Source organism: Neolamprologus brichardi, chromosome 9 (genome assembly GCF_056152115.1).
Source record: "Neolamprologus brichardi isolate AB-2024 chromosome 9, ASM5615211v1, whole genome shotgun sequence".
In the NCBI taxonomy this organism is placed as follows: domain Eukaryota; kingdom Metazoa; phylum Chordata; class Actinopteri; order Cichliformes; family Cichlidae; genus Neolamprologus; species Neolamprologus brichardi.
The window spans coordinates 3,106,674-3,178,762 of NC_142112.1; the positions used below are offsets into that span (position 1 = coordinate 3,106,674).

General features: G+C 39.6%; 6 protein-coding genes across 6 annotated transcripts; 5 read left to right on the plus strand and 1 right to left on the minus strand.

The window, feature by feature from the left end:
* Positions 1 to 10,303: 10,303 nt before the first annotated feature.
* On the plus strand, positions 10,304 to 18,766 carry LOC148101114 (uncharacterized). Its single transcript, XM_087845552.1, has 4 exons — positions 10,304 to 10,389; positions 11,760 to 11,863; positions 16,453 to 17,049; positions 17,876 to 18,766. The coding sequence occupies exons 2-4, from the start codon at positions 11,846 to 11,848 to the stop codon at positions 18,554 to 18,556; spliced, it is 1,296 nt and encodes a 431-aa protein (XP_087701678.1). The 5' UTR covers positions 10,304 to 10,389; positions 11,760 to 11,845; the 3' UTR covers positions 18,557 to 18,766.
* A 6,959-nt stretch (positions 18,767 to 25,725) lies between these two features.
* LOC148101115 (uncharacterized) lies at positions 25,726 to 27,077 on the plus strand. The gene has a single exon (XM_087845553.1). The coding sequence runs from the start codon at positions 25,862 to 25,864 to the stop codon at positions 26,921 to 26,923; it is 1,062 nt and encodes a 353-aa protein (XP_087701679.1). The 5' UTR covers positions 25,726 to 25,861; the 3' UTR covers positions 26,924 to 27,077.
* Positions 27,078 to 37,348: 10,271 nt separating this feature from the next.
* LOC148101116 (uncharacterized) lies at positions 37,349 to 39,595 on the plus strand. Its single transcript, XM_087845554.1, has 2 exons — positions 37,349 to 37,993; positions 38,837 to 39,595. The coding sequence occupies exons 1-2, from the start codon at positions 37,349 to 37,351 to the stop codon at positions 39,515 to 39,517; spliced, it is 1,326 nt and encodes a 441-aa protein (XP_087701680.1). The 3' UTR covers positions 39,518 to 39,595.
* A 2,894-nt stretch (positions 39,596 to 42,489) lies between these two features.
* LOC148101117 (uncharacterized) lies at positions 42,490 to 43,657 on the plus strand. Its single transcript, XM_087845731.1, has 5 exons — positions 42,490 to 42,505; positions 42,609 to 42,690; positions 42,794 to 42,856; positions 42,958 to 43,020; positions 43,132 to 43,657. Exons 1-5 carry the CDS (start codon positions 42,490 to 42,492, stop codon positions 43,655 to 43,657), a joined length of 750 nt encoding a protein of 249 aa, XP_087701857.1.
* Positions 43,658 to 54,131: 10,474 nt separating this feature from the next.
* Positions 54,132 to 55,743, minus strand: LOC148101118 (uncharacterized). Its single transcript, XM_087845555.1, has 2 exons — positions 55,521 to 55,743; positions 54,132 to 54,749 (listed from the first exon to the last, which is right to left on the minus strand). Exons 1-2 carry the CDS (start codon positions 55,561 to 55,563, stop codon positions 54,196 to 54,198), a joined length of 597 nt encoding a protein of 198 aa, XP_087701681.1. The 5' UTR covers positions 55,564 to 55,743; the 3' UTR covers positions 54,132 to 54,195.
* A 4,757-nt stretch (positions 55,744 to 60,500) lies between these two features.
* Positions 60,501 to 61,895, plus strand: LOC148101119 (uncharacterized). Its single transcript, XM_087845556.1, has one exon. It carries the CDS (start codon positions 60,665 to 60,667, stop codon positions 61,724 to 61,726), a length of 1,062 nt encoding a protein of 353 aa, XP_087701682.1. The 5' UTR covers positions 60,501 to 60,664; the 3' UTR covers positions 61,727 to 61,895.
* The last annotated feature ends 10,194 nt before the right edge of the window (positions 61,896 to 72,089 follow it).

Consider the following 72,089-nt stretch of genomic DNA (forward strand, 5'->3'; position numbering starts at 1 on the left):
AAAACATGATTGTTGGGCTTCATATCTGTACTGAACAGTCATTTAAGATTAGCTAGTAAATAACAAATAGTTAATGTTTTTCATGAGACTAAAGTCAGTGTAAATATGAGATGGCCAATATTATAGTTATTATATTAATCATTATAAGTTATTACAGCAGTGAGTTTGAACTCTCAAATCAAATCACTTCTATTGTCACATCACATGTGCAGCTACACTGGTACAGCACATGTGAGTGAACTCAGTGTCAAACACTGAGCTTCAGTAAAGATTCAAGTTGCAGTTATTTATATTTCCTATCACCTTAAATCTTCACTCAAAGACACTCAAGTATCTTTGACAGTTTATATGTAGATGTATCATATATCAGAGACAAATGTTGTTCCTTCAGTATGTTGGCATTACTAAATTTGGCTCAATGCTTACATATATGTGTAAAAAGCAAATGTACGAGCTGTGATAACTGTGTCTGATAGAATGAAGAGTAGACTGATATATTAAATATTCCTTTATTGGGTGAGAAAATCAGACCATGTCATAACTGCTTTAAGTCACACAGAATAGATATCAGAGCCTTAAACAGGCTGACTTCTGCTAGATGGTTCAAACTGGGCAGAAAGTCTACAAACACATAACATCCTTATAGAATATGATGTAACACTATAGATCAACTTACCTCAGAATATATAAAGCATATAAACAATTACAGCAATATGATGCAACAAACACAGCAGCTACTGATCCAAAATACTCAAAGCTTCATAGAACTGAAACAAACATTTATTTTTAGCTCCATTCTGCTGCTGATACATACTTTAGGTTTCTGAACATTAAACTTGTTGCTGCCTTTCATAGTGTGTAACTTGAAGGCCCTGAGTACTTTCTCCCACACTGAAAACACTGGATGATCACATTATTTGAACATTACCTAATAAGACTGATTCAGGACAGTTAGTGATGTTAAACTTTCCTAGCAGTCCTTCACAAACAGGGAACAGTCTGTCTATTCTCTCCATCTGTCAGCTGCTGCTGGCTCTTCCTCCTCCTCTTCCTCACACACTGCTGAGTTTGTCCTGGTGGATCATCAGGAGTGCAAAGCCTCACAGGTGATGTGCAGCAGTGGGTCCCTCAGTCTGTCCTCACTCTGGACACTTGCAGTCGTCACACATGGAAATCAAATGTGTGATAAGCTGCAGGATTCAAACACAAGTGTAACTTATAAACACATGTTCATACTTTTATTCCACAATCAGAGAGAAAGAAACAGAGAGAGAGTGCAGGACAGACACACAGGTGACAGTCTCAGGTGTATACACTGCTACAAACAGGAGGATTTAGTGTTTGTGTTATTACGAGTGCTGAACAAGAAGAGTTCCAGATGGTACAGTGGACACATGTGTGACTGCTGTGATTAAAGCATCTTTCTTTCAGCTTAACGAGTGAACCGTCAGCTCGTTCAAACACACGTTAAAGTCCGTTTGGCTCGACACCACCGAACAGAGGCAGCAATATAACAGAGCTAACATTAACAGTGCAGTGAATCCTGCTTGTGTCGTGATATTCAGGACTGCAAACCGAGCAGCATCACTGACTTTCAGCTTGTTGTGTTTGTGGATATATGACTGACTTTAATTATCCATAAAATCATCAGATTCTCTGTAAGATTAAGGTCGACTATTGTATTATTATATTTTAAAGGCTTTAAAAGCAAGTAAAAGCTGAACGTACAAACATCACTAATGTCACATAACTTTGCCGACATGTGGCCAACAGTAATGTTTTAATGTTCCTCATTATTAAACATTTGCACATAAATAAGTGACATAATATTCAGAACTTACTTTTCACAGTTACTCTTCGGCCGCTCCACTTCTGCTGTCTGCGGCAAAATTATCCACACCGACTGCCGTGCTATGAATTGTGGGATATGTTGGGCCAAGAAGTCTATACTGCCACATCCTTAAAATTCAGGGAAATGAAGGACGCATTTGAGGGCCGCATTTCAAGCAGCCTTTGAATTGGGACAGCCTTCGGCGCGCCGCTGTGATGTAATCGGCCTTAAAATGCAACCTTTAAGGATACAGCCTTGGGGCAGCCATGTATCCCAGAATGCATTTCAAATCACAGGCAGCAATGGTGGTGGTGTAGTTTTAATACCCCATTTTTCTGTCACTAACTACACATTTAATAGTGTTTTAGCCGCGAATATCGCGGTGTAATCTTCACATGTCTGGTCAGGTTGTCAACATAGAACATGTTTGTGCTCAGATGTTTTCAGAGATGTCACTCGCTCTGCTAACAGTCAGCTGACAGAGTGCACCGAGCTCACAGCCCCGGTGTTACAGCTTAACTGTTTATTTTGTGTGTATTCGTTTGTTTTGGAGGGGGGGGTGGGGGTTACGTTAACCGGTTTGTTTACATATTCCACTCTCCGTGTTCCACATGTTGCATTTGCAGATTCATTTTCACCGAACGATCGTCTCTTTCTGCCTGGTCTTGTGTCTCTGTGCTTCTGTAACATAAAGAACGAGCTGACGTGTTTCTCACGACACCAGCGATCAGCTCAACAGGCCCTCAGTTTACCTGCATGCATCCAATGTCCAATCACCAGCACACAGCTTTGAAACCTCACCTTAGTTTTAGCTCTCAGTGGTTAAACGCTGGACTTAATTCACTCGGGTTTTGTCCGTCGGGTCACGTTTACTTCGCTGTTTTATTTACAACTGAGCAAATCGGTTTGGCTGAGGTTAAAGTTACGTTTCATAACTGCACAGTTTTACTGAAGTTTAATGGTTCACTGGCACACGTGTTAGACTGAACCAGGGGCAATTCTAGGATCAGAGCTTTGGGGGTGCTGAGCACCCAGAGAGCTGCCCAGCCAGGCAAGATAAACTTTACACGTCACGATGAGACTTCTTCCCCATCTCTGTCAGTCCCTGCATCCTTAAATGTCTCCAGTTGTCCCAAGTTGTCTCTGAATGTCTCCTTGGTGCATTTAAACCCCTGTTCCTCCCTGTCCTCGTCGTCTGTTATCTTTGTCTCCGCTATCAGTCATCATAATTTTACTATCTCTGTGCAAGTCTGCAAATTTCTTTATTAAATCATAAAATTCTTAAATTCATCAAGTCTCTGTGCCTGGGTCCTCGTCACAAAACATGACATCACTGTTTTGTACATTTTAACACAATTTAATCCCACATTTGTGAAAGAAAAGCAAAACACTATGTGAAATATGGAGACACTCCTGGTTTATATGAGCAAAGTGAAACTCATTTTTTAGGGTTTGTGGAGATGAGTGTGAAGATCCAAACAATCCCTGTCAGTGATGGAGAAGCTTTGATGAAAAACATTTGGCAAAAAGTTCACCAGCATGAAGGAAATGAAGTTCTCAAACTTTCCTTAGGAGGACCCCAGCACGCCTGCTTAAAGAAAAGTAAGTGTGCTGATGTGGATGCTTGCAGCGACTGCTGTATAGAGGCCATCCTGCTACACATGAAACATATCAGTGTCATAATTGTTAGCTTAGTCACGTGTTTGTTTATTATCCTTATTGTTTTATCTGGGACTGTTTGCAAACATCTCAGAGAGAGGAGACACCAGCATCTGAACAGAGACTCAAACCAGCAACCTGCAGCTCCCTGCTTGTCTGCTCCAGTTTTCTCCTCACTCATGTTGCCCACCAGTGATTTCTAGCTGCCCACCCACACAGCAGGCTAGAATATGCACTGAGCCTCAGCACCATGGTTGCAATACTTGGACATGTTTTCTTTATTAAATAATCAACCAGACCTCAAAAAGTAAACAGCTGTTATTGCTAGGCAACGGGAGCAGCATTTGGTGATGCAGCACCTGACATTCCTGACCATGTGGGCGGAGCTTGCATGGAATGGAATGTTTCGTAGAACTGTGCAACACAAGCACTTAGTTACAGCATTTTTCATTGTATCCAGACACAGCTAGAGACACATCTACAGCAGCATCTCTGTGCAGGACAGACGACAGTTGAAGAAAAAAACACATCGAAAACTTCACTTCTCTACAACACGTTGGTTCCTTTGTTTAAAAGGCCAAAATGAATCAAGGGAGATCGAGAAGAGGATTGGTGAGTGCGTCACCATACAGTACAGTACAGTCTGAGCTGATTAACCTACGAGAAGAATTTCAAATAATACAGGCTGAAAATGTCAAATTAAAAGAAGAGGCAGAAAGATCAAGAGGAGAAGCTAAAAATTCAAAGTTTGAAACTGAAGTAGTATTGAAGGAATTACTGCATGTGGGTCTAAAACTTAAAGGAGAGAAGATGGGAAAACAACAGGCAGAAAATGAGAACGAAAACATCAAGAAAGAACTGTTGGAAGCTCAAAAAGCATTGCAGGAAGAGAAAACCACAGCACAAGAAGCTAAAAATAAATATCAAACTGCAAAGAAGGAGGCAGAAAATGTGATGCAGGAATTACAGGAGGTGCAGGAAGCTTTTGAAGAGGAAAAAAGGAAAATGCAGTTGGCAACACAAGAAGCTGAAAATGTAACGGCTGAAGCTGAAATACTAAGGAAGGAATTACTGAATGTAAAGCAACAACTTGAAGAGGAGAAAAAATGTAAACACGAGGCAGAAAATGAGATTGAAAATATGAAGAAAGAATTGTTGGAAGCTCATAAAGTGTTGGAGGGAGAGAAAATTAAAATACAGGAAGCAAAGAAAGAAATGGAAAATACAAAGAGTTACACTCAAAACATGAAGAAGAAGTTGCTGGAAACAAAGGAAGCAATAGAAAAAGAGACACGTGGAAAATGGGAGGCAAAACAGGAAAGTGAAACTCTGAAGAAGGAACTGATGAAAGTGCAAGAAGAACTTGCAGAAGAGAAAATTGAGGTGAAGGTATTCAAGAAAGAAACGACAGCCTCTGAGGTGACCAAGAAAGACTGCAAAGATGCACTTAAAGAAATACAAAAGCACAAAAAGGAAGCGAAAGAGCTCCTCAAACAGAAAGTCAAACTGGCCAAACAGCAGCTGAAAGAAAAATTTAAAGACGCCGAGGAGCAGCTGAACAAAACCTTAAAGGAGCTGAAGGCAAAAGAAAAAGAAAAGAAAGCCGAGGACAGGAGGGGATTCTGGAGCAGACTGCTGAGAAAAAACTGACCCAGCAGCATCAAGTTTAAGGAGATCAATAGTTTCTTCCTCCTTCCCCCTCTCTCAACCTTTCTTTCACAAAAATCCCCCCAAACTTTACTTGGGACGTTTGTTTGTTTTTAAAAACTCTATTCTGAATACATGTACTGAAATACACAAATAAAATTGCCATAACTTGACCTCATGTTGCTTCTTTTCTTGTGTGTCTGTGGATGTAAAACAGTAACGCACTTTCTGCTCTGTGTGTTTTTAATTGTAAATAAATGCAATATATCTTCATTTTAAAAACTTCTGCTCTAAATCTTTTTTTAGCAAAATGCTTTTTTTGCCCCTTCCTGATTTCTTATGTTTTAACATGTTTGTTACATTTACATGTTTCCGATTTCAAGCGTTAACACAGATGGTCAGAGACAGAGGTTTGGACAGCTCTTTCCCTTTATTTGTATTTATTCAGGTTATTTTTATACTCAAAAATCCATCCACAAGCTTCAACGCGTCCAGAACTCTGCTGCCCGTATCATCTCCAGGACCCCTTCTATCCACCACATCACTCCTGTTCTGCAGCAGCTTCATTGGTCAAATATCGTATCAATTTCAAAATACTCTTGTACACATTTAAGGCTATTCATCATCTCTCCCCTCCATATCTTTCTGATCTGGTTAAGATTCTTTTCCTGGAGTTTTGGTTGAAATCTCTTGATTTCCCCATGTCACAGAAACAGGCTCTGTGTTTTGCCTTATATGCATCCACAGGTGTGCCACCAGTTTACTCACATGGACTCTACTAACCAATCAGAAGCTTTTTCAGCTCAGAATGGAATCGTCTGCAGTTTTCTTATTAATTAACAATAAACTTAGTGTACATGTACTCCTAAATTTGATGAAAGTAATAAAAAATAGACAGCTCTGTCTCTCTTTATTCTGACATTTAACTAATTCAAAATATATTTCAATATTTATTTATCCAAAACAAAACAAGTTTACTCTAAATTGATGTTGTACAGTAAAAAAATGTTCTTGTGTTTTCCATAAAGTGTATGTAAACATCTGGTTTCAACTGTGAATATACTGCTGTGAATTGAAATTCCTCGTTTTGCATAGAAATATACTGAACAACATACAAAGCATAATATATAAAATAACATGTACCCGAGTTTTTTTTAATATGAAGGCAATATGAGCAGAGAGCACAAACTTGTTGAGGGATTGGCTGTTAGTTCAGTGAGACAGTAATTTGTAAAGAAAACTATTTTAACTAGCAGTCAAAACTAATGTGCACACTTATGTCTGCATTTTTATTTTGTTAAATATGAACAAAAGAACTGAAAGTATCGACCCACGTGATGTGGATCGGCGCGAGCACATCACGATAATGACTGGGTAACAGACGTCTCCGAAAACGTCAGAGCACTTTTGCAAATATGCGATGTCTTGATAAACCAAATAGATATTTGACGTTTATACGGCTACTTTCTCGCCTGAAAGTATGTTGAAAGTTTATTTTGTGACGCAGAAAGATAAATTAGAGTAATATTGAAACTCAGTCGCGGCCTCCATTGTTGGAAACTGTTGCACTGAAATGTGAGATTTTAAAAAGGAGAATGTGGCTGTTTCCTGTGACTTGTTGGTTTTTGGGGATGATCCTCAGTTTGAGTTTCTTATGTTCAAATCCCAGATGAGCCCATTTGTTGTTTAAGACTTTGCCACCTCCCTGTTGATTACTGTAATTTGTTACTATCAGGATGTCCTAAAAACTCCACGGAAAGCGTTTAGCTTCAGAGAAAAACTGGCAGGAAACAGAAAGACAGCATTTTCTCTTATATTGACTTTTCTCCACGGGATTCCTGTTAAATCTAGAATTGAATATAAAATACTATTTTTTATATTACTATTTTTACTTTTAGCTTCTACTTTTTTACATCACACTGTGCACAGTCTCTGTGGAATTAATCCTAGAGTAAAAACTAGAATCAAACACAGAAACCGATGACTTTCTGAGCTTTCAAAACAATCTCTCATACATTCTTCATTTTTTTTACTCTGATGTGTGACTTTGGAAAAATGACACAAAGAATTGTTTGGCTTGTTGGTCTAGTTTCAATGGGAGAAATGTCCCTGTCTCCCTTGCAGGGAGTCGTCCCTTGGAAGAACTCCCTACACGGGTGGAGAGTGCTCTTTAAAAAGGAGCTGAGCAACAAAACCGGTGATACTTCTGAGGCTGTTTCCAGCTCTGTGTCAGAGCAGAAACAGGTTTTTGCTGTCCCAAGAAGCCAATATGGCAACATCACTGCCACTCTGCACGATCACAGCACTGCTCCAGAGAGACCTAAAGGAAAGGCCCAGGTGGTGTTCACAGAGAGACAGTTGGATATTCTTGTCCATCAGTTTCATTTGAAACATTACCATGAGCCAAGAGAGATTAAATAGTTGGAAGAGATGACAGGACTGACCAGGTGAGTGTTTTTCAGCTTACTAAAATATAAGAAATTGAATTCGTGTTCAATCTTGTCTCCATTGTACTGATTAGATGTTTTCTATTTTCTTTCATCTTTGGGTAAAAACTTGGTTTCAAAACAGAAGGAGAAAGTTTAGGAGGAGGTCACATCCTCAGCATCTCAATCAGGGTGTCTCATTTCATGTAAGTATCTCCTATTATTAAACTTTGATTCAGACATCTGGGTAATTCATTCATTAATTTCATTTGAAATGTATTGAGTATAATTTGAAACAAGAACTTTGTATTGGACAGCCCCCACTCAAGCAGCAGTACACCCAGCACCTGGAGATCAATTTAATCAGAAGTGGTGAAAATTATCAGGCTGTGGGCAATTTTGCAGTTAGACCTCAATGGATCTTTCCCACCTCACCCCAGTTGTTTGGCTGGTTGATGCCACCAGGCAACGGCAATTATGAATTCAACCCTGTTGCCGGTATGAACAACAACAACTTGTGTTTTGAAAACACAAGTTTTGAAGGAGCAAGTGGAGAGCCTTGCCAGCAGCTAATGATCCTTTGATTACAAATATTGTGATTCATATCAGATTTTTTGTATTAAGTTTGAATCTTCTTGTCTTCATGTAGCTCAACATAACAGAGTCTCAGATTTGATCTCTTCCAGTAAATGGGGGGTGAATTTGGATTTAAGAAATATTTGGATTCAGTCGACTCTGGCTATTGTAAATACATTTTAGTCAATCCAAAACACATACTGGGAAATCAGAGAGAACACATTCAGAAGTTTTGTATGAAACATTAAGAGATGAATTCATGAAAATGTGTTTTGTTTCAGTTTGTTGTATCTTCCAGTATTTGTAAAAAATAATGTACATGAAGAATATTATCTGCCTTGTGTATGAGAAACTGTAAATAAAATATTTGTTTCACAAATTCAAAACTAACTTTGTCTCCAAACCTTCTGTCAGAGCCTGAACATCCAAAAGTTTTAGAGACTTTATACCTCTTATCTTTCCATGTTAACTTGAGCTACAATCCTCTATACTCACAGTCAAAATATGAGACCCCGTGTCAAGCTTGTGTTGTCACAGTCTACGTCTCACTGTGTCTCTTGATTTATTTTTTACAAATATGTTTTACAAATAGAAAAACTCAATGTATCGACAACCGCTGCACATGTGAGATAAATCCACAGATACATAAATCATCAATCATCTTGTGGCCTTTCTGTTAGAGAGAGAGAGTATGAGTGTGTGTCTTTGTCACAATTGTATTTGATAATGAGGGCGGGAAGCTGCAATAATGGCCCCCAGGAGCCCAGATGGGGCTCCCCCAGACGAAGGCTGAGAATCACAGAGAACCACAGGCCAGGGGCAGCTGACTCCACTAGTGGCCGACCACCCCTTTGTACGAGCCTGCCCCAGGCGCCCAAGAACACCTGCCTCCATGACCATGTCCCACAGGACCCAGGCCATGCACGATCACACACAGGCTAGTCATTCAAAGCAGCTTTTCTTTGTCGTCTCTTTTTCTTTATAAACTGGTGGTGTTGCCACAGTAGAGTGTCTCGTGGTTTGTCGGCTCATCTAAAGGTAAGCACCGAGCCAACTTTAATGTGAGTTCAGTTAATCTTGAGTTTAGCTCCTGAATGAGGTCTTCTGGCACTCTCCTCAGTATTTGTTCACAGTTTATTGTGAACACATTGAGAGAAGAGTGAGCGAGTGTTTGGAGAAAAGCACCAACTAATCATTAGCTCAACACGCTGGGAGAAGTTGAGCGTTTGCTCGCAGAAACTTGGAGCAGAAAAGTCTTTTCTGCTGCAGTATCAGAGTCACAATAAACTTTATTGTCCAGCTGCTGTGGATGAACACAAGTGTGGAATTCAATTAATGAATTGATTATATCCATTTCTCTGATTCCCAACGAGGATAAGGACATGACAGGATGTGGGGAATATAGACCAATGTGAAATTGAAAACTGAAAACTATTGTGCTGATGAAAAGAAGCATTACAGTTGGTTAGTTTGGGGTGTGAAACTGGAGCTTTGTGGATTCAGTTAGTATCAAAACAAATGAAAGAAAAATCATTTTCTTCTAAACATTTGTTGGAAAATTCATTTTGTAAAAAGTGAAAGTTATACAATCTATAAAGTAGAATTAATTGGATGAGATTTTTGGAAAATTCTTATCAAAACTCTTCGTTGCCTCCGCATTGCAGCTGCAAGCTTATTGTTAAGTAGTTGAATGTGGTTATAACCAAGAAATATGTAAGATCTAATGTCTTCACAGAGACAGAATGCCATAGAATTACAGGCAGTTTGAATGCCTGTAATTATCAGGCTGTACTCAAGCCCATTAATTAAATCTGAAAACTGTGCTGTGACTCCAAACCCAAGTACCCTCCTGGGAAATTATGGCTACACTTGGATCTGCTGATAGAGGAGTTAGTCAGTGTAACCTTTATTAAATCAGGCAAAACAACACATACTTATTTACTGTGGCGGACTGCAGAGAGCAAAACCTCTTAAATAAATGGGGGTGAGGGTAAGCTGAAGCCATCTGATGTTTATGTTCATGAATATAACACACTGACACATTTTGACTTTGTTTTTGTTGTTTATTAAAATACTTTTAAATGTCTAGTTTTAGTTTAAGAACCATCTAGTCCAGCAGGTGGCGGTAATGCACCTTAAAGCTCTAACCGCCAAAGAAAACCCCCAAAGAAGAAGAAGCCGCAGAGTTCCCGCTTCATTGCGTTTGTGTTTTAGCTTATTTTTCTTCCTCATCTAAAGTGAAGCACTAAGGTAACTTTGATCTGAGTTTAGTGAATCTTGAATTTAGCTCCTGAGTGAAGTTTTCTGTTGCTCTCTGTTGTCAGTTATTTGTGAACCAGTTGAAAGAAAAAGCCTCTACATCAAGTCAAGCTGCTATAAACTAATTTAAAAGAAAATATTAACAAATGATAATGAAACACTGAGAAGAAAACAGAAGAAAGCTTTTATATTAGCTAAGTGTAATCAGAGTTTCTATTATTTTATTAGTCTGTTACTAAGCGCTAGTTAGCATCTCTGTGTCACTGTGTGGCACCTGCATAGTTTTTGAATGCAGCGTGCTATCCAAGCTAGCTAGCTAGCTAGCCCCACCCTTCATCCATATAAGGTCACTTACAGCGCTAAAAAATCCAAATATGTTGGCGGTAAAAGTGCTATAATAAAATCCATTTAAAAGAAAGGTAAAAATAAATGTATTCCAGGCTAAAACACAGCTGCCTCTATCAGCGCAAAGTTGTGTCGGCCCACAGGGCATTTGATTGTAAAAACTGGCCTCACTCTGAGAGGCCTGTTGTTAGAATCATTTCAAAGATGATTTGATAAATTCTGATCAGTATTCAGTAAATGAGCCCGATTATCTGTTAGCAAAATAATAATGATAGGCCAGAGATACCAGAGATGCATTTTTAAAACAAATACAGCCTCGAACCCTAAGAGGGGATCTGTGTTCTTATTACATTTAAAAGTACTGCAGATCTTTTAAAGCTCCAAACAAAACTGAAATGGAAGAACAAAGATATATAGAATAGTCTTTTATTATCTTTGTACATATTCAACTAAATTGTGGGTGCTCCGCACCAACTGTGCATGGAAAACAATATAAATAGTAAGACAGTAAGAATAAATAACATATAAGAGAGTATATACAAAGAGGAGGAAGGCACACATTAGAGGACCGAATGCTTGAAAGTAGTGCAGTGGACTTGATACAAGTAGAGAATCGGAGTGTGACTGAGTGATGAGGGTTACTCAGATCATGGCTCAGATTTCTAAACCCACTCAGATAGGATAATCTTCCACGGCACACCTGATCAGTTCTCACGGCACACGTATATATGCCGCGGCACAGTGATTGGGAAACACTGTACTCTCCATTGTAATCCATTGATTGTTCTGTTTTCATTCTTGGCCAGGGCTTTTTTTAAAGAGGAATTGCTCTCCTGGTACTGGTGTGCCATACTGCTGAATTTGGTATCGGTGCTCAAACCTTTTGTGTTTGTTTCAAACAAGTTATCCACCCAGGGAAGCTAAAATTTGTTCTTTCTGTTGTCAGATGAACATATGAGACACTTTGACTCTTCAGTGCAGTGTGGAGCCTAACAAAGTTCTGTTTTGTGTCCCAGCTGATCAGCAGGAGGAGAAGAGTCTGACGGAGCAGCAGAGGAAATTTCAGCTACTTGGACTCAGCTCAGCCACTGCAGAGAAAACAATGAGCTCAACAAAGAAGGTGACAGATACTAGTGTTAAGAAATACTCCATTAACCCTTTAAGGCCTATTGGAGCAGGAATGCTCCGTTTTGCGTAACAATTTTAAAATCCTGGTAGAACTGCACTTAAGCTAACACAATTATTTTATTTAGGAGGAGTTGTACTTACATCTTATGCCATCAGCTTGCCCTTGGTCACGGTTTCCTTCCACATATGTATTTGCAGAAATTGCATAAAAAGCACTTGCAGCAAAAAAACATAACATACCAGAAACACGCTTTGCCGTTTATAACACTTCCTACGTTAGAATAGATGTCAGCGCGAACTATCGCATGTCCGACTTTACCTGCCAAAACCTGCCTTCAGCGATACCTATACTGGTGTTTTTAAAAGTCATGTTTGACTTTATTCTTTTCTGTATTGTTTCTGGGATGCTTAGAACTCAAATTGCACTGTTGGCAATAGTTTATTTTGATGCACATGCTGTTTGTTTTGCAAATTTGCATTGTAATATTTATTTTTATTTTTCTTGCAGTATATAAAAATCTCAAAAATACTCAAAACAAATTTCCTGTGGTTGGAAACAATGTGCAACTTTTTTGCATTTACAATTTTGAGGGATAAACCTCTGAAATTTCTTTAACTAGAAATATGTGTACAGGGCTGCAAAATCGCTAGCCCGACGTCCCGGGGCTAGCGAATTTTCCAGTCGGGCTACCAAACTCTATCTCTGCCCTGCCCGTCGGCCTATCGTAGGAAGGAAAATATATGTCAATGCTTTTGCATTCTTTCAGAAATGTAGCTGGGTAATTATGTCATTGGCATCGGTGAGCCACTGTCAATATGGGACATATTGAAATCGTTTGAATTTGCGCTTGTTTTTTGCTTTCACTTTGCAATCGCGCGAACTGTGTATAGAGAGCGACAGCACTGATTGGTGAGTGATGATAATTTGCGCACCAATTCCTCTGACATCGTCTTATCAATGTTAGCTTACTATGCAAACATGACAAGTGAAATCTCCAGCAGCTTAAACATGTGAGAGGTTGATCGCAGAGAATCGCTGAGCGTTATGTGAGTGCCTGTGTAAAAGCAGCAGGATATATATTTTAGTTCTGCTGAGCCAAATAAGACAGGTCAGGGTGAAGAAGTGACAGCCAAAGAAAAGCTTACCACAAAATGGAAAAGTTATGACAAATCAGACTATAAGGCAAAAAGAAAGTGCAGCTTTATGGTTTCATGGACAAAAGAATTTCTGTGGCTGCAATATGACAAGCTAAATAACCAGGGCTGCACATAAGTGGTCCACAGGTGCGCATTCGCTGTCAAAATAAAAAACGCGCACAAGATAAGAAGTTGCAACACGTGTTTGCGTACATAAGATTTTCTGGAGGAGGACAGACATTTGTTTAGAACTCTTAAAGATGTCGAAGAAGCTCCTTTAAGCAATTACTGTGATGTTCCTCCACCTCTAAAGAAATGTCAGAAGGAGTCCGAACCACAAAAGAAGCACGTATTCTCGGAAAAGTGGTTGCAGGAGGTGAGCTGGCTTCAAACAAATGATGAACGCACAGAGATGTGGTGCAGAATGTGCCGTGAAAATCCCACTCTAGCGGACAAAAACAGCCTTTTATATGGACGCAAACGCGCGTTGCAACTTCTTATCTAGTGCGCGTCTTTTATTTTGACAGCAAATGCGCACATGCGGACCACTTATGTGCACCCGTGTAAATAACATAATGTTCTGCCGGGTGTGTTGTTGGTTTTCCCTTGATTTCTGAGTCGACAAGCGCCTTTGTTACTGGGACCAGTCATTTTAAGAAAGGCCCCCATTAGAACCCATGAGAAATGCAAGAAATGCATTATTGCTCAGTCTGCAATATCTTTCCCAGAACAAACACCAATTGCAAATAACATAATAAAAATAAACCTGAAAATCCGTTTAAAACAGCGTGCTATGTTGCAAAGAGTGAACTACCACTGGCACAATTTAGCAGTCTTTGCAAACTTCAAAAAGCAAACGGCCTCGATCTTGGTTCCACTTGCCTCTTACCCGTGACTTCAGTGGAAATGTCAAATTCAGGATCTGACACAGACTGATTCATGTTCTACACAGTTCTTACAAGTTCATAGAAATTTCTGTTCAATTAGAACCAAGTATTTGAGCTGATGATTGTAATTTTTATACAATGTTGTAATTTGTGTTTCAACAATTTTTTGATTAATGTTTTGTTTCCTTTACAATATTATACTTTAATGTGTAATATTGTAAAGGAAACAAAACATCAATCAAAAAATTGCTCTCTTTTTTATTCGGGCTACTTAAATTTATTTTGGGCTACCAAAAACTGAACAGTCCCTGCCCGAAGGGCTACCAGGGATTTTGAAATTTTGCGAGCCCTGGTGTAGAAACAGAACCAAAAAAACTGATTTAAACAATTTTTTGTATTTAAGTACAGTTTTTTTGCACTTTATGTAGTTACTATGGACTCAATGCATAGATAATATTAAGATTTGGGATCTAATGGTCATATTGATGTATAGCAACTTGAAATGATCCCAAAAATGGCATTAAGGGCATGTAAAAATATAAAGATTAGCTCTGGCAAACTTGGTTCTATGGTAGTTCTTAAAGGGTTAAAAGAAGAAGTACTGATATATATTTTATGCAAAACTAACTGAACCTTGTGCTATATTAATGTAATGTAATAATCATGTAATAATACAATGCCTACATTGTAGAGGGTGACTTTGCCTCTAAAGAGGAAAATGGGCAGGGAAGAGGTTAAAGTGGGATTCAGCAGGATTCAACCCTAAAATCAGCTGTAGTGGCTCAGTGTGGGGAAAAGAGTCTCAGCTCACAATCATTTTTATTGAGTCGATTTTCTTAATGTACAGGCTGTGATCAGCTGACCTGCTGCTCTCTGTAGATGTACACAACTGAATTCAGCCAGATGTCTGCAGATGTTTCATGAGTTGTCCTGGCTGATTTCCATCCTCTACACCAGGGGTGTCAAACTCAATTGCACAGTGGACAAAACTCAAGGCACACTTTAGGTCGCAGGCCAAACAAGATAAACATTTATTGAACACACTAAAACTATGTTTTTTAAACATAAATATGAATAAAAACAGACAGGAATATTATTCCAGAATAAATAAACTTAAAAAAAAAACAACTTTAACTTTAAATGTTTTGATCTTCATAAAAATATATCCTGTCAAAATTATGCAAGTTAGAAATATGAACATGCTGCCAAAAACCCCAGAAAAAATAAATGAAAACATACACAAGGTTGGAGCTGCATGTAGACGGAGCTGGGGCATTGCTGCAGGAATGGAACTAATAAACTGTGCGGGCCATTCAGTGTCGTACTTTGCCTTGAGTGTACCATTACACTGCAGCTCCATCTGAATCTGCACAGGTGCAGTTTCCACGTAAAGAAGCAGCTCGAAATTCTCTTTTTGTGCTTCACAGTCACCAAAGCGCCGTGCGAACTCAGTGCGCTCAGTTTATCAGCAAAGTGCGCCGACTTGGTTCAACATTATTTGGCAACAGGGAAAGTGAGACAGGTTGCACTGGTGCATTTGTGACAGCTTCACTTGAAATGCCTTCACCGCATCATACATGCCATGTCCATTGTTAAACCTCCCAATTCTTTTGATCTTTGGGCTGAAGGAAGGACAATACTCGGTGTATAAATGCTCAATCAACAATCTTTTATTCCATACAATTCAACACTTTTGAGCATAAACCATCCGGAGGGGAGATGAGCGCGGGACGGTGTCCGCCTGATCTCGAAGTGTCTGAGCGTTTCTCACATTCTTATAGCTTCAGCCCCCCTCCACCTAGTCATAAAAACCTAAACATTCACATTCTTTCTCTCTTACGGCGCCTAAGTGACGGCCTTGGCTCCCTGTTTTATCTCCTCCTGATGAGATGGGGCAGAAAACCTCTCCGGTATGCTCTGTTCTCTTCTAATCAGACAAATAAGGCCATGACTCTCTGAAAACAATATTTCTTATACCTCAGCAGTATAATGCATCATAAAACAATATCATTCATTCACAATAAATCAGCAGTCTAATGTAATACAAATCAGTTTAATAACAAGCCTGTTTTGAAAATGTAAGGAGTAAAAAATACAGATTTTTTTTTTTTAATGTAGCGAGTAAAAGTAAAAAATAAACCTCAGGTTACAGTCAGACTGAATCAAGCTAGTAACTGTTACATTTGATTTATTATTATTGAATAAATTAGACAATTATAGAAATTTAAAATAGGAAACAGCAACAGGAAATATAAAAAAGTACAGACCTGGTAAACATTTATTACTATTCTGAGTGTGTTAGCATTAATGTTTGTGTACAAGCAGGAGGGATGGGCATGATTTTAGAGTGTTTGAACAATGATTATTATCTTTAACACCAGGTTGGATGTAATGTGTTACTACTACCAGTAGGTGGGGATAAGAGACCTTTAAGGTGTTTGGTGCCACACTCCACCTTCAGGTTTAAAACTAGTGTTAATGGAGGGAGTTTGAAGCTTCAGTTTGTTCAATGACTGCATTTCACTCACTGCCTCTGTTTGTATCTCTGTCACTGCAGGACCAACATAGACCGAGAAGTCAGCGCTCTCAGGAGGCCGACAAACCTCACAGAAGAAAGAGAGAGAAAAAAAACACCTGTGACGAGTGTGGGAAGGATTTTACCTGGAAGTTTAAACTAAAACAACATCAGCTCATCCACACTGGAGAGAAACCGTTCAGCTGTGACTTGTGTGGAAAGTCGTTTTCTTGGAAGAAAGCCCTGAAAAGACACCAAATCGTCCACAGTGGAGTTAAAGCTTACAGCTGTGATCAGTGCGGCAGAGCTTTTACTCAAAGTAGCCACTTACAGAGTCATCTAGTTACCCACTCTGGAATTAAGGCATACAGCTGTGACATCTGTGGAAAAACTTTCAGCCAGCTAAGGTACCGAAATATACACCTACGCATTCACTCCGGAGAAGATGTGTACTGGTGTGATCAGTGTGGCAAATACTTTACAACAGACGCACAGTTACAACGCCACATGTTTACCCACACTGAGGAGAGACCTTATCAATGTGACCTGTGTGAGAAGACTTTTAAAGCTCCACAGTACCTGAGACAACACCAACAGATCCACACCAGAAAGAGACTCTACAAGTGCAGTTACTGTGAGGTATGTATTTTTATTTTACTCTTCAGTTCAGTCTGACTGTTTGGAACAAGTCTGCTCATTAAATCGTGTTAGCATGTTAGCACTTCTACTGCACCGAAGAGTAGCTCTGAGCCATTATTCAGATTTTCATTTCAGTTATGATTTTTGTTTACACGATCATGAAAAACTGAAAATGCTGAAAATTGATATGTTGCTGTTATTTAATCTTCAGGCAGCTTCGTGGTATATCATGGTGTTATTATTTCTGCATAAATGGCCTTTCATTCCTCTGTCAGGTGTAAATAGAATAAAATAAAACATAAATTAAGTACAAAACCAAACCATTCAGTAATCTTCTCTTATGGTTAACAAAGTTGTGTCGTTACGTAATGGTGTTACAGCTGTAGTATCATTGCTTACATATAGCTTTAGTACTTTTAAACATTAGTGTTAAAATACCCATTTAATGTTATAATTGCAGTGTCATTGGGGGTCATAGTTTTTCTTGTATCCCGGTCAGCTGAGTGTTATAACTGCACAATTACAGTGTTGTTAATGCAGTATTAAATTAGTATTATTGCAGTGTTACAGTAGTTTACCATGGGTACCCTAAAAACATTAGTGTGGTAGTACTTAAGTGTAAGTCAGATGTTACTGTAATATTAATGAAGTATTCCTGTAGTATTATGGTGGTAGTATTGTAGTTATTGTAGCCCAGTAAACTGAGTGTGTTAATCGAAACAGTAAAATGTAATTGGACGTCTGCAGAGATGCTCTTTATTTCAGGCGACGTTCAGGATAAAAGTGTTGAAGGACTGACTTACACTGTGTTTGTGTCTTTGTTTAGAAGCAGAGCGACACAGATGGATCCACTTCTCAACCCTGTCATCGCTGTGGTGGTGGGAAAGACTTTCGTTGTGACATCTGTGGAAAAACTTTCAGTCAGCAAGCCAGCCTAAAAATACATCAACGTAAACACACTGGAGACAAACTGAAATACTGCAAAGAATGTGGGAGAAGCTTCCCCACATCATATAAGTTAAAACGACATGAACTCTTTCACAGTGGGGTCAAAAACCACCTCTGTGATCAGTGTGGGTCATCCTTCACCACTGCAGGTCACCTTAAAACACACAAACAAGTCCACACAGGAGAGAAACCATACAAGTGCAGACACTGTGACAAACGTTTCTCACAGTCAGGTTATCGTAACAAACATGAACGTACACACATGGAAGGAAACTACAGCTGTGAGCAGTGTGACAAGAGCTTCAGTAATCTCAGTTCATACTCTGCACACAAACGATCCCACGTTACTAATAAACTGTTTCACTGTTACCAATGTGCCAAAACATTCACTTCATTATTTGCTCTGTGCAAACATCAGCGTGATCACGCAGGGCTGAAATCGTTCCCATCACATGACGACAGCGAATCTGAAGAGAGAGAAACATCCTCTTCTGGTTTCAGAGTCCAACTTAAAACCCTGGAGATCAGGCTCCACAGAGTTCAGATCGGCTCTCCTTAAAGATCTAATGAGGCTATGAATCAAAATGTTCCTCTAGTTCAATGTTAATCTTTATAAATTGTTCTTCTTCTGTTTGTGTTCAGTGGTTACCTTTTTTTTCAATGGTTAGATAAAAAATCAGTTTCCTGTTGTTCAAGTTTGTATTGAATGTATTTTATTAAAGTTCTTAAATAAAGTTAAAAAAAAAGTTAAATAAAGAATTGTTTGAATGACAAAGATTTTGAGCCATGATGTCATTTCCTGTATTTCAGAGTAAAGACTGAAGTAACAAATGGAAACATGTTTACAGTCATGGAATAAACACTGATGGGTCATCTGTAGGAAGTACTATTGCTGACCTGACAGATTCGACCTTGTTTACAAAGAAAGAAAGGAACTGATGACGTGTCAGCAGAGGCTTTCAGGGTTGTTTAGAGCAGAGCTTATAGTCTTAAAAAGAACAATTTCATTTCTCAAAATGATCTGAGAAAAATATCTGTTTCTTTCATTTTCACTGTATTCTGATCAAATTTCCAACATTCTTTTAACATTTCAAAAGAAACTTGCAAATTGTCTTTCTTCCACTTTCACTCTGCTCTCCTACACTGACGTCTGACTGCTCGGGTGGATTCATTTAACCAGGGCTGAGGAATATGTTTTGGGTTCACAGGGTTTAGGGTCTGAGTACAGGTTTCCTGGAACTGCAAAAGCAGCTCATCTGCGGTGGGCCCAATAAGTAATCTCAGGGTTGATAAAGATTTTCTTTATAAAAGTGGAGGAGAAGAGAGCAGCGGCGGGGTGCAGCGCGAGCTTTAAACTCATGCACATGAGAAACAGGTTTGTGATGAGAGAACACTGAATCCCACATTTCCAAATAAAAAACAGATAAACCATATGATAACACCAGGTCAAGAGTGTGCTCCTGCTGATGTGTAGGGCCTTCTACAGACAGTACAAGGTCAAAACACTGAATAAGATTTTAAAACTCTTGAGCAAGCAGTCCATCAGGGCAACAGACGTGAATATTAAAATCACCAACTATTAAAATCTGATCCTGTTTCGGCACAATTTCAGCCAAAAAACATAAAAAGTCATTTAAAAAATCTTTGTTAAACTTAGGTGCCGATAGATTACTGCACACAGTAAGAGCGTCCCAGTTCAAATATGAGAAGTTCAAAGCTGGAGGGGAAACCAGTACATGGAGTTGTTTGTAGTGAAAGTTTTTTCTTAAAAACAGTCAGTATTCCTCCTCCTCTACCTGATCTCGGAGCATTAAGAAATGAGCAGTCAGAGGGTAACAGTTCAGAAATAATGCTAGGCTCACCAACGCTCATCTGTGTCTCAGTCACAAACAGGAGATCCAATCCACTGGAAGAAAGAAAGTCATTTATAAAACCACACATTTATCAGAGCCATCCTTGTTGGAGCTGGAGCCTGGGCAGGCGTTGTCTCTGTAGCCCACGTTAATGGGCGCAAATTCAAAAGGTTTATTCCACGACCCCTGTTACGCCCCAGTCTAGGGGTACAGGAACATAACATAAGGGTTAGAAAGGAAGTGACCCCACCCTGGTCCCCAAAACCACACCCAAGTGAAAGGTGATTTATTGTCTAAACTGAAGCTGAACTCCAGGGTGAACAAAGGCCAAAATTACAAACAAAAGCCTATGTGAAACAGAAACCAAACAAAAGACAAATGCTACACCTAATCAATGTTCCCTCTAGTTTTTCATGTGTCTGAGCGAACACACAAACTCCCTGAGCGGTCCCTTGGACCACTGTGAGCAACAGCAGACATGTGCACTGTGGTCACGCATCAAATCCATCCAAGTTACATGTTTATTAAAATAATCAAATTACAGCATTTACATTTATGTTAGACTACTTTTAATTAACTGCTTTGGCCCACTTACAATGAAATTTTAAAAAAAAATGTTCATGACCTGTGTAGTATGTTAACTCTATTGGAAGTAAAAATAACTTGAACTCCAATTTTGAAGACAACTTTTTTTAATATATATATATATAAAGCTCTGACTTGTATTATGAGTCTGTGGTCTGGGTGAGAGTCTGTAACTCTGTCTGCAAAATACAGCATATGATGAGCAATGTTGGGCAATTAATTATGTCGTTACTTCTTCAAAAAAGTAACAGAGTTTTGAAAACAACAAAGTTTTTTGCAGCTGTTTACCTAAAAATGCAGCCAAGACGTTTTTAAATAAACATTTCAAACTATTTACAGAACAATCAGCTGTTCTGCATCAAATCTGATGCCACACAAATTATTTGTGCCACTCCAAAAAATAATTTCTGTCCACTATGAGATAAAGGAGAACAACAGCCTGATACCTGCAGGCCCGACAACAGATGTATCACTGCTGTAACACCTGTAACATTCAGCAGTCGCCTCATTGTTCTGACACACACAACAAAACTATTGACTACACTACACACTAACTACACAAGATTTGTGCTAAACGTCGCAAATCTCTCACATCTCAAAACACCGCCGTCACTCCTAAAGCTTCCCCCCTTCCTAAACAACTGTTGCGATATCATTTTTACCTATGAAGCGCCTTGTGTGGAACGCCAGGACTGCCATAATGAATTAATTAAATACACCATTAAATAATTAATTAAATGTGGCAATAATTCATTAAAATCAGAAATAATTAAATACATAAATATTTACAACACATGTAATTAATTAATTAATGACACATGTAATTAATTCTTGACATAATTAATTAATTAATAACACATTTAAATAATTATTTAATGATTTATTTAATTCATTTTGGCACTTTTGTCCCCTTCATCTCTCTCCTTGAAATAATTTTATCTGTCAGCCTTACCCATCAAACTAAGTGGGCGGGGTTAACGCTGCCATGCAGCTTCTCTAACATTTGATTGGTTGCCGTGCAAAGTAAGTCAAAACAGGTCGATCCTAGATAATCGATTGCTTGTGTAGACTTGGGCTGTATCCCAATTCAGGGTCTGCAGCCTTAAAGTACGCAGCCCCAACGGTCCTCAAGGGCCGCGTACTCAAAGACCGCTAAGGCCGAAAGTGCGAGGCTTGTGAAATGGGACGGTCTAGCCTCCATCGCGCTGCCCAGGTTGCCTAGCAACCATGATAGCTGGAAACGTGTGGTTGACAGAAATGAAGGAGAACATATTTTGTTCGTTTGTTTGTTTCTACATGAGCTTTGTGTGATTTAATAAGTATCTGAGGCTGAGACCACAGGACTGTAAAACATGATCGTTGGGCTTCATATCTGTACTGAACAGTCATTTAAGATTAGCTAGTAAATAACAAATAGTTAATGTTGTTCATGAAACTAAAGTCAGTGTAAATATGAGATGGCCAATATTATAGTTATTATATTAATCATTATAAGTTATTACAGCAGTGAGTTTGAACTCTCAAATCAAATCACTTCTATTGTCACATCACATGTGCAGGTACACTGGTACAGCACATGTGAGTGAACTCTGTGTCAAACACTGAGCTTCAGTAAAGATTCAAGTTGCAGTTATTTATATTTCCTATCACCTTAAATCTTCACTCAAAGACACTCAAGTATCTTTGACAGTTTATATGTAGATGTATCATATATCAGAGACAAATGTTGTTCCTTCAGCATGTTGGCATTACTAAATTTGGCTCAATGCTTACATATATGTGTAAAAAGCAAATGTACGAGCTGTGATAACTGTGTCTGATAGAATGAAGAGTAGACTGATATATTAAATATTCCTTTATTGGGTGAGAAAATCAGACCATGTCATAACTGCTTTAAGTCATACAGAATAGATATCAGAGCCTTAAACAGGCTGACTTCTGCTAAATGGGTCAAACTGGGCAGAAAGTCTACAAACACATAACATCCTTATAGAATATGATGTAACACTATAGATCAACTTAGCTCAGAATATATAAAGCATATAAACAATTACAGCAATATGATGCAACAAACACAGCAGTGCTACTGATCCAAAATACTCAAAGCTTCATAGAACTGAAACAAACATTTATTTTTAGCTCCATTCAGCTGCTGATACATACTTTAGGTTTCTGAACATTAAACTTGTTGCTGCCTTTCATAGTGTGTAACTTGAAGGCCCTGAGTACTTTCTCCCACACTGAAAACACTGGATGATCACATTATTTGAACATTACCTAATAAGACTGATTCAGGACAGACAGTTAGTGATGTTAAACTTTCCTAGCAGTCCTTCACAAACAGGGAACAGTCTGTCTATTCTCTCCATCTGTCAGCTGCTGCTGGCTCTTCCTCCTCCTCTTCCTGACACACTGCTGAGTTTGTCCTGGTGGATCATCAGGGGTGCAAAGCCTCACAGATGATGTGCAGCAGTGGGTCCCTCAGTCTGTCCTCACTCTGGACACTTGCAGTCGTCACACATGGAAATCAAATGTGTGATAAGCTGCAGGATTCAAACACAAGTGTAACTTATAAACACATGTTCATACTTTTATTCCACAATCAGAGAGAAAGAAACAGAGAGAGAGTGCAGGACAGACACACAGGTGACAGTCTCAGGTGTACACACTGCTACAAACAGGAGGATTTAGTGTTTGTGTTATTACGAGTGCTAAACAAGAAGAGTTCCAGATGGTACAGTGAACACATGTGTGACTGCTGTGATTAAAGCATCTTTCTTTCAGCTTAACGAGTGAACCGTCAGCTCGTTCAAACACATGTTAAAGTCCGTTTGGATCGACACCACCGAAGAGAGGCAGCAATATAACAGAGCTAACATTAACAGTGCAGTGAATCCTGCTTGTGTCGTGATATTCAGGACTGCAAACCGAGCAGCATCACTGACTTTCAGCCTGTTGTGTTTGTGGATATATGACTGACTTTAATTATCCATAAAATCATCACATTCTCTGTAAGATTAAGGTCGACTATTGTATTATTATATTTTAAAGGCTTTAAAACCAAGTAAAAGCTGAACGTACAAACATCACTAATGTCACATAACTTTGCCGACATGTGGCCAACAGTAATGTTTTAATGTTCCTCATTATTAAACATTTGCACATAAATAAGTGACATAATATTCAGTACTTACTTTTCACAGTTACTCTTCGGCCGCTCCACTTCTGCCGTCTGCGGCAAAATTATCCACACCGACTGCCGCGCTATGAATTGTGGGATATGTTGGGCCAAGAAGTCTACACCGCCACATCCTTAAAATTCAGGGAAATGAAGGATGCATTTGAGGGCCGCATTTCAAGCAGCCTTTGAATTGGGACAGCCTTCGGCGCGCCGCTGTGACGTAATCGGCCTTAAAATGCACCCTTTAAGGATACAGCCTTGGGGCAGCCATGTATCCCAGAATGCATTTCAAATCACAGGCAGCAATGGTGGTGGTGTAGTTTTAATACCCCATTTTTCTGTCACTAACTACACATTTAATAGTGTTTTAGCCGCGAATATCGCGGTGTAATCTTCACATGTCTGGTCAGGTTGTCAACATAGAACATGTTTGTGCTCAGATGTTTTCAGAGATGTCACTCGCTCTGCTAACAGTCAGCTGACAGAGTGCACCGAGCTCACAGCCCCGGTGTTACAGCTTAACTGTTTATTTTGTGTGTATTCGTTTGTTTTGGAGGGGGGGGGGGGGGGGGTTACGTTAACCGGTTTGTTTACATATTCCACTCTCCGTGTTCCACATGTTGCATTTGCAGATTCATTTTCACCGAACGATCGTCTCTTTCTGCCTGGTCTTGTGTCTCTGTGCTTCTGTAACATAAAGAACGAGCTGACGTGTTTCTCACGACACCAGCGATCAGCTCAACAGGCCCTCAGTTTACCTGCATGCATCCAATGTCCAATCACCAGCACACAGCTTTGAAACCTCACCTTAGTTTTAGCTCTCAGTGGTTAAACGCTGGACTTAATTCACTCGGGTTTTGTCCGTCGGGTCACGTTTACTTCGCTGTTTTATTTACAACTGAGCAAATCGGTTTGGCTGAGGTTAAAGTTACGTTTAACCTGCATAGTTTTACAGACGTTTAATGGTTCACTGGCACATGTGTTAGACTGAACCAGGGGCAATTCTAGGATCAGAGCTTTGGGGGTGCTGAGCACCCAGAGAGCTGCCCAGCCAGGCAAGATAAACTTTACACGTCACGATGAGACTTCTTCCCCATCTCTGTCAGTCCCTGCATCCTTAAATGTCTCCAGTTGTCCCAAGTTGTCTCTGAATGTCTCCTTGGTGCATTTAAACCCCTGTTCCTCCCTGTCCTCGTCGTCTGTTATCTTTGTCTCCGCTATCAGTCATCATAATTTTACCATCTCTGTGCAAGTCTGCAAATTTCTTTATTAAATCATAAAATTCTTAAATTCATCAAGTCTCTCTGCCTGGGTCCTCGTCACAAAACATGACATCACTGTTTTGTACATTTTAACACAATTTAATCCCACATTTGTGAAAGAAAAGCAAAACACTATGTGAAATATGGAGACACTCCTGGTTTATATGAGCAAAGTGAAACTCATTTTTTAGGGTTCGTGGAGATAAGTGTGAAGATCCAAACAATCCCTGTCAGTGATGGAGAAGCTTTGATGAAAAAAAATTGGCAAAAAGTTCACCAGCATGAAGGAAATGAAGTTCTCAAACTTTCCTTAGGAGGACCCCAGCACGCCTGCTTAAAGAAAAGTAAGTGTGCTGATGTGGATGCTTGCAGTGACTGCTGTATAGAGGCCATCCTGCTACACATGAAACATATCAGTGTCATAATTGTTAGCTTAGTCACGTGTTTGTTTATTATCCTTATTGTTTTATCTGGGACTGTTTGCAAACATCTCAGAGAGAGGAGACACCAGCATCTGAACAGAGACTCAAACCAGCAACCTGCAGCTCCCTGCTTGTCTGCTCCAGTTTTCTCCTCACTCATGTTGCCCACCAGTGATTTCTAGCTGCCCACCCACACAGCAGGCTAGAATATGCACTGAGCCTCAGCACCATGGTTGCAATACTTGGACATGTTTTATTTATTAAATAATCAACCAGACCTCAAAAAGTAAACAGCTGTTATTGCTAGGCAACGGGAGCAGCATTTGGTGATGCAGCACCTGACATTCCTGACCATGTGGGCGGAGCTTGCATGGAATGGAATGTTTCGTAGAACTGCGCAACACAAGCACTTAGTTACAGCATTTTTCATTTGATCCAGACACAGCTAGAGACACATCTACAGCAGCATCTCTGTGCAGGACAGACCACAGTTGAAGAAAAAAACACATCGAAAACTTCACTTCTCTACAACACGTTGGTTCCTTTGTTTAAAAGGCCAAAATGAATCAAGGGAGATCGAGAAGAGGATTGGTGAGTGCGTCACCATACAGTACAGTACAGTCTGAGCTGATTAACCTACGAGAAGAATTTCAAATAATACAGGCTGAAAATGTCAAATTAAAAGAAGAGGCAGAAAGATCAAGAGGAGAAGCTAAAAATTCAAAGTTTGAAACTGAAGTAGTATTGAAGGAATTACTGCATGTGGGTCTAAAACTTAAAGGAGAGAAGATGGGAAAACAACAAGCAGAAAATGAGAATGAAAACATCAAGAAAGAACTGTTGGAAGCTCAAAAAGCATTGCAGGAAGAGAAAACCACAGCACAAGAAGCTAAAAATAAATATCAAACTGCAAAGAAGGAGGCAGGAAATGTGATGCAGGAATTACAGGAGGTGCAGGAAGCTTTTGAAGAGGAAAAAAGGAAAATGCAGTTGGCAACACAAGAAGCTGAAAATGTAACGGCTGAAGCTGAAATACTAAGGAAGGAATTACTGAATGTAAAGCAACAACTTGAAGAGGAGAAAAAACGTAAACACGAGGCAGAAAACGAGATTGAAAATATGAAGAAAGAATTGTTGGAAGCTCATAAAGTGTTGGAGGGAGAGAAAATTAAAATACAGGAAGCAAAGAAAGAAATGGAAAATACAAAGAGTTACACTCAAAACATGAAGAAGAAGTTGCTGGAAAAAGAGGAAGCAATAGAAAAAGAGACACGTGGAAAATGGGAGGCAAAACAGGAAAGTGAAACTCTGAAGAAGGAACTGATGAAAGTGCAAGAAGAACTTGCAGAAGAGAAAATTGAGGTGAAGGTATTCAAGAAAGAAACGACAGCCTCTGAGGTGACCAAGAAAGACTGCAAAGATGCACTTAAAGAAATACAAAAGCACAAAAAGGAAGCGAAAGAGCTCCTCAAACAGAAAGTCAAACTGGCCAAACAGCAGCTGAAAGAAAGATTTAAAGACGCCGAGGAGCAGCTAAACAAAACCTTAAAGGAGCTGAAGGCAAAAGAAAAGAAAGCCGAGGACAGGAGGGGATTCTGGAGCAGACTGCTGAGAAAAAACTGACCCAGCAGCATCAAGTTTAAGGAGATCAATAGTTTCTTCCTCCTTCCCCCTCTCTCAACCTTTCTTTCACAAAAATCCCCCAAACTTTACTTGGGACGTTTGTTTGTTTTTAAAAACCTTATTCTGAATACATGTACTGAAATACACAAATAAAATTGCCATAACTTGACCTCATGTTGCTTCTTTTCTTGTGTGTCTGTGGATGTAAAACAGTAACACTTTCTGCTCTGTGTGTTTTTAATTGTAAATAAATGCAATATATCTTCATTTTAAAAACTTCTGCTCTAAATCTTTTTTTAGCAAAATGCTTTTTTTGCCCCTTCCTGATTTCTTATGTTTTAACATGTTTGTTACATTTACATGTTTCCGATTTCAAGCGTTAACACAGATGGTCAGAGACAGAGGTTTGGACAGCTCTTTCCCTTTATTTGTATTTATTCAGGTTATTTTTATACTCAAGAATCCATCCACAAGCTTCAACGCGTCCAGAACTCTGCTGCCCGTATCATCACCAGGACCCCTTCTATCCACCACATCACTCCTGTTCTGCAGCAGCTTCATTGGTCAAATATCGTATCAATTTCAAAATACTCTTGTACACATTTAAGGCTATTCATCATCTCTCCCCTCCATATCTTTCTGATCTGGTTAAGATTCTTTTCCTGGAGTTTTGGTTGAAATCTCTTGATTTCCCCATGTCACAGAAACAGGCTCTGTGTTTTGCCTTATATGCATCCACAGGTGTGCCACCAGTTTACTCACATGGACTCTACTAACCAATCAGAAGCTTTTTCAGCTCAGAATGGAATCGTCTGCAGTTTTCTTATTAATTAACAATAAACTTAGTGTATATGTACTCCTAAATTTGATGAAAGTAATAAAAAATAGACAGCTCTGTCTCTCTTTATTCTGACATTTAACTAATTCAAAATATATTTCAATATTTATTTATCCAAAACAAAACAAGTTTACTCTAAATTGATGTTGTACAGTAAAAAAATGTTCTTGTGTTTTCCATAAAGTGTATGTAAACATCTGGTTTCAGCTGTGAATATACTGCTGTGAATTGAAATTCCTCGTTTTGCATAGAAATATACTGAACAACATACAAAGCATAATATATAAAATAACATGTACCCGAGTTTTTTTTAATATGAAGGCAATATGAGCAGAGAGCACAAACTTGTTGAGGGATTGGCTGTTAGTTCAGTGAGACAGTAATTTGTAAAGAAAACTATTTTCACTAGCAGTCAAAACTAATGTGCACACATATGTCTGCATTTTTATTTTGTTAAATATGAACAAAAGAACTGAAAGTATCGACCCACGTGATGTGGATCGGCGCGAGCACATCACGATAATGACTGGGTAACAGACGTCTCCGAAAACGTCAGAGCACTTTTGCAAATATGCGATGTCTTGATAAACCAAATAGATATTTGACGTTTATACGGCTACTTTCTCGCCTGAAAGTATGTTGAAAGTTTATTTTGTGACGCAGAAAGATAAATTAGAGTAATATTGAAACTCAGTCGCGGCCTCCATTGTTGGAAACTGTTGCACTGAAATGTGAGATTTTAAAAAGGAGAATGTGGCTGTTTCCTGTGACTCGTTGGTTTTTGGGGATGATCCTCAGTTTGAGTTTCTTATGTTCAAATCCCAGATGAGCCCATTTGTTGTTTAAGACTTTGCCACCTCCCTGTTGATTACTGTAATTTGTTACTATCAGGATGTCCTAAAAACTCCACGGAAAGCGTTTAGCTTCAGAGAAAAACTGGCAGGAAACAGAAAGACAGCATTTTCTCTTATATTGACTTTTCTCCACGGGATTCCTGTTAAATCTAGAATTGAATATAAAATACTATTTTTTATATAACTATTTTTACTTTTAGCTTCTACTTTTTTACATCACACTGTGCACAGTCTCTGTGGAATTAATCCTAGAGTAAAAACTAGAATCAAACACAGAAACCGATGACTTTCTGAGCTTTCAAAACAATCTCTCATACATTCTTCAGTTTTTTTTACTCTGATGTGTGACTTTGGAAAAATGACACAAAGAATTGTTTGGCTTGTTGGTCTAGCTTCAATGGGAGAAATGTCCCTGTCTTCCTTGCAGGGAGTCGTCCCTTGGAAGAACTCGCTACACGGGTGGAGAGTGCTCTTTAAAAAGGAGCTGAGCAACAAAACCGGTGATACTTCTGAGGCTGTTTCCAGCTCTGTGTCAGAGCAGAAACAGGTTTTTGCTGTCCCAAGAAGCCAATATGGCAACATCACTGCCACTCTGCACGATCACAGCACTGCTCCAGAGAGACCTAAAGGAAAGGCCCAGGTGGTGTTCACAGAGAGACAGTTGGATATTCTTGTCCATCAGTTTAATTTGAAACATTACCATGAGCCAAGAGAGATTAAATAGTTGGAAGAGATGACAGGACTGACCAGGTGAGTGTTTTTCAGCTTACTAAAATATAAGAAATTGAATTCGTGTTCAATCTTGTCTCCATTGTACTGATTAGATGTTTTCTATTTTCTTTCATCTTTGGGTAAAAACTTGGTTTCAAAACAGAAGGAGAAAGTTTAGGAGGAGGTCACATCCTCAGCATCTCAATCAGGGTGTCTCATTTCATGTAAGTATCTCCTATTATTAAACTTTGATTCAGACATCTGGGTAATTCATTCATTAATTTCATTTGAAATGTATTGAGTATAATTTGAAACAAGAACTTTGTATTGGACAGCCCCCACTCAAGCAGCAGTACACCCAGCACCTAGAGATCAATTTAATCAGAAGTGGTGCAAATTATCAGGCTGTGGGCAATTTTGCAGTTGGACCTCAATGGATCTTTCCCACCTCACCCCAGTTGTTTGGCTGGTTGATGCCACCAGGCAACGGCAATTATGAATTCAACCCTGTTGCCGGTATGAACAACAACAACTTGTGTTTTGAAAACACAAGTTTTGAAGGAGCAAGTGGAGAGCCTTGCCAGCAGCTAATGATCCTTTGATTACAAATATTGTAATGTATATCATATTTTTTGTATTAAGTTTGAATCTTCTTGTCTTCATGTAGCTCAACATAACAGAGTCTCAGATTTGATCTCTTCCAGTAAATGGGGGGTGAATTTGGATTTAAGAAATATTTGGATTCAGTCGACTCTGGCTATTGTAAATACATTTTAGTCGATCCAAAACACATACTGGGAAATCAGAGAGAACACATTCAGAAGTTTTGTATGAAACATTAAGAGATGAATTCATGAAAATGTGTTTTGTTTCAGTTTGTTGTATCTTCCAGTATTTGTAAAAAATAATGTACATGAAGAATATTATCTGCCTTGTGTATGAGAAACTGTAAATAAAATATTTGTTTCACAAATTCAAAACTAACTTTGTCTCCAAACCTTCTGTCAGAGCCTGAACATCCAAAAGTTTTAGAGACTTTAGACCTCTTATCTTTCCATGTTAACTTGAGCTACAATCCTCTATACTCACAGTCAAAATATGAGACCCCGTGTCAAGCTCGTGTTGTCACAGTTTCATTAATCATTAGCTCAACACGCTGGGAGAAGTTGAGCGTTTGCTCGCAGAAAGTTGGAGCAGAAAAGTCTTTTCTGCTGCAGTATCAGGGTCACAATAAACTTTATTGTCCAGCTGCTGTGGATGAACACAAGTGTGGAATTCAATTAATGAATTGATTATATCCATTTCTCTGATTCCCAACGAGGATAAGGACATGACAGGATGTGGGGAATATAGACCAATGTGAAATTGAAAACTGAAAACTATTGTGCTGATGAAAAGAAGCATTACAGTTGGTTAGTTTGGGTTGTGAAACTGGAGCTTTGTGGATTCAGTTAGTATCAAAACAAATGAAAGAAAAATCATTTTCTTCTAAACATTTGTTGGAGAATTCATTTTGTAAAAAGTGAAAGTTATACAATCTATAAAGTAGAATTAATTGGATGAGATTTTTGGAAAATTCTTATCAAAACTCTTCGTTGCCTCCGCATTGCAGCTGCAAGCTTATTGTTAAGTAGTTGAATGTGGTTATAACCAAGAAATATGTAAGATCTAATGTCTTCACAGAGACAGAATGCCATAGAATTACAGGCAGTTTGAATGCCTGTAATTATCAGGCTGTACTCAAGCCCATTAATTAAATCTGAAAACTGTGCTGTGACTCCAAACCCAAGTACCCTGCTGGGAAATTATGGCTACACTTGGATCTGCTGATAGAGGAGTTAGTAAGTGTAACCTTTATTAAATCAGGCAAAACAACACATACTTATTTACTGTGGCGGCCTGCAGAGAGCAAAACCTCTTAAATAAATGGGGGTAAGGGTAAGCTGAAGCCATCTGATGTTTATGTTCATGAATATAACACACTGACACATTTTGACTTTGTTTTTATTGTTTATTAAAATACTTTTAAATGTCTAGTTTTAGTTTAAGAACCATCTAGTCCAGCAGGTGGCGGTAATGCACCTTAAAGCTCTAACCGCCAAAGAAAACCCCCAAAGAAGAAGAAGCCGCAGAGTTCCCACTTCATTGCGTTTGTGTTTTCGTTTATTTTTCTTCCTCATCTAAAGTGAAGCACTAAGGTAACTTTGATCTGAGTTTAGTCAATCTTGAATTTAGCTCCTGAGTAAAGTTTTCTGTTGCTCTCCTCGGTCTCTGTTGTCAGTTATTTGTGAACCAGTTGAAAGAAAAAGCCTCTACATCAAGTCAAGCTGCTATAAACTAATTTAAAAGAAAATATTAACAAATGCTAATGAAACACTGAGAAGAAAACAGAAGAAAACTTTTATATTAGCTAAGTGTAGTCAGAGTTTCTATTATTTTATTAGTCTGTTACTAAGCGCTAGTTAGCATCTCTGTGTCACTGTGTGGCACCTGCATAGTTTTTGAATGCAGTGTGCTATCCAAGCTAGCTAGCTAGCTAGCCCCACCCTTCATCCATATAAGGTCACTTACAGCGCCAAAATAAATCCAAATATGTTGGCGGTAAAAGTGCTATAATGAAATCCATTTAAAAGAAAGGTTAAAATAAATGTATTCCAGGCTAAAACACAGCTGCCTCTATCAGCGCAAAGTTGTGTCGGCCCACAGGGCATTTGATTGTAAAAACTGGCCTCACTCTGAGAGGCCTGTTGTTAGAATCATTTCAAAGATGATTTGATAAATTCTGATCAGTATTCAGTAAATGAGCCCGATTATCTGTTAGCAAAATAATAATGATAGGCCAGAGATACCAGAGATGCATTTTTAAAACAAATACAGCCTCGAACCCTAAGAGGGGATCTGTGTTCTTATTACATTTAAAAGTACTGCAGATCTTTTAAAGCTCCAAACAAAACTGAAATGGAAGAACAAAGATATATAGAATAGTCTTTTATTGTCTTTGTACATATTCAACTAAATTATGGGTGCTCCGCACCAACTGTGCATGGAAAACAATATAAATAGTAAGACAGTAAGAATAAATAACATATAAGAGGAGTATATACAAAGAGGAGGAAGGCACACATTAGAGGACCGAATGCTTGAAAGTAGTGCAGTGGACTTGATACAAGTAGAGAATCGGAGTGTGACTGAGTGATGAGGGTTACTCAGATCATGGCTCAGATTTCTAAACCCACTCTGATAGGATAATCTTCCACGGCACACCTGATCAGTTCTCACGGCACACGTATATATGCCGCGGCACAGTGGTTGGGAAACACTGTACTCTCCATTGTAATCCATTGATTGTTCTGTTTTCGTTCTTGGCCAGGGCTTTTTTTAAAGAGGAATTGCTCTCCTGGTACTGGTGTGCCATACTGCTGAATTTGGTATCGGTGCTCAAACCTTTTGAAGGTGACAGATACTAGTGTTAAGAAATACTCCATTAACCCTTTAAGGCCTATTGGAGCAGGAATGCTCCGTTTTGCGTAACAATTTTAAAATCCCGGTAGAACTGCACTTAAGCTAACACAATTATTTTATTTAGGAGGAGTTGTACTTACATCTTATGCCATCAGCTTGCCCTTGGTCACGGTTTCCTTCCACATATGTATTTGCAGAAATTGCATAAAAAGCACTTGCAGGAAAAAAAACACAACGTACCAGAAACACGCTTTGCCGTTCATAACACTTCCTACGTTAGAATAGATGTCAGCGCGAACTATCGCATGTCCGACTTTACCTGCCAAAACCTGCCTTCAGGGATACCTATACTGGTGTTTTTAAAAGTCATGTTTGACTTTATTCTTTTCTGTATTGTTTCTGGGATGCTTAGAACTCAAATTGCACTGTTGGCAATAGTTTATTTTGATGCACATGCTGTTTGTTTTGCAAATTTGCATTGTAATATTTATTTTTATTTTTCTTGCAGTATATAAAATCTCAAAAATACTCAAAACAAATTTCCTGTGGTTGGAAACAATGTGCAACTTTTTTGCATTTACAGTTTTGAGGGATAAATCTCTAACATTTCTTTAACTAGAAATATGTGTACAGGGCTTGCAAAATCGCTAGCCCGACGTCCCAGGGCTAGCGAATTTTCCAGTCGGGCTACCAAACTCTATGTCTGCCCTGCCCGTCGGCCTATCGTAGGAAGGAAAATATATGTCAATGCTTTTGCATTCTTTCAGAAATGTAGCTGGGTAATTATGTCATTGGCATCGGTGAGCCACTGTCAATATGTGACATATTGAAATCGCGTTTGAATTTGCGCTTGTTTTTTGCTTTCACTTTGCAATCGCGTGAACTGTGTATAGAGAGCGACAGCACTGATTGGTGAGTGATGATAATTTGCGCACCATTTCCTCTGACATCGTCTTATCAATCGTTAGCTTACTATGCAAACATGACAAGTGAAATCTCCGCAACAAGCTTAAACATGTGAGAGGTTGATCGCAGAGAATCGCTGAGCGTTATGTGAGTGCGTGTGTAAAAGCAGCAGGATATATATTTTAGTTCTGCTGAGCCAAATAAGACAGGTCAGCGTGAAGAAGTGACAGCCAAAGAAAAGCTTACCACAAAACGGAAAAGTTATGACAAATCAGACTATGAGGCAAAAAGAAAGTGCAGCTTTATAGTTTCATGGACAAAAGAATTTCTGTGGATGCAATATGACAAGCTAAATAACCAGGGCTGCACATAAGTGGTCCGCAGGTTCGCATTCGCTGTCAAAATAAAAAACGCGCACAAGATAAGAAGTTGCAACGCATGTTTGCGTACATAAGATTTTCTGGAGGAGGACAGACATTTGTTTAGAACTCTTAAAGATGTCGAAGAAGCTCCTTTAAGCAATTACTGTGATGTTCCTCCACCTCCAAAGAAATGTCAGAAGGAGTCCGAACCACAAAAGAAGCGCGTATTCTCGGAAAAGTGGTTGCAGGAGGCGAGCTGGCTTCAAACAAATGATGAACGCACAGAGATGTGGTGCAGAATGTGCCGTGAAAATCCCACTCTAGGACAAAAACAGCCTTTTATATGGACGCAAACGCACGTTGCAACTTCTTATCTGGTGCGCGTCTTTTATTTTGACAGCGAATGCGCACATGCGGACCACTTATGTGCACTCGTGTAAATAACATAATGTTCTGCCGGGTGTGTTGTTGGTTTTCCCTCGATTTCTGAGTCGACAAGCGCCTTTGTTACTGGGACCAGTCATGTTAAGAAAGGCCCCCATTAGAACCCATGAGAAATGCAAGAAATGCATTATTGCTCAGTCTGCAATATCTTTCCCAGAACAAACACCAATTGCAAATAACTTACTAAAAATAAACCTGAAAATCTGTTTAGAACAGCTACTATGTTGCAAAGAGTGAACTACCACTGGCACAATTTAGCAGTCTTTGCAAACTTCAAAAAGCAAATGGCCTCGATCTTGGTTCCACTTGCCTCTTACCTGTGACTTCAGTGGAAATTTCAAATTCAGGATCTGACACAGACTGATTCATGTTCTACACAGTTCTTACAAGTTCATAGAAATTTCTGTTCAATTAGAACCAAGTATTTGAGCTGATGATTGTAATTTTTATACAATGTTGTAATTTGTGTTTCAACAATTTTTTGATTAATGTTTTGTTTCCTTTACAATATTATACTTTAATGTATAATATTGTAAAGGAAACAAAACATCAATCAAAAAATTGCTCTCTTTTTTATTCGGGCTACTTAAATTTATTTTGGGCTACCAAAAACTGAAGAGTCCCTGCCCGAAGGGCTACCAGGGATTTTGAAATTTTGCGAGCCCTGGTGTAGAAATAGAACCAAAAAAACTGATTTAAACAAATTTTTGTATTTAATTGCATTTTTTTTGCACTTTATGTAGTTACTATGGACTCAATGCATAGATAATATTAAGATTTGGGATCTAATGGTCATACTGATGTATAGCAACTTGAAATGATCCCAAAAATGACATTAAGGGCATGTAAAAATATAAAGATTAGCTCTGGCAAACTTGGTTCTATGGTAGGTCTTAAAGGGTTAAAAGAAGAAGTACTGATATATATTTTATGCAAAACTAACTGAACCTTGTGCTATATTAATGTAATGTAATAATCATGTAATAATACAATGCCTACATTGTAGAGGGTGATTTTGCCTCTAAAGAGGAAAATGGGCAGGGAAGAGGTTAAAGTGGGATTCAGCAGGATTCAACCCTAAAATCAGCTGTAGTGGCTCAGTGTGGGGAAAAGAGTCTCAGCTCACAATCATTTTTATTGAGTCGATTTTCTTAATGTACAGGCTGTGATCAGCTGACCTGCTGCTCTCTGTGGATGTACACAACTGAATTCAGCCAGATGTCTGCAGATGTTTCATGAGTTGTCCTGGCTGATTTCCATCCTCTACACCAGGGGTGTCAAACTCAACTGCACAGGGGACAAAACTCAAGGCACACTTTAGGTCGCAGGCCAAACAAGATAAACATTTATTGAACACACTAAAACCATGTTTTTTAAACATAAATATGAATAAAAACAGACAGGAATATTATTCCAGAATAAATAAACTTAAAAAAAAAACAACTTTAACTTTAAATGTTTTGATCTTCATAAAAATATATCCTGTCAAAATTATGCAAGTTAGAAATATGAACATGCTGCCAAAAACCCCAGAAAAAATAAATGAAAACATACACAAGGTTGGAGCTGCATGTAGACGGAGCTGGGGCATTGCTGCAGGAATGGAACTAATAAACTGTGCGGGCCGTTCAGTGTCGTACTTTGCCTTGAGTGTACCATTATACTGCAGCTCCATCTGAATCTGCACAGGTGCAGTTTCCACGTAAATGGGTTGAGAAGCAGCTTGAAATTCTCTGTTTGTGCTTCACAGTCACCAAAGCGCCGTGCGAACTCAGTGCGCTCAGTTTATCAGCAAAGTGCGCCGACTTGGTTCAACATTACTTAGCAACAGGGAAAGTGAGACAGGTTGCACTGGTGCATTTGTGACAGCTTCACTTGAAATGCCTTCATCGCATCATACATGCCATGTCCATTGTTAAACCTCCCAATTCCTTTGATCTTTGGACTGAAGGAAGGACAATACTCGGTGTATAAATGCTCAATCAACAATCTTTTATTCCATACAATTCAACACTTTTGAGCATAAACCATCCGGAGGGGAGATGAGCGCGGGACGGTGTCCGCCTGATCTCGAAGTGTCTGAGCGTTTCTCACATTCTTATAGCTTCAGCCCCCCTCCACCTAGTCATAAAAACCTAAACATTCACATTCTTTCTCACTTACGGCGCCTAAGTGACGGCCTTGGCTCCCTGTTTTATCTCCTCCTGATGAGATGGGGCAGAAAACCTCTCCGGTATGCTCTGTTCTCTTCTAATCAGACAAATAAGGCCATGACTCTCTGAAAACAGTATTTCTTATACCTCAGCAGTATAATGCATCATAAAACAATATTATTCATTGACAATAAATCAGCAGTCTAATGTAATACAAATCAGTTTAATAACAAGCCTGTTTTGAAAATGTAAGGAGTTAAAAATACAGATTTTTTTTTTTTAATGTAGCGAGTAAAAGTAAAAAATAAACCTCAGGTTACAGTCAGACTCTGACATCATCTTTCACTGAACCAAGCTAGTAACTGTTACATTTGATTTATTATTATTGAATAAATTAGACAATTATAGAAATTTAAAATAGGAAACAGCAACAGGAAATATAAAAAAGTACAGACCTGGTAAACATTTATTACTATTCTGAGTGTTAGCATTAATGTTTGTGTACAAGCAGGAGGGATGGGCATGATTTTAGAGTGTTTGAACAATGATTATTATCTTTAACACCAGGTTGGATGTAATGTGTTACTACTACCAGTAGGTGGGGATAAGAGACCTTTAAGGTGTTTGGTGCCACACTCCACCTTCAGGTTTAAAACTAGTGTTAATGGAGGGAGTTTGAAGCTTCAGTTTGTTCAATGACTGCATTTCACTCACTGCCTCTGTTTGTATCTCTGTCACTGCAGGACCAACGTGGACCGAGAAGTCAGCGCTCTCAGGAGGCCGACAAACCTCACAGAAGAAAGAGAGAGAAAAAAAACACCTGTGATGAGTGTGGGAAGGATTTTACCTGGAAGATTAAACTAAAACAACATCAGCTCATCCACACTGGAGAGAGACCGTTCAGCTGTGACTTGTGTGGAAAGTCGTTTTCCTGGAAGAAATCCCTGAAAACACACCAAGTCGTCCACAGTGGAGTTAAAGCTTACAGCTGTGATCAGTGCGGCAGAGCTTTTACTCAAAGTAGCCACTTACAGAGTCATCTAGTTACCCACTCTGGAATTAAGGCATACAGCTGTGACATCTGTGGAAAAACCTTCAGCCGGCTATGTTACCGAAATATACACCTACGCATTCACTCCGGAGAAGATGTGTACTGGTGTGATCAGTGTGGCAAATACTTTACAACAGACACACAGTTACAAAGCCACATGTTTACCCACACTGAGGAGAGACCTTATCAATGTGACCTGTGTGAGAAGACTTTTAAAACTCCACAGTACCTGAGAAAACACCAACAGATCCACACCAGAAAGAGACTCTACAAGTGCAGTTACTGTGAGGTATGTATTTTTATTTTATTCTTGTAAGTTCAGTCTGACTGTTTGGAACAAGTCTGCTCATTAAATTGTGTTAGCATGTTAGCACTTCTACTGCACCGAAGAGTAGCTCTGAGCCATTATTCAGATTTTCATTTCAGTTATGATTTTTGTTTACACGATCATGACAAAACTGAAAATGCTGAAAATTGATATGTTGCTGTTATTTAATCTTCAGGCAGCTTCGTGGTATATCATGGTGTTATTATTTCTGCATAAATGGCCTTTGGTTTACAGCGGCTCATTCCTCTGTCAGGTGTAAATAGAATAAAATAAAACATAAATTACGTACAAAACCAAACCATTCAGTAATCTTCTCTTATGGTTAACAAAGTTGTATCGTTACGCAATGGTGTTGCAGCTGTAGTATCATTGCTTACATATAGCTTTAGTACTTTTAAACATTAGTGTTAAAATACCCATTTAATGTTATAATTGCAGTGTCATTGGGGGTAATAGTTTTTCTTGTATCCCGGTCAGCTGAGTGTTATAACTGCACAATTACAGTGTTGTTAATGCAGTATTAAATTAGTATTATTGCAGTGTTACAGTAGTTTACCATGGGTACCCTAAAAACAGTAGCATGGTAGTACTTAAGTGTAAGTCAGATGTTACTGTAATATTAATGAAGTATTCCTGTAGTATTATGGTGGTAGTATTGTAGTTATTGTAGCCCAGTAAACTGAGTGTGTTAATCGAAACAGTAAAATGTAATTGGACGTCTGCAGAGATGCTCTTTATTTCAGGCGACGTTCAGGATAAAAGTGTTGAAGGACTGACTTACACTGTCTTTGTGTCTTTGTTTAGAAGCAGAGCGAAACAGATGGATCCACTTCTCAACCCTGTCATCGCTGTGGTGGTGGGAAAGACTTTCGTTGTGACATCTGTGGAAAAACTTTCAGTCAGCAAGCCAGCCTAAAAATACATCAACGTAGACACACTGGAGACAAACTGAAAGACTGCAAAGAATGTGGGAGAAGCTTCCCCACATCATATAAGTTAAAACGACATGAACTCTTTCACAGTGGGGTCAAAAACCACCTCTGTGATCAGTGTGGGTCATCCTTCACCACTGCAGGTCACCTTAAAACACACAAACGAGTCCACACAGGAGAGAAACCATACAAGTGCAGACACTGTGACAAAAGCTTCTCACAGTCAGGTTATCGTAACAAACATGAACGTACACACATGGAAGGAAACTACAGCTGTGAGCAGTGTGACAAGAGCTTCAGTAATCTCAGTTCATACTCTGCACACAAACGATCCCACGTTACTAATAAACTGTTTCACTGTTACCAATGTGCCAAAACATTCACTTCATTATCTGCTCTGTGCAAACATCAGCGTGATCACGCAGGGCTGAAATCGTTCCCATCACATGACGACAGCAAATCTGAAGAGAGAGAAACATCCTCTTCTGGTTTCAGAGTCCAACTTAAAACCCTGGAGATCAGGCTCCACAGAGTTCAGATCGACTCTCCTTAAAGATCTAATGAGGCTATGAATCAAAATGTTCCTCTAGTTCAATGTTAATCTTTATAAATTGTTCTTCTTCTGTTTGTGTTCAGTGGTTATGTTTGTTTTTTTTTTTCAATGGTTGGATAAAAAATCAGTTTCCTGTTGTTCAAGTTTGTATTGAATGTATTTTATTAAAGTTCTTAAATAAAGTTTAAAAAAAAGTTAAATAAAGAATTGTTTGAATGACAAAGATTTTGAGCCATGATGTCATTTCCTGTATTTCAGAGTAAAGACTGAAGTAACAAATGGAAACATGTTTACAGTCATGGAATAAACACTGATGGGTCATCTGTAGGAAGTACTATTGCTGACCTGACAGACTCGACCTTGTTTACAAAGAAAGAAAGGAACTGATGACATGTGTCAGCAGAGGCTTTCAGGGTTGTTTAGAGCAGAGCTTATAGTCTTAAAAAGAACAATTTGTTAAATTGTCATTGTTAAATGACAATTTAACAAAATGATCTGAGAAAAATATCTGTTTCTTTCATTTTCACTGTATTCTGATCAAATTTCCAACATTCTTTTAACATTTCAAAAGAAACTTGCAAATTGTCTTTCTTCCACTTTCACTCTGCTCTCCTACACTGACGTCTGACTGCTCGGGTGGATTCATTTAACCAGGGCTGAGGAATATGTTTTGGGTTCACAGGGTTTAGGGTCTGAGTACAGGTTTCCTGGAACTGCAAAAGCAGCTCATCTGCGGTGGGCCCAATAAGTAATCTCAGGGTTGATAAAGATTTTCTTTATAAAAGTGGAGGAGAAGAGAGCAGCGGCGGGGTGCAGCGCGAGCTTTAAACTCATGCACATGAGAAACAGGTTTGTGATGATAGAACACTGAATCCCACATTTCCAAATAAAAAACAGATAAACCATATGATAACACCAGGTCAAGAGTGTGCTCCTGCTGATGTGTAGGGCCTTCTACAGACAGTACAAGGTCAAAACACTGAATAAGATTTTAAAACTCTTGAGCAAGCAGTCCATCAGGGCAACAGACATGAATATTAAAATCACCAACTATTAAAATCTGATCCTGTTTCGGCACAATTTTAGCCAAAAAACATAAAAAGTCATTTAAAAAATCTTTGTTAAACTTAGGTGCCGATAGATTACTGCACACAGTAAGAGCGTCCCAGTTCAAATATGAGAAGTTCAAAGCTGGAGGGGAAACCAGTACATGGAGTTGTTTGTAGTGAAAGTTTTTTCTTAAAAACAGTCAGTATTCCTCCTCCTCTACCTGATCTCGGAGCATTAAGAAATGAGCAGTCAGAGGGTAACAGTTCAGAAATAATGCTAGGCTCACCAACGCTCATCTGTGTCTCAGTCACAAACAGGAGATCCAATCCACTGGAAGAAAGAAAGTCATTTATAAAACCACACATTTATCAGAGCCATCCTTGTTGGAGCTGGAGCCTGGGCAGGCGTTGTCTCTGTAGCCCACGTTAATGGGCGCAAATTCAAAAGGTTTATTCCACGACCCCTGTTACGCCCCAGTCTAGGGGTACAGGAACATAACACAAGGGTTAGAAAGGAAGTGACCCCACCCTGGTCCCCAAAACCACACCCAAGTGAAAGGTGATTTATTGTCTAAACTGAAGCTGAACTCCAGGGTGAACAAAGGCCAAAATTACAAACAAAAGCCTATGTGAAACAGAAACCAAACAAAAGACAAATGCTACACCTAATCAATGTTCCCTCTAGTTTTTCATGTGTCTGAGCGAACACACAAACTCCCTGAGCGGTCCCTTGGACCACTGTGAGCAACAGCAGACATGTGCACTGTGGTCACGCATCAAATCCATCCAAGTTACATGTTTATTAAAATAATCAAATTACAGCATTTACATTTATGTTAGACTACTTTTAATTAACTGCTTTTGCCCACTTACAATGAAATTTAAAAAAAAAATGTTCATGACCTGTGTAGTATGTTAACTCTATTGGAAGTAAAAATAACTTGAACTCCAATTTTGAAGACAACTTTTTTTAATATATATATATATAAAGCTCTGACTTGTATTATGAGTCTGTGGTCTGGGTGAGAGTCTGTAACTCTGTCTGCAAAATACAGCATATGATGAGCAATGTTGGGCAATTAATTATGTCGTTACTTCTTCAAAAAAGTAACAGAGTTTTGAAAACAACAAAGTTTTTTGCAGCTGCTTACCTAAAAATGCAGCCAAGACGTTTTTAAATAAACATTTCAAACTTTTTACAGAACAATCAGCTGTTCTGCATCAAATCTGATGCCACACAAATTATTTGCGCCACTCCAAAAAATAATTTCTGTCCACTATGAGATAAAGGAGAACAACAGCCTGATACCTGCAGGCCTGCCAACAGCAGATGTATCACTGCTGTAACACCTGTAACATTCAGCAGTCGCCTCATTGTTCTGACACACACAACAAAACTATTGACTACACAACACACTAACTACACAAGATTTGCGCTAAATGTCGCAAATCTCTCACATCTCAAAACACCGCCGTCACTCCTAAAGCTTCCCCAGTAGTAATACAAATGCACTTTTTTTGCCCCCCCCCCAAGGTAGAAAGGATGTTGATGGTGGGAAACAGGACCTCCAGAGCATGTGTCTTTTGTCTCTTCGAGAACTCTGGGAAGTAGCAAGGGAGTGTGAACCTTAAGGTGTGAAACAGTTGTGTACTGAGGCTAGACTAATTTTATAAAGGTAGGGGGGTGTAGTAAGGTATTTGGCAGGAAACAGGACCTCCAGAGCATGTGTCTTTTGTCTCTTCGAGAACTCTGGGAAGTAGCAAGGGAGTGTGAACCTTAAGGTGTGAAACAGTTGTGTACTGGCATTGTTCCTGGAGAAGGTATTTAACTGAGACCTATGCTAGGCTCAGGGTGAACTCTGCATTCGTCGCGACAACACCACTTTCTTTGAGATCATCAAAACTATCATCGTTCTTTATAACATGGACATCTTAAACGGTAAGTAAAACAAAACCTATTATTGTATTTTTAAAAGTGTTATGTTAACATATTATAGGATATTCAAACTATCTTTTTCCTAAAACAAAAGCTTAATTTTCAGGAGTTCGGGAGAACGGCACAGCACCCTTTTCTTTAGAAACGGGGGCGTTCACAGATGGAACAACTTCTCTAACAGGCACAAGGTGTGTACAGAATTACGCGATTTTTAAGCGTATGTATGTATGTTTTAAGCTTGCGATTCTTTTAAATTATATAATGACAGAGTTTTTCTTTGATTTGTTCCAGGGTTAACAAACTGAGCAGGAAAACATTCAGACACCGTGACCACAGAGCCCATCCTTACAAAAGGTATGTATACAACGGGGTGTATAATTGTGTATTTTTAAAAAAACAGCAAATGGGTTTAAACAATTCCAAATGTTCTAAAACCGACCGTTTTACACATACAGAGCCACGCCAGAGAACCTTATGTGCGGAGAACCAGGGCCGTCAGGAATAGCACACACTACAAGGTAAGCATAGGTATATATAAATTAGATAAAAAGAGATAGAGAGGGAGACACGCTTATTCTGTTTGAAATGGGTACATGTATAAATGTTTTAACACATATCTATCTTCACAGACTGCAGCACAGTACCCCTCCTCATAATGATCAGGACACCGTACTCCAGACGTTTTTGGAATGTTTAAACAGTATCGACCTCCCAGAACAACAAAAACCTGGAGCTTTGTGCAACAGTGGAGAGTCAGAAGCGATCTTCATCAGCGGTCCTGCAACACCCCCGAGTGAGTGCTTGCGTCGTGATTTCTCTGATGTTTTTGAATACAGTATATCATATTTCGATCTTGTTCATATACCCACCCCACCAGAATGTGTCAGAAATAGCAATTCACACATAGATTTTGAAGACGACGGTATAACAGACTCTCAAATATCAGCGGCGTATGATGCTTACATGAAGGTTTCAGACGCTCAACCTGTTGAACAGAGTCATATAGCTTCATTAGTTGATAAATTATGTTTGATTGAAGCTAGACTCAATCAATACCACCAAGAAGCACAGATACAAAACCAACAGTTTATCAAATTCATAAAAAAAGTGTGTAGTACATTAGACATCATCTGCACCAAAATTTCAAGTCCCTGACTTTTAAAATCCAGACCATGGACCCTCCAAATAAATTATTTAAGCATAATAACGGAACCTCCACTCCTGTTAGATGTTTTGACTTAGAGACTTTTATGCAGTGGGTTGAAGAAACAGATAACAAATTAGACGATATTATAGCTAGACTTAATAGTGTGCCTGCATCAGCCTCATCTGATACACATCCTTGTCAGACTGTTCCTACGCCTGCTATTGATGATGGGGCTATTGTTGTTGTTAATAATAGTGATAGTACATCAGGTGTTGCTCGGACCACTGTTGTTACTGATGCTAACCGTATTGCTGCTGCTGCTGTTATTGAGTCTGTTACCGCTTCTACTAGTACTACAGACACACATGCGTGTCCGGGCACCGCTGCAACACCACACACCCCCTCAGTCATTGTAAATTTCTCACAAAGTGATACTATCGTGATTGAGCCCGTTGTGCAATCTGGATCTGGCAGGCGCTCCCAGCCACACATTAGAGAGATACCTAATTTTAATGCTCGCGAATTGCGTGAGCGCCTTGATTTTAGGGGTATAAGTCTTGATCATCCAGAACAAGTACCTGAGCGAGTGCGCGAGTGCTTAGCCAATGTGGTAGACCGAGCTGTGGCTGGATCTCAACAGGGCAGTGTTCTAAACGTGGTCCTGCGTGGCCCCTCGCTGGCTTCAGATGTTCAGGCTGTTTTAAACGCTGATGATCGGTATGATCCAGAGCTGTTTCTCGATCGAATTGCACAAGTTATGCAGAGTAATGATGAATCTATCGGTGATGATGAATTAGAGTTTATTGTCACGGTAGCTCAGAACAGTAGTGGTGGGGCTCGCTTAAGACTGGCACAAATCCCTTATGATGAGATTCTCTCAAAGAAAGGCAGACATTTATACACACCAAACAACACACACAACAATTTGTGCTTCTCCCTATGTATAGCACATTCATTAAACTCATCGGCCTCTGAGCTAGAAAAACTCGCTACAGCTAAACGGATGCATGCTGAAGTAGGTCTATGCGACACACAGCAAGTATCATTCACCGACGTCAGTAAATTTGAAAAGCGCTTCAACATTAAGATTGTAATCTATTACCACACAGAAGGGCGTAAACGTCTGGAATGTTTTTTCACACATGAAGAGCCAAACACAAACACGTTGATGATGTATCTCCATAATCAACATTACCACATGATTTTAAACCCAACCGCTTTTCTTGGTGCATCCTATGTGTGTAATTTCTGTTACAGTACATATAATACAGCATTACACCATAGCTGTAAACATAGATGTAACACATGTTATACACTCTGTCAACACCACAGGGGTCCCACAGTGAAATGCAGCGACTGTAACCGCATCTGCAAATCACAACACTGTTACCAGCAACACAAATTACCTGAATTAAAACACAACATGATCCCCTGTGATAATATGAAACATTGCATGCACTGTGGCACCACATATAGAGAATCCAAGAAATCGCCACACAGATGTGCCCAGCCTAGATGCGAGCACTGCCGCGAGCCTAAATTACCCGGAGACTCCGACCATCAGTGTTTCATACAGCCTGTTGAAAAACAGAAGCCTAGCGATAAATACATTTTATATGATTTCGAGACTAGGTACCACAACGGTAAACACGAGGCTAACTTTGTGTGTGCGTCTGATCTGAAGGGCAATAAGTTCACATTTAACACATTAAAGTGTGTGGAGGCGTTTGTGCAACATTACAGACGCCCAAGGTTTCGTGGGTACACTTTCATAGCACATAATGCATCTGGCTTTGACAACTACATACTCCTCGAGTACTTTGTCAGACAGTGCATAACACCTAGTGTCATAATGAGCGGCAGCCGTGTGATTTTGATGTATGACAGGGACTATGACCAGCGATGGATTGATTCGTTCAGCTTTTTGCCCATGGGCCTTGCCAAAATATTCTCTGCTTTAGGTTTTCAAGACCTGCAGAAGGGCCATTTCCCACACAGGTTTAATACGAGGGATAATGAGCATTATGTGGGTCCGTACCCAGACCCCTCCTTCTACGGCTATGAGCACATGTCTGAAAGCGATAAGGTGCGATTCATGGAATGGTACCAGGTTGCCTCACAGAATCCCTTTGATTTTCAGGCTGAACTCAGGCGTTACTGTGTTAACGATGTTGATGTCCTGCGTAAAGCATGCAGCATTTATCGTGACACGTTACTGGGTTGTACACAAGTTGATCCATTCATGTATACCACCTTGGCTGCATTTAGCATGGGTGTGTATAAAACGCTGTTTCTGCCTAGAGACACGCTCGCTCTCACGTATGACGGGGCATACGTTGAGCAGAATAAGACGTTTTCTAACGTCTCTATCGAATGGCTTCAATACGTGTCCCACACCACCAACAAAGTGGTAAAACATGCTCTCAGAGGAGGCGAACAGAGGGTTGGACCGTATTTTGTGGACAGTTTTGACCCCACAAGTAATACAGCTTATGAATTTGCAGGATGTTTTCACCACGGCTGTGTTAAATGTTACCCCGAGAGTGAAGTTAATCCTGTCAGCAAAGCATCCTATGGACTGCTGCATCGCATGTTTTGTGACAAAGTTGATGCACTGAGATCACAACACAGTGTGAGCGTAATAGTGATGTGGGAATGTGAATGGGCTGCCTTGAAGCAGACAGACCCTGCAGTTGCGGCTTTCATGCACACATACAGAAAGCCAGAACGCATGAATCCCCGAGACGCCCTTTTTGGAGGTCGCACAAATGCTATAAAGCTGTACCACAAGGCTGGTTGTGATGAAAAAATATTTTACTACGACTTCACCAGTCTCTATCCCACAGTACAGTCTAAAAAAGACTATCCTGTAGGACACCCTCAAGTCATTTACACCAACTTTGACAAGCTAGAAAATTATTTCGGCTTTGTTAAATGCACAGTGCTCCCCCCTAAGGGTCTTTTTCACCCCGTCCTTCCCTACAGGTGCCACGGAAAACTGATGTTTCCACTCTGCAGCATGTGTGCTGAAGACCAAAACCAGCATACTGCATGTGGGCACAGGGACAGTGAGCGGGTCTTGAAAGGCACTTGGGTCTCATTTGAGCTTGAAAAAGGTGTTGAGAAGGGATACAAGGTTCTTGCTATTGATGAGGTGTGGCATTTCCCCAATAAGACCGACACATTGTTTAAAGATTATGTGAAAGCCTTCCTAAAACTCAAACAGGAGGCCTCGGGGTATCCTGAACACGTCAAGACACCTGACGAACAGAAGAAGTACATAGACGAGTATTATGAGAAGGAGGGAATAATGCTAGACCCATCCAAGATTTGTGTAAATAAAGCTGTTCGTAACTGTAACAAGCTGTTGCTAAACTCGTTATGGGGTCGTTTCAGCATGAGGTCAAATATGGTGTCATCCGAGCTCATTACAGACCCTTCCAGATTTAGCCAGCTAATGTTTAGCGACCAGTACGACGTGCGTCAGTTTTGTTTCATCTCTGACGACGTCGCAATGGTGCAGTGGCGGCATGCTGATGGTAGAGCTTCCCGTGTGAAGGACGTTAATGTCTTTGTCGGGGCCATGACCACTGCACACGCCAGACTCATGCTGTATGATTTGCTAGACAACTTGCAGCAGCGCGTGCTGTATTGTGACACGGACAGTGTCATTTTCACGGCACGCCCTGGCGAGTGGATGCCTCCTCTAGGTCCGTTTCTGGGGGATCTCACAAGCGAATTAGCCTGTGGAGAGGGTGGTGTGGAGGATTACATAGCGGAATTTGTTTCTGGTGGGCCAAAATGCTACGCGTATCACACATCGCTGGGCAAGACCCAGGTCAAATGTAAAGGCGTGACACTGAATGCATTAAACTCGAAAGTTGTCACCCACGACTCCTTGAAAGGTTTAGTCCACAAGTTTGTAACCAATCAGACATCAGACGCGCACCTAGTTGCCGTGTCTGATAGCATCAGACGCGATAAAAAGAAACTTCATTTGAAGAATAAAACCATTGTGAAAAAAGTTAAAGTTGTTTACAATAAGCGCCGTGTGCTCCCAGACTATACAACCGTACCTTATGGATTTTAAATTAGAACAGGGGTTTGACGCCCGGTTGCAGCACCCGTTCAGTATGGTGGTCAGCGGTCCCAGTAACTGCGGCAAGACTTTTTTTGTTAAAAGCATAATTGAAAATTCTTCCAGGATTATATCATGCAGCATTGACAATATTGTATATATATACTCATGCTGGCAGCCATTATATGACCAGCTTCTTAAGATAAGAGACATAAACTTTGTTAACGGTATACCCGAATCTCTTGCTGATGACACCCTTCTTCCTGCAGAAAAGAACAATTTGTTAATTATAGACGATGTAATGAACGATGCAGCTAACAATTTAGAAGTACAAAATGTGTTCACAAAGTATGTGCATCATAGGAATTTGAGTTGTATATATCTGGTTCAGAATTTGTTTATTCAAGGAAAATCCAGTAGAACCATTTCCTTGAACACTAACTACCTAATATTGTTTAAAAATCCGAGAGATAAATATCAGGTTATGCTTTTAGGTAGGCAAATGTTTCCGGGTAATACTAAATATTTTATAGAAGCATTTAATGATGCCACATCCACAACATACGGGTATCTTTTAATAGACTATAAAGCTAAGACCCCGGACTATTTAAGACTCAGAACAAATTTACTATCAGAGCGTCCGGTTGTTTACATTCCAAAACAAAAATCAGCAAAGAGGTGAAAGGATGTCATCACGCATGCGGAGGAATCTGTCTCTGTTGGAGATGATATACAGGGCTCCTCCTACTCTACGCAGAGTTATTATTAGTAATTCAAACTTAGATTTTATCAATGCGCTGTGTGAGATAGCCTTTAATGTATTGCATGGTAACATTCCACTGACCAATCAGCAGTACAGACAGCTGAAAAAGAAAAAATCAATAATCAGACTGATTGCAGACAAAAAAATAAAAACTTTGAAAAAGAGAAAGACAATCAACCAATCTGGAGGGTTTTTACTACCGCTATTAGGGGCTGCAATCCCTTTCATAACCAGTCTGATAGCAAACAGGTGAAAATGGAACATGTGCAAAAGATGTTTTTGGTACCCCAACACCAGTTGGACTTAATAAAGCAACAGCAGCAGCAGCAGCAGCAGCAAACAGGCAGCATCAGACAACAGTCTCAGAACGAGTTGGACAAGGAGATGTTACAAGTGTTACAAGATTCTGACATAGATGTGTATGAGAAGGCTAAAAAATACAGCGATATTCTCCAAAGATACCTTACCCTTGTGAGACAAGGTGCCCGTGAAAAGAATGTATTGTCTTTATCATTACCTGAACAATTTAACAGGGATGTGCAACCCCAGTCGGCGGACACATCGCCTGTTCATGGTGATGCAGGGGTGAGGGATCTTGTTGCGGAGAATGTTTTAACACACATACCTAAAAGGAGTAGGAGGAATGCAGAACTTATTCTATCAGCGGTGAGCCGTTCGCCACACTTGATCTCTTACAACGACAAAGGCGAAATTGTTGTTGATAAACACACCATCCCTGGTTCGCACATTTATGATCTAATTAAAGGCGTCACAACCACACACACACCCTCTGAGGGTTTGAGACCTATCGGCTGGACAGAGTTTTTAAAAGCTGTCTCAGATTTAAACGTACCGTTATCAGCCATATCTAACACAGGCATACGTAAGACCGTCGCCATGTATAAAACCGATCACACACTGTCTGAAGACCCTGGTTTTTTAAAACACACACCAAAAAAGATCACCCCTGGTGGACCGCTGCGACATAGTACACTAAAAAAAATAAAGAATAAAAAAAACAAATTAAAGGGGGGTCCTGTAGAGTGGTTGGATTTTTGAATTCAGGTTTTTTCTTATTGCACCTGAAATTGTTTTTCTGCTAAAAATATTTGCTGTTTGATGTTTTTCTACTGTAATGTTTTTTTTTTCACTTATTGCTGCTAAATTGTTTTGTTTTGTTTTATTTTATTACTGTTAAATATATTATGTCTTTATTACTGTTAAATATATGTTTTTCTTTTTTTATTACTGGTTAATGTTTGATTTCTTTTATTTATGTTTAAACAATGTATGTTGTGAATCTATATATATATATATATATATATATATACGAGATTTGATAATAAATACCATTGACTCGATTATCATGCTCTCATGTTGTTTTTATTATTCTCATTAGTACATGTCAGTATCCGCATTGCACACACACGTAATCACTGCATACAGCAACAGGTTGTATGTTGTTGACAAATCGACACACCATAGCATCATTACAAATTAAATCAGACCCATACATGTTAAGCAGACGCTCATAAGATACACCATTTTGCACATGATATAAAAAAAATACACAATGTTGACCGCATGTGATGGAGAAGTCGTTCTGCACTTGTTTTCCTGAATATAAAACAGTGGAACAGTTTTTTAGAAGAAACATCTTTATTGCTGGGGGAAAACTGTCTAACGAGTGACCAAAACTATCAAAAAAATAACCGCGTCTGTCTCTCGAAATATAAACAGCAAGCCAATGTTCCCCGGGCATCGTAGAAGGGTGGGTGTTTACAATACCCATAGCAGGGAGTCTTTGAAGCCGTTCAGTGGTTAGCTGATCATAGGCTAACACGCCTAGGAAATGTGTGTTTTTATTGATAATGCTGCCGATCACGGCTGATAGTTCTATAGTGTTCATGACCGTTTTTGTCTCAATAGTAGTCCAAGAGCACCTGTCTCATGTTGGATATTTCAATGACTGAATCAAATACCGAATAACACAAGAGGTTCACTGTACGGGGTAGTGGATTTCTGAAACGGGTTTCCAATCTCACGTTCCCAGTTTTAATTAACGACACATTCCCTGAATGTCCTTCGTCAGCTTCCAGATTGAAACAGAATAAAGTGTAGCCGTTACCAAAGTCAGCACGTGTAATAGCTAAGGATCTGTCCTTTAAATGTCTTCCTGTGGTTTGTATCAGCTGGTAAAATTCTCTGGTATAGTGTTTTCTCTGGAAATTTGGCTGGAATGGTTTAGCAGGATAAGCCTGACTATCAGCATATAAAGACATAAATTCTATATCACAGTTTTCAAAATGAAATGGATTACGCTGGTAGGAGCCAGTGTATGCTTCATTGTCTATAAATGCAATGATCACAAATTTAGGTATCCTACCCATAAATAAATTGTCATTTGTTGATATTCTAGCCCCTGCAGGTATGGAGAAGGTCTTTAAAGACACTCTGTCTACCGTGTATTTTGCGTTTGCATGGTGCAATGCCTTGCTGTGTGCAAGTCTGACGGTCGGTGATACACTAACTTTCTTGACAAAGAGACTGGCTGAGACAATTTTAACTCTGTATGCATTGGCATCCGCTGTCATGAGAGCAAATTCGTCTTTAGAGCGCACAAATTTCAGTGACAGGTCGATTCCATTAAGTAACAGTTTTTCTTGAAAAAACAGGTCTGCATGTACTGGTGCAATCAATTCAACAATACTGCTATTTGCTGTGTAGCCGCCTCTGGTCACCAGGCCCTGGTTCTCTCCTTCTATAGATGTGTCATTCATGTGTGATGATGTATCCTTACAGAATAACCCGGTGCTGAACTGTGTGTCTAAAGTGTCCTTATTATAATTGATAAGACATTCTATCACACCTCTGTATGGATATGTGTTGGATGATTGACTAATGAGCCGGTCTCCCAAATTAACATCAACTTGACTAAATATGCTGCATCCAGGATAATTAATAAATCCTACATTAGCGTCCCTAGCCAGGTTTGAGCCATCAGCGTTTGTGATTCTCACACGTGTGTAGATATATGAGTCATTTAGATCCAGGTAATCTTCACCGGACGATGAGATGTAAAACTCGATCGGCCCTCCATCAGTGATTGCAGATACAGGTGGGATTTCGATAAATGTACTTTTCTCAATGCTAGTCTGTGTGTAGGGAACAGTAAACAGGTCCAGCTCTGTTTTTACACATTCTCCAGAATGACTGTGTAACAGTGCCATTTAGAATATGTCAAACGCTGCAGTTTTAGAACGACTGGTTCTGGGTCTTTTCACTCTGCGTGGCGGTGTCCGTTTGTTAGCTCTCCTGTTAGGTTTTGTGGTTTTACGCTTTTTAGACAACGGCTGCCCTGGGGGTGGGGTCTTAGATGGTCTGGGCGTATACACATACAATCCGCTACCGTCCTGCTTAGTGGTTGAGGGTCTGGTTATGTTGGTTATGACATCAGACACTATGCCCGATGCGGCTGTTTTTAGGTGTGGTTTGACTATGCTAACTCCTTTTTTAAACAGTGGTACAGCAAATCTAAACAAGCTGCGGAACAACCCACCCAGCCCTGACCCATATTGCGTACTGGTCCCAACATACCCTCCGAGCTCTCCACCAGCCTGTGATAAGTAGTATTTTACATATTTTGAGTCATCAGTGCTGTAGACGGCCATCCTTTTTTTTCAAAAATGGTGGGTTATCGGTCGGAAGTGTAACTTGACAAACACCTTGCCGTATAAAAAGGGTATGTGTTGATTTCGATCGTCTTTCAAATCAATTTCTATGTCGTCGATCAGTGTCTTTGACACAGGTGTGTAGTGTGGGCTGTCAAATTGTAGAATAGGCAGGCGGCGGTCATCGTCCGTGATATTTATAGCTCTTAATAGCCTCGCGTGGGCGTCACCCACAAGCTGGTAATCAACGATATCTGCATAAATAAAGATGTTATATTTTCCCCCGTATATGTCTGCGGGGTGCGGGGCATATGTGTTTTTATAATGAAGTACAAACGGCTCTCCTGTTTCGAATCCTAGGATTTCCGCCAGTCTCCCTCTAAATGTGAGAATAGTGCCCCTAGGTCCCATAACACAGGCATGGTTAGTAACTGTGTTGTATTGCATTTTAAGGTCTCCAGTGGTTTGGTACTGCTGACATTTAAAATTAAATTCTTTTATTATCTGTTCCACAGATGCATAATGACCCACAGACAGTTCGATCATGGTTACGGCGATGGTTCCATCTTTGACTGGGTCATGAATTTCCACTTGCGAATCTGATTGTGGAAAAGACATCCATATGCGTGGGTACTGTATCTCTATAACAGCAACCTCATACGGCTGATCCAAAACAATAGGTTTTGCTAACTTTGTTCTAAAATTAGATATCTTATTACCCGGGTAAACATGCGCCGAAGCATTCGAGAAGAGGCTCACATAGAAGCCTGCATTGTTGTTGTTCTTTTTATTCATGCTTTCTCAGTCTATGCTCAGTGTTAAATGAATGTGTGTAGAGCTGCGTCATCTGAGTTAATTACGCCTCAACGATGTCTTTTTCTGGAATCCACGAATTAAAGCTGTCGGGCCATCCTAGCCATTTCACTAGCACATGCTTTTTCCGACCCACTTTTTTTCTAGCCAATATGTTTTCAATTTTAAATGTTTTGTTTTCATCAACAACCACACGTTGTATCTCAGGCTCATAAAATGACCCTTTCAATACCTCTCCTGCTAGATCCGCTAGTCTGTACACTGGGGGCTGTCTCCCTATACGTTCCTTGACTGTGAAAATCTCATCGGTGTAGGTCTGCTCGTATCCTTTTCGAAACTTTCCTCTCAGTTTTGATATTCGTACAGTGTCACCAATATTAAATTTAAAGCACAGTTCCTTCTGAGGCCTCGTTTTGTACAGCACGTTAAAGACCAACTTCTCATTATCCTTATTCACCTCTGCCGGAGCCATTTGGATAGATCTGTGATAAGCATTGTTATATGCTTGTGTGAGATCTGGTATGACATCTACATATCTCCGGGAGTTGGCTGATGTTAAGTACTTCCACATTCTGCCCTTGAAGGTACGATTGAATCTCTCGACAATACTGCATTTAACCTCGCTAGCTGTTGAGAAATGCTTGATATTATATCGCTTCATTAGCTGTTTAAAGGCTGTATTATAAAACTCTTTGCCTTCATCTGTTTGTAGTTTCACAGGGATCCTACCCTCACTAAGTATATCCTCAAAAGCAGCTGATACAACATTCGCTGTCTTGTTTGTTAGGCATCTAACCCATGCGTATTTTGAGAATACATCTATACATGTTAGCAGATATCTCACATTATCATTATCTGCCACATATTCACACATGTCAACCAGATCGGCTTGAAACTGTTTGTCGATCCCTGTCACCAATACTCTATTTCTGGGGAAATGGATCCTCACAGGTTTATGGAGTGTGTAAGTGTCGTCTTGTTCTAAATAATGTTTGACCTGAGATATTGGAGGTGTTACACCTGATGCCTCCCCTGCCGCTATACGTAGCTTATTTAAACTGGACAACCCCGCAGGATGGGCTGGATCATGATATATTTTATGCAATGTGCTTTCCATGACTGTGCAAACCACAAATGACTAAGAAGTTGATGTTAACACGTCTTTTTATTTAATTTTCACACAGACACAATCACAGACAATGGATACTTGAACAGCACACATTAAACCAGGTGTCTCCCACCCCAGTAGTTTCCAATCATGCGGAGCATGGCTGGTTTAACACGTCGGGCGCAAGTACTTGCTTCTAGCAGGTCCACAATGTTGTCATTAATGGCGCATACTATATTTCGCTCTGATCTCAGTTCACACATGAGGTGTTCTGCAACTCTGCGGATTTGTGTTCCAGTCCCATCTGTGGTGTTTGAGCGTACAAACAGCCGGATGGCTGGGATGAATCGGTCAGTCTTGAGCCTTATCATCACATCGTCATAGTAGGTGTCGAAGAAATACTCAGACAATTCCTGCAAGCAGCTGTGTTGCACCTGACTGGGGTGGCCTGTTTGGCATCCGTAACATGTCTCTTGTAGAAACTCATTCAGCGCCAACATCAACAGGTGGAGAGTTGCGAGTTTGATGTCGATTACAGTTTCCTCCCACAGGTCTGATATGAGGGGGTCCTGCGAGCATGATGGTGAGGGTGGTGGAGTCTGGGGGGTCGGGATTAGCAGCCCTATTGATGGTGACTCTGACAGGTCCCACGACGGCGTGTCATTCTCTGTAAAATGAAAACCACAAGCTCTTAATTTGTCACATAGATACACACACAACCCCACACACACCCCTCACATTAAACCTACCAGTTTTATTGTTTAGTTGTCGGAAGGTCTTATGATTTTAGGTTTGCACAGGGTAGCAGGCAAACCAGTCTTCGGACAACTCGCCAGATCGTCAAAAACAAGGCGTTTTCTAATACTCTCGTACGCAGTGTTGAGTCTGTCCCTCTTGATCGCGTCGTCAATCTGGCTAAACAGACGCGACAAACCTCTCCAGTCGCACCACTGTATAAAAAACAAGTCCTTAAACCATCTTGTGCGCTCTTCAAGGTTTAGAGGGTAAGGATTTAACCTCCAGTTTTCAACCCCTCTGGAAGCAATAAGACTATCCCTGTCATCACATACACTGAGAAAAATAAAGTCTTCAGGGTTGCGATTGAAACGATCAGCCCCAACCCTGTAAAGCTCAGGGCCTGATGCACTGTTCCACTGGGAAACATACAGCACCTCTGGGAAGCCCACATTGTCCAGGTCCGCACACACTACGGTCCGGAAGAGCTTCCAGTTTTTGGTAGAGATGCTTTGGGGTTCCCCCCAAAACAATCCCTCGCCACAATCTACACCAAGCACAACTGTCCCTTCGGTATATTTAATGGTATACACATACCCTTCAGCGCCGCGATATTCTAACTTAAATACAGTCCCATCTACGGCATTTTCACAGCGTTGCTTTTTACGTTGAGGACCCCGGCTGCATACTCCTGTAGACATACCTAGAACGCCTGTGGCATGGGCGATGTCCTGGCTGGGTGTCATGGTTGATACAGATGGTATTCTGTGCTCCTTAGGTCAATGAGTCGGTGGGGTCCTTAGCGCGATGTGTCTGTGCTCCTTAGGCCGTGGCGGCGATGGTCTTAGAATGTGAAAGGATCACTTTTATACCTATATAACCTAAGCCATCCCACTAGGAGGAGTCGTTACCGCCCAGAGGGTGTGTTTTCACACCTGAACGCGCATGCGTCGAGCACATCTGAACGCGCATGCGCACACGCACGAATCCGACCAAACGGGGGGGGGGGGGGTCAAAAAAAGTGCCATTGTATTACTACTTTCCCCCCTTCCTAAACAACTGTTGCGATATCATTTTTACCTATGAAGCGCCTTGTATGGAACGCCAGGACTGCCATAATGAATTAATTAAATACACCATTAAATAATTAATTAAATGTGGCAATAATTCATTAAAATCAGAAATAATTAAATACATAAATATTTACAACACATGTAATTAATTAATTAATGACACATGTAATTAATTCTTGACATAATTAATTAATTAATAACACATTTAAATAATTATTTAATGATTTATTTAATTCATTTTGGCACTTTTGTCCCCTTCATCTCTCTCCTTGAAATAATTTTATCTGTCAGCCTTACCCATCAAACTAAGTGGGCGGGGTTAACGCTGCCATGCAGCTTCTCTAACATTTGATTGGTTGCCGTGCAAAGTAAGTCAAGACAGGTCGATCCTAGATAATCGATTGCTTGTGTAGACTTGGGCTGTATCCCAATTCAGGGTCTGCAGCCTTAAAGTACGCAGCCTCAACGGTCCTCAAGGGCCGCGTACTCAAAGACCGCTAAGGCCGAAAGTGCGAGGCTTGTGAAATGGGACGGTCTAGCCTCCATCGCGCTGCCCAGGTTGCCTAGCAACCATGATAGCTGGAAACGTGTGGTTGACAGAAATGAAGGAGAACATATTTTGTTCGTTTGTTTGTTTCTACATGAGCTTTGTGTGATTTAATAAGTATCTGAGGCTGAGACCACAGGACAGTAAAACATGATTGTTGGGCTTCATTTCTGTACTGAACAGTCATTTAAGATTAGCTAGTAAATAACAAATAGTTAATGTTGTTCATGAGACTAAAGTCAGTGTAAATATGAGATGGCCAATATTATAGTTATTATATTAATCATTATAAGTTATTACAGCAGTGAGTTTGAACTCTCAAATCAAATCACTTCTATTGTCACATCACATGTGCAGGTACACTGGTACAGCACATGTGAGTGAACTCTGTGTCAAACACTGAGCTTCAGTAAAGATTCAAGTTGCAGCTATTTATATTTCCTATCACCTTAAATCTTCACTCAAAGACACTCAAGTATATTTGACAGTTTATATGTAGATGTATCATATATCAGAGACAAATGTTGTTCCTTCAGTATGTTGGCATTACTAAATTTGGCTCAATGCTTACATATATGTGTAAAAAGCAAATGTACGAGCTGTGATAACTGTGTCTGATAGAATGAAGAGTAGACTGATATATGAAATATTCCTTTATTGGGTGAGAAAATCAGACCATGTCATAACTGCTTTAAGTTACACAGAATGGATATCAGAGCCTTAAACAGGCTGACTTCTGCTAAATGGGTCAAACTGGGCAGAAAGTCTACAAACACATAACATCCTTATAGAATATGATGTAACACTATAGATCAAATTACCTCAGAATATATAAAGCATATAAACAATTACAGCGATATGATGCAACAAACACAGCAGTGCTACTGATCCAAAATACTCAAAGCTTCATAGAACTGAAACAAACATTTATTTTTAGCTCCATTCTGCTGCTGATACATACTTTAGGTTTCTGAACATTAAACTTGTTGCTGCCTTTCATAGTGTGTAACTTGAAGGCCCTGAGTACTTTCTCCCACACTGAAAACACTGGATGATCACATTATTTGAACATTACCTAATAAGACTGATTCAGGACAGACAATTAGTGATGTTAAACTTTCCTAGCAGACCTTCACAAACAGGGAACAGTCTGTCTATTCTCTCCATCTGTCAGCTGCTGCTGGCTCTTCCTCCTCCTCTTCCTCACACACTGCTGAGTTTGTCCTGGTGGATCATCAGGGGTGCAAAGCCTCACAGATGATGTGCAGCAGTGGGTCCCTCAGTCTGTCCTCACTCTGGACACTTGCAGTCGTCACACATGGAAATCAAATGTGTGATAAGCTGCAGGATTCAAACACAAGTGTAACTTATAAACACATGTTCATACTTTTATTCCACAATCAGAGAGAAAGAAACAGAGAGAGAGTGCAGGACAGACACACAGGTGACAGTCTCAGGTGTACACACTGCTACAAACAGGAGGATTTAGTGTTTGTGTTATTACGAGTGCTAAACAAGAAGAGTTCCAGATGGTACAGTGGACACATGTGTGACTGCTGTGATTACAGCATCTTTCTTTCAGCTTAACGAGTGAACCGTCAGCTCGTTCAAACACACGTTAAAGTCTGTTTGGCTTGACACCACCGAACAGAGGCAGCAATATAACAGAGCTAACATTAACAGTGCAGTGAATCCTGCTTGTGCCGTGATATTCAGGACTGCAAACCGAGCAGCATCACTGACTTTCAGCTTGTTGTGTTTGTGGATATATGACTGACTTTAATTATCCATAAAATCATCACATTCTCTGTAAGATTAAGGTCGACTATTGTATTATTATATTTTAAAGGCTTTAAAACCAAGTAAAAGCTGAACGTACAAACATCACTAATGTCACATAACTTTGCCGACATGTGGCCAACAGTAATGTTTTAATGTTCCTCATTATTAAACATTTGCACATAAATAAGTGACATAATATTCAGAACTTACTTTTCACAGTTACTCTTCGGCCGCTCCACTTCTGCCGTCTGTGGCACAATTATCCACACCGACTGCCGCGCTATGAATTGTGGGATATGTTGGGCCAAGAAGTCTACACCGCCACATCCTTAAAATTCAGGGAAATGAAGGATGCATTTGAGGGCCGCATTTCAAGCAGCCTTTGAATTGGGACAGCCTTCGGCGCGCCGCTGTGACGTAATCGGCCTTAAAATGCACCCTTTAAGGATACAGCCTTGGGGCAGCCATGTATCCCAGAATGCATTTCAAATCACAGGCAGCAATGGTGGTGGTGTAGTTTTAATACCCCATTTTTCTGTCACTAACTACACATTTAATAGTGTTTTAGCCGCGAATATCGCGGTGTAATCTTCACATGTCTGGTCAGGTTGTCAACATAGAACATGTTTGCAAAAGTGCTCAGATGTTTTCAGAGATGTCACTCGCTCTGCTAACAGTCAGCTGACAGAGTGCACCGAGCTCACAGCCCCGGTGTTACAGCTTAACTGTTTATTTTGTGTGTATTCCTTTTTTTTGGAGGGGGGGGTGGGGGTTACGTTAACCGGTTTGTTTACATATTCCACTCTCCGTGTTCCACATGTTGCATTTGCAGATTCATTTTCACCGAACAATCGTCTCTTTCTGCCTGGTCTTGTGTCTCTGTGCTTCTGTAACATAAAGAACGAGCTGACGTGTTTCTCACGACACCAGCGATCAGCTCAACAGGCCCTCAGTTTACCTGCATGCATCCAATGTCCAATCACCAGCACACAGCTTTGAAACCTCACCTTAGTTTTAGCTCTCAGTGGTTAAACGCTGGACTTAATTCACTCGGGTTTTGTCCGTCGGGTCACGTTTACTTTGCTGTTTTATTTACAACTGAGCAAATCGGTTTGGCTGAGGTTAAAGTTACGTTTAACCTGCATAGTTTTACAGACGTTTAATGGTTCACTGGCACATGTGTTAGACTGAACCAGGGGCAATTCTAGGATCAGAGCTTTGGGGGTGCTGAGCACCCAGAGAGCTGCCCAGCCAGGCAAGATAAACTTTACTCGTCACGATGAGACTTCTTCCCCATCTCTGTCAGTCCCTGCATCCTTAAATGTCTCCAGTTGTCCCAAGTTGTCTCTGAATGTCTCCTTGGTGCATTTAAACCCCTGTTCCTCCCTGTCCTCGTCGTCTGTTATCTTTGTCTCCGCTATCAGTCATTATAATTTTACTATCTCTGTGCAAGTCTGCAAATTTCTTTATTAAATCATAAGATTCTTAAATTCATCAAGTCTCTGTGCCTGGGTCCTCGTCACAAAACATGACATCACTGTTTTGTACATTTTAACACAATTTAATCCCACATTTGTGAAAGAAAAGCAAAACACTATGTGAAATATGGAGACACTCCTGGTTTATATGAGCAAAGTGAAACTCATTTTTTAGGGTTTGTGGAGATGAGTGTGAAGATCCAAACAATCCCTGTCAGTGATGGAGAAGCTTTGATGAAAAACATTTGGCAAAAAGTTCACCAGCATGAAGGAAATGAAGTTCTCAAACTTTCCTTAGGAGGACCCCAGCACGCCTGCTTAAAGAAAAGTAAGTGTGCTGATGTGGATGCTTGCAGTGACTGCTGTATAGAGGCCATCCTGCTACACATGAAACATATCAGTGTCATAATTGTTAGCTTAGTCACGTGTTTGTTTATTATCCTTATTGTTTTATCTGGGACTGTTTGCAAACATCTCAGAGAGAGGAGACACCAGCATCTGAACAGAGACTCAAACCAGCAACCTGCAGCTCCCTGCTTGTCTGCTCCAGTTTTCTCCTCACTCATGTTGCCCACCAGTGATTTCTAGCTGCCCACCCACACAGCAGGCTAGAATATGCACTGAGCCTCAGCACCATGGTTGCAATACTTGGACATGTTTTATTTATTAAATAATCAACCAGACCTAAAAAAGTAAACAGCTGTTATTGCTAGGCAACGGGAGCAGCATTTGGTGATGCAGCACCTGACATTCCTGACCATGTGGGCGGAGCTTGCATGGAATGGAATGTTTCGTAGAACTGCGCAACACAAGCACTTAGTTACAGCATTTTTCATTTGATCCAGACACAGCTAGAGACACATCTACAGCAGCATCTCTGTGCAGGACAGACGACAGCTGAAGAAAAAAACACATCGAAAACTTCACTTCTCTACAATACGTTGGTTCCTTTGTTTAAAAGGCCAAAATGAATCAAGGGAGATCGAGAAGAGGATTGGTGAGTGCGTCACCATACAGTACAGTACAGTCTGAGCTGATTAACCTACAAGAAGAATTTCAAATAATACAGGCTGAAAATGTCAAATTAAAAGAAGAGGCAGAAAGATCAAGAGGAGAAGCTAAAAATTCAAAGTTTGAAACTGAAGTAGTATTGAAGGAATTACTGCATGTGGGTCTAAAACTTAAAGGAGAGAAGATGGGAAAACAACAGGCAGAAAATGAGAACGAAAACATCAAGAAAGAACTGTTGGAAGCTCAAAAAGCATTGCAGGAAGAGAAAACCACAGCACAAGAAGCTAAAAATAAATATCAAACTGCAAAGAAGGAGGCAGAAAATGTGATGCAGGAATTACAGGAGGTGCAGGAAGCTTTTGAAGAGGAAAAAAGGAAAATGCAGTTGGCAACACAAGAAGCTGAAAATGTAACGGCTGAAGCTGAAATACTAAGGAAGGAATTACTGAATGTAAAGCAACAACTTGAAGAGGAGAAAAAATGTAAACACGAGGCAGAAAATGAGATTGAAAATATGAAGAAAGAATTGTTGGAAGCTCATAAAGTGTTGGAGGAAGAGAAAATTAAAATACAAGAAGCAAAGAAAGAAATGGAAAATACAAAGAGTTACACTCAAAACATGAAGAAGAAGTTGCTGGAAACAAAGGAAGCAATAGAAAAAGAGACACATGGAAAATGGGAGGCAAAACAGGAAAGTGAAACTCTGAAGAAGGAACTGATGAAAGTGCAAGAAGAACTTGCAGAAGAGAAAATTGAGGTGAAGGTATTCAAAAGAGAAACGACAGCCTCTGAGGTGACCAAGAAAGACTGCAAAGATGCACTTAAAGAAATACAAAAGCACAAAAAGGAAGCGAAAGAGCTCCTCAAACAGAAAGTCAAACTGGCCAAACAGCAGCTGAAAGAAAAATTTAAAGACGCAGAGGAGCAGCTAAACAAAACCTTAAAGGAGCTGAAGGCAAAAGAAAAGAAAGCCGAGGACAGGAGGGGATTCTGGAGCAGACTGCTGAGAAAAAACTGACCCAGCAGCATCAAGTTTAAGGAGATCAATAGTTTCTTCCTCCTTCCCCCTCTCTCAACCTTTCTTTCACAAAAATCCCCCAAACTTTACTTGGGACGTTTGTTTGTTTTTAAAAACTCTATTCTGAATACATGTACTGAAATACACAAATAAAATTGCCATAACTTGACCTCATGTTGCTTCTTTTCTTGTGTGTCTGTGGATGTAAAACAGTAACACACTTTCTGCTCTGTGTGTTTTTAATTGTAAATAAATGCAATATATCTTCATTTTAAAAACTTCTGCTCTAAATCTTTTTTTAGCAAAATGCTTTTTTTGCCCCTTCCTGATTTCTTATGTTTTAACATGTTTGTTACATTTACATGTTTCCGATTTCAAGCGTTAACACAGATGGTCAGAGACAGAGGTTTGGACAGCTCTTTCCCTTTATTTGTATTTATTCACGTTATTTCTATACTCAAGAATCCATCCACAAGCTTCAACGCGTCCAGAACTCTGCTGCCCGTATCATCTCCAGGACCCCTTCTATCCACCACATCACTCCTGTTCTGCAGCAGCTTCATTGGTCAAATATCGTATCAATTTCAAAATACTCTTGTACACATTTAAGGCTATTCATCATCTCTCCCCTCCATATCTTTCTGATCTGGTTAAGATTCTTTTCCTGGAGTTTTGGTTGAAATCTCTTGATTTCCCCATGTCACAGAAACAGGCTCTGTGTTTTGCCTTATATGCACCCACAGCTGTGCCACCAGTTTACTCACATGGACTCTACTAACCAATCAGAAGCTTCTTCAGCTCAGAATGGAATCGTCTGCAGTTTTCTTATTAATGAACAATAAACTTAGTGTATATGTACTCCTAAATTTGATGAAAGTAATAAAAAATAGACAGCTCTGTCTCTCTTTATTCTAACATTTAACTAATTCAAAATATATTTCAATATTTATTTATCCAAAACAAAACAAGTTTACTCTAAATTGATGTTGTACAGTAAAAAAAATGTTCTTGTGTTTTCCATAAAGTGTATGTAAACATCTGGTTTCAACTGTGAATATACTGCTGTGAATTGAACTTCCTCGTTTTGCATAGAAATATACTGAACAACATACAAAGTATAATATATAAAATAACATGTACCCGAGTTTTTTTTAATATGAAGGCAATATGAGCAGAGAGCACAAACTTGTTGAGGGATTGGCTGTTAGTTCAGTGAGACAGTAATTTGTAAAGAAAACTATTTTCACTAGCAGTCAAAACTAATGTGCACACATATGTCTGCATTTTTATTTTGTTAAATATGAACAAAAGAACTGAAAGTATCGACCCACGTGATGTGGATCGGCGCGAGCACATCACGATAATGACTGGGTAACAGACGTCTCCGAAAACGTCAGAGCACTTTTGCAAATATGCGATGTCTTGATAAACCAAATAGATATTTGACGTTTATACGGCTACTTTCTCGCCTGAAAGTATGTTGAAAGTTTATTTTGTGACGCAGAAAGATAAATTAGAGTAATATTGAAACTCAGTCGCGGCCTCCATTGTTGGAAACTGTTGCACTGAAATGTGAGATTTTAAAAAGGAGAATGTGGCTGTTTCCTGTGACTTGTTGGTTTTTGGGGATGATCCTCAGTTTGAGTTTCTTATGTTCAAATCCCAGATGAGCCCATTTGTTGTTTAAGACTTTGCCACCTCCCTGTTGATTACTGTAATTTGTTACTATCAGGATGTCCTAAAAACTCCACGGAAAGTGTTTAGCTTCAGAGAAAAACTGGCAGGAAACAGAAAGACAGCATTTTCTCTTATATTGACTTTTCTCCACGGGATTCCTGTTAAATCTAGAATTGAATATAAAATACTATTTTTTATATTACTATTTTTACTTTTAGCTTCTACTTTTTTACATCACACTGTGCACAGTCTCTGTGGAATTAATCCTAGAGTAAAAACTAGAATCAAACACAGAAACCGATGACTTTCTGAGCTTTCAAAACAATCTCTCATACATTCTTCATTTTTTTTACTCTGATGTGTGACTTTGGAAAAATGACACAAAGAATTGTTTGGCTTGTTGGTCTAGTTTCAATGGGAGAAATGTCCCTGTCTTCCTTGCAGGGAGTCGTCCCTTGGAAGAACTCGCTACACGGGTGGAGAGTGCTCTTTAAAAAGGAGCTGAGCAACAAAACCGGTGATACTTCTGAGGCTGTTTCCAGCTCTGTGTCAGAGCAGAAACAGGTTTTTGCTGTCCCAAGAAGCCAATATGGCAACATCACTGCCACTCTGCACGATCACAGCACTGCTTCAGAGAGACCTAAAGGAACGGCCCAGGTGGTGTTCACAGAGAGACAGTTGGATATTCTTGTCCATCAGTTTCATTTGAAACATTACCATGAGCCAAGAGAGATTAAATAGTTGGAAGAGATGACAGGACTGACCAGGTGAGTGTTTTTCAGCTTACTAAAATAAGAAATCGAATTCGTGTTCAATCTTGTCTCCATTGTACTGATTAGATGTTTTTTATTTTCTTGCATCTTTGGGTAAAAACCTGGTTTCAAAACAGAAGGAGAAAGTTTAGGAGGAGGTCACATCCTCAGCATCTCAATCAGGGTGTCTCATTTCATGTAAGTATCTCCTATTATTAAACTTTGATTCAGACATCTGGGTAATTCATTCATTAATTTCATTTGAAATGTATTGAGTATAATTTGAAACAAGAACTTTGTATTGGACAGCCCCCACTCAAGCAGCAGTACACCCAGCACCTGGAGATCAATTTAATCAGAAGTGGTGAAAATTATCAGGCTGTGGGCAATTTTGCAGTTAGACCTCAATGGATCTTTCCCACCTCACCCCAGTTGTTTGGCTGGTTGATGCCACCAGGCAACGGCAATTATGATTTCAACCCTGTTGCCGGTATGAACAACAACAACTTGTATTTTCACAACACAAGTTTTGAAGGAGCAAGTGGAGAGCCTTGCCAGCAGCTAATGATCCTTTGATTACAAATATTGTGATTCATATCATATTTTTTGTATTAAGTTTGAATCTTCTTGTCTTCATGTAGCTCAACATAACAGAGTCTCAGATTTGATCTCTTCCAGTAAATGGGGGGTGAATTTGGATTTATGAAATATTTGGATTCAGTCGACTCTGGCTATTGTAAATACATTTTAGTCGATCCAAAACACATACTGGGAAATCAGAGAGAACACATTCAGAAGTTTTGTATGAAACATTAAGAGATGAATTCATGAAAATGTGTTTTGTTTCAGTTTGTTGTACTTCCAGTATTTGTAACAAATAATGTACATGAAGAATATTATCTGCCTTGTGTATGAGAAACTGTAAATAAAATATTTGTTTCACAAATTCAAAACTAACTTTGTCTCCAAACCTTCTGTCAGAGACTGAACATCCAAAAGTTTTAGAGACTTTATACCTCTTATCTTTCCATGTTAACTTGAGCTACAATCCTCTATACTCACAGTCAAAGTATGAGACCCCGTGTCAAGCTTGTGTTGTCACAGTCTACGACTCACTGTGTCTCTTGATTTATTTTTTACGAATATGTTTTACAAATAGAAAAACTCAATGTATCGAAACTCTTAGTTGCCTCCACATTGCAGCTGCAGGCTTATTGTTAAGTAGTTGAATGTGGTTTTAACCAAGAAATATGTAAGATTTAATGTCTTCATAGAGACAGAATGCCATAGAATTACAGGCAGTTTGAATGCCTGTAATTATCAGGCTGTACTCAAGCCCATTAATTAAATCTGAAAACTGTGCTGTGACTCCAAACCCAAGTACCCTGCTGGGAAATTATGGCTACACTTGGATCTGCTGATAGAGGAGTTAGTAAGTGTAACCTTTATTAAATCAGGTAAAACAACACATACTTATTTGCTGTGGCGGCCTGCAGAGAGCAAAACCTCTTAAATAAATGGGGGTAAGGGTAAGCTGAAGCCATCTGATGTTTATGTTCATGAATATAACACACTGACACATTTTGACTTTGTTTTTATTGTTTATTAAAATACTTTTAAATCTCTAGTTTAGTTTAAGAACCATCTAGTCCAGCAGGTGGCGGTAATGCACCTTAAAGCTCTGACCGCCAAAGAAAACCCCCAAAGAAGAAGAAGCCGCAGAGTTCCCGCTTCATTGCGTTTGTGTTTTAGCTTATTTTTCTTCCTCATCTAAAGTGAAGCACTAAGGTAACTTTGATCTGAGTTCGGTCAATGTTGAATTTAGCTCCTGAGTGAAGTTTTCTGTTGCTCTTCTCGGTCTCTGTTGTCAGTTATTTGTGAACCAGTTGAAAGAAAAAGCCTCTACATCAAGTCAAGCTGCTATAAACTAATTTACAAGAAAATATTAACAAATGCTAATGAAACACTGAGAAGAAAACAGAAGAAAGCTTTTATATTAGCTAAGTGTAGTCAGAGTTTGTATTATTTTATTAGTCTGTTACTAAGCGCTAGTTAGCATCTCAGTGTCACTGTGTGGCACCTGCATAGTTTTTGAATGCAGCGTGCTATCCAAGCTAGCTAGCTAGCTAACGCCACCCTTCATCCATATAAGGTCACTTACAGCGCCAAAAAAATCAAAATATGTTGGCGGTAAAAGTGCTATAATGAAATCCATTTAAAAGAAAGGTAAAAATAAATGTATTCCAGGCTAAAACACAGCTGCCTCTATCAGCGCAAAGTTGTGTCGGCCCACAGGGCATTTGATTGTAAAAACTGGCCTCACTCTGAGAGGCCTGTTGTTAGAATCATTTCAAAGATGATTTGATAAATTCTGATCAGTATTCAGTAAATGAGCCCGATTATCTGTTAGCAAAATAATAATGATAGGCCAGAGATACCAGAGATGCATTTTTAAAACAAATACAGCCTCGAACCCTAAGAGGGGATCTGTGTTCTTATTACATTTAAAAGTACTGCAGATCTTTTAAAGCTCCAAACAAAACTGAAATGGAAGAACAAAGATATATAGAATAGTCTTTTATTGTCTTTGTACATATTCAACTAAATTGTGGGTGCTCCGCACCAACTGTGCATGGAAAACAATATAAATAGTAAGACAGTAAGAATAAATAACATATAAGAGGAGTATATACAAAGAGGAGGAAGGCACACATTCGAGGACTGAATGCTTGAAAGTAGTGCAGTGGACTTGATACAAGTAGAGAATCGGAGTGTGACTGAGTGATGAGGGTTACTCAGATCATGGCTCAGATTTCTACACCCACTCAGATCGGATAATCTTCCACGGCACACCTGATCAGTTCTCACGGCACACGTATATATGCCACGGCACAGTGGTTGGGAAACACTGTACTCTCCTTTGTAATCCATTGATTGTTCTGTTTTCGTTCTTGGCCAGGGCTTTTTTTAAAGAGGAATTGCTCTCCTGGTACTGGTGTGCCATACTGCTTGGTATCAGTGCTCAAACCTTGTTTCAAACAAGTTATCCACCCAGGGAAGCTAAAATTTGTTCTTTCTGTTGTCAGATGAACATATGAGACACTTTGACTCTTCAGTGCAGTGTGGAGCCTAACAAAGTTCTGTTTTGTGTCCCAGCTGATCAGCAGGAGGAGAAGAGTCTGACGGAGCAGCAGAGGAAATTTCAGCTACTTGGACTCAGAAAACAATGAGTTCGACAAAGAAGGTGACAGATACTAGTGTTAAGAAATACTCCATTAACCCTTTAAGGCCTATTGGAGCAGGAATGCTCCGTTTTGCGTAACAATTTTAAAATCCCGGTAGAACTGCACTTAAGCTAACACAATTATTTTATTTAGGAGGAGTTGTACTTACATCTTATGCCATCAGCTTGCCCTTGGTCACGAATTCCTTCCACATATGTATTTGCAGAAATTGCATAAAAAGCACTTGCAGCAAAAAAACATAACATACCAGAAACACGCTTTGCCGTTCATAACACTTCCTACGTTAGAATAGATGTCAGCGCGAACTATCACATGTCCGACTTTACCTGCCAAAACCTGCCTTCAGGGATACCTATACTGGTGTTTTTAAAAGTCATGTTTGACTTTATTGTTTTCTGTATTGTTTCTGGGATGCTTAGAACTCAAATTGCACTGTTGGCAATAGTTTATTTTGATGCACATGCTGTTTGTTTTGCAAATTTGCATTGTAATATTTATTTTTGTTTTTCTTGCAGTATATAAAAATCTCAAAAATACTCAAAACAAATTTCCTGTGGTTGGAAACAATGTGCAACTTTTTTGCATTTACAATTTTGAGGGATAAACCTCTGAAATTTCTTTAACTAGAAATATGTGTACAGGGCTTGCAAAATCGCTAGCCCGACGTCCTGGGGCTAGCGAATTTTCCAGTCGGGCTACCAAACTCTATCTCTGCCCTGCCCGTCGGCCTATCGTAGGAAGGAAAAATATGTCAATGCTTTTGCATTCTTTCGGAAATGTAGCTGGGTAATTATGTCATTGGCATCGGTGAGCCACTGTCAGTATGGGACATATTGAAATCGCGTTTGAATTTGCGCTTGTTTTTTGCTTTCACTTTGCAATCGTGCAAACTGTGTATAGAGAGGGACAGCACTGATTGGTGAGTGATGATAATTTGCGCACCAATTCCTCTGACATCGTCTTATCAATCGTTAGCTTACTATGCAAACATGACAAGTGAAATCTCCCGCAGCTTAAACATGTGAGAGGTTGATCACGCAGAGAATCGCTGAGCGTTATGTGAGTGCGTGTGTAAAAGCAGCAGGATATATATTTTAGTTCTGCTGAGCCAAATAAGACAGGTCAGCGTGAAGAAGTGACAGCCAAAGAAAAGCTTACCACAAAACGGAAACGTTATGACAAATCAGACTATAAGGCAAAAAGAAAGTGCAGCTTTATGGTTTCATGGACAACAGAATTTCTGTGGCAGCAATATGACGAGCTAAATAACCAGGGGTGCACATAAGTGGTCCACAGGTGCGCATTCGCTGTCAAAATAAAAAACGCGCACAAGATAAGAAGTTGCAACGCGTGTTTGCGTACATAAGATTTTCTGGAGGAGGACAGACATTTGTTTAGAACTCTTAAAGAATTCGAAGAAGCTCCTTTAAGCAATTACTTTGGTGTTCCTCCACCTCCAAAGAAATGTCAGAAGGAGTCCGAACCACAAAAGAAGCGCGTATTCTCGGAAAAGTTGTTGCAGGAGGTGAGCTGGCTTCAAACAAATGATGAACGCACAGAGAGGTGGTGCAGAATGTGCTGTGAAAATCCCACTCTAGCGGATAAAAACAGCCTTTTATATGGACGCAAACGCACGCTGCAACTTCTTATCTAGTGCGCGTCTTTTAATTTGACAGCGAATGCGCACCTGCGGACCACTTATGGGCACCCGTGTAAATAACATAATGTTCTGCCGGGTGTGTTGTTGGTTTTCCCTCGATTTCTGAGTCGACAAGCGCAAGTACACACAAGTACGCATGTTAAGAAACCGCCTGAGACTTTTCCACTGGCAGGCAACTTCTTTTAAGCCGTCGTGCACTAATCCCGGTGGACCTGTTTAGACTAGAGATGGCACGATACCACTTTTTTATGTCCGATACCGATACCGATATCATAAATTTGAATATCTGCCGATACCGATATGAATCCGATATAGTTTGTTTTTTAATCAATAAAACGTTTTTTTAATATCTTGCTGCATTATGTATAAGTTTATACTCAAGTTTAAATAAATAACTAAAGCTATTCTGTTATACCTGTATGTAAAAAATACACTGCACTATATTTCATAGTTCAGCAACACTGATCAATCTAATAAAGTTAAACCTGCTCCATCCTCCCTATTCTGGTATTTTAAAGAGTACTTAGCAGAAATATTAAGCAACCTAACTAATAGGGTTGCAAACTCCCAGCAAAAAAAAAGGGAACCACCCTCCACCTCATGATGCTTAATCGATGTAATCAAATTGAATTTGATGCAGGGGGGGAAATGCACAGAAATAAATTATTTTTCAAGAATAATTAAATAGATTCAACATCTTTCTTCAACAGAATTGCAGACTGCACAGATGGTATCTTCCCAAAGGAAAAAGTACTATAGCTTACTAGGGTATATTAGACTTAACAGTTACTATATACAGTAATGGACTTCTATATATTTTACATCACATTAAAACTTTGGGTGTAAGAGTCAGATAATTATTTATTAAAAGCTCGACATTTTGAATGAGAATAAGAAAGAAAAGTATGTCTTTGTGCCCCCTTTTGCCTGTTCATGCCCTATCGGCCCCCCTGGCTAAACTTTGCTAGATCCGCCCCTGCACAGTTACGTCAGCTGTAGAAAAAGATCCTGGTGTAGAAATAATATTAAATAAATTCTAACAACAGCTTATCAAGCTTAAACGTGCTGCTGTTGTTCAGCCGCTGGTTTCCTCTTTTTGGTGAGAACTGGGCCAAAAACAAAGAAGAGAGACGATCAGCTGATCATTGATCAGTTTCATGATTGAAGTCGCAGCAGGAAAGGGAGAGAGAGAGAGAGAGAGAGAGAGAGAGAAGAGGCAGTCGCTCCATATATCTGTTGTTAAGCTTAACGTGGGAATGCTTTACAAACATTCAGAGATGAACTTACACACTTGCTTTACTTCTCTCTGGGAAAACTTCCTTGGAGATGAAATGTTTGCTAGCAGGCTACAAACACACTCAGCCGCTCTATCACGTGACCACACTGCTCCAACGGGCTATGGTTATGAGCCGAGTTACGCCGCGTAGCAAGTTTTGTGAGGTGCTTTTTTGATATTTAATGGATCGGATTACATTTTTTATTTCTCTCCGATATCCGATCCAGTAATTTGGGTCAGTATCGGACCGATATCGATACGTAATATCGGATCGGTCCATCTCTAGTAAATAACATAATGTTCTGCCTGGTGTGTTGTTGGTTTTCCCTCGATTTCTGAGTCGACAAGCGCCTTTGTTACTGGGACCAGTCATGTTAAGAAAGGCCCCCATTAGAACCCATGAGAAATGCAAGAAATGCATTATTGCTCAGTCTGCAATATCTTTCCCGGAACAAACACCAGTTGCAAAAAACATACTAAAAATAAACCTGAGACATCTGTTTAGAACAGCATACTATGTTGCAAAGAGTGAACTACCACTGGCACAATGTAGCAGTCTTTGCAAACTTCAAAAAGCAAATGGCCGATCTTGGTTCCACTTGCCTCTTACCCGTGACTTCAGTGGAAATTTCAAATTCAGGATCTGACACAGACTGATTCATGTTCTACACAATTAGAACCAAATATTTGAGCTGATGATTGTAATTTTTATACAATGTTGTAATTTGTGTTTCAACAATTTTTTGATTAATGTTTTGTTTCCTTTACAATATTATACTTTAATGTGTAATATTGTAAAGGAAACAAAACATCAATCAAAAAATTGCTCTCTTTTTTATTCGGGCTACTTAAATTTATTTTGGGCTACCAAAAACTGAAGAGTCCCTGCCCGAAGGGCTACCAGGGATTTTGAAATTTTGCGAGCCCTGGTGTAGAAACAGAACCAAAAAAACTGATTTAAACAAATTTTTGTATTTAAGTACAGTTTTTTTGCACTTTATGTAGTTACTATGGACTCAATGCATAGATAATATTAAGATTTGGGATCTAATGGTCATATTGATGTATAGAAACTTGAAATGATCCCAAAAATGACATTAAGGGCATGTAAAAATATAAAGATTAGCTCTGGCAAACTTGGTTCTATGGTAGTTCTTAAAGGGTTAAAAGAAGAAGTACTGATATATATTTTATGCAAAACTAACTGAACCTTGTGCTATATTAATGTAATGTAATAATCATGTAATAATACAATGCCTACATTGTAGAGGGTGACTTTGCCTCTAAAGAGGAAAATGGGCAGGGAAGAGGTTAAAGTGGGATTCAGCAGGATTCAACCCTAAAATCAGCTGTAGTGGCTCAGTGTGGGGAAAAGAGTCACAGCTCACAATCATTTCTATTGAGAGCTCCAGTCGATTTTCTTAATGTACAGGCTGTGATCAGCTGACCTGCTGCTCTCTGTGGATGTACACAACTGAATTCAACCAGATGTCTGCAGATGTTTCATGAGTTGTCCTGGCTGATTTCCATCCTCTACACCAGGGGTGTCAAACTCAACTGCACACGGGACCAAAACTCAAGGCACACTTTAGGTCGCAGGCCAAACAAGAAACATTTATTGAACACACTAAAACCATGTTTTTTAAACATAAATATGAATAAAAACAGACAGGAATATTATTCCAGAATAAATAAACTTAAAAAATCAACTTTAACTTTAAATGTTTTGATCTTCATAAAAATATATCCTGTC

Coding starts and splice junctions, on each gene's coding strand:
- LOC148101117 (XM_087845731.1), top strand. Junction 42,691..42,793: donor ACTTCTCTAACAGGCACAAG/GTGTGTACAGAA, acceptor GATTTGTTCCAG/GGTTAACAAACTGAGCAGGA. Junction 42,857..42,957: donor AGAGCCCATCCTTACAAAAG/GTATGTATACAA, acceptor TTACACATACAG/AGCCACGCCAGAGAACCTTA.
- LOC148101115 (XM_087845553.1), top strand. CDS start 25,862: ATGAATCAAGGGAGATCGAGAAGAGGATTGGTGAGTGCGTCACCATAC.
- LOC148101114 (XM_087845552.1), top strand. Junction 17,050..17,875: donor ACAAGTGCAGTTACTGTGAG/GTATGTATTTTT, acceptor GTCTTTGTTTAG/AAGCAGAGCGACACAGATGG.
- LOC148101119 (XM_087845556.1), top strand. CDS start 60,665: ATGAATCAAGGGAGATCGAGAAGAGGATTGGTGAGTGCGTCACCATAC.
- LOC148101116 (XM_087845554.1), top strand. CDS start 37,349: ATGACTGCATTTCACTCACTGCCTCTGTTTGTATCTCTGTCACTGCAG. Junction 37,994..38,836: donor ACAAGTGCAGTTACTGTGAG/GTATGTATTTTT, acceptor GTCTTTGTTTAG/AAGCAGAGCGAAACAGATGG.
- LOC148101118 (XM_087845555.1), bottom strand. CDS start 55,563: ATGACACCCAGCCAGGACATCGCCCATGCCACAGGCGTTCTAG. Junction 54,750..55,520: donor CCATGCCACAGGCGTTCTAG/GTATGTCTACAG, acceptor TTCATTTTACAG/AGAATGACACGCCGTCGTGG.